This window comes from Hakea prostrata, unplaced genomic scaffold (assembly GCF_041222555.1).
Source record: "Hakea prostrata isolate BN-2017 unplaced genomic scaffold, UWA_Hpros_2 contig_61, whole genome shotgun sequence".
Lineage (NCBI taxonomy): Eukaryota > Viridiplantae > Streptophyta > Magnoliopsida > Proteales > Proteaceae > Hakea > Hakea prostrata.
Window position 1 is genome coordinate 36,782 of NW_028291180.1, and position 72,089 is coordinate 108,870.

The 72,089-nt window shown below is 39.3% G+C and overlaps 3 non-coding genes and 1 pseudogene across 4 annotated transcripts in view; all 4 read left to right on the forward strand.

Annotated features, from left to right (window-relative positions):
* The first annotated feature begins 19,414 nt into the window (after positions 1-19,414).
* LOC148999037 (small nucleolar RNA Z122) lies at positions 19,415-19,510 on the forward strand. Its single transcript, XR_016171053.1, has one exon. It is a non-coding gene; the product is annotated as a small nucleolar RNA Z122 (small nucleolar RNA).
* Positions 19,511-20,992: 1,482 nt separating this feature from the next.
* On the forward strand, positions 20,993-21,100 carry LOC148999038 (small nucleolar RNA snoR98). The gene has a single exon (XR_016171052.1). It is a non-coding gene; the product is annotated as a small nucleolar RNA snoR98 (small nucleolar RNA).
* A 211-nt stretch (positions 21,101-21,311) lies between these two features.
* On the forward strand, positions 21,312-21,403 carry LOC148999039 (small nucleolar RNA Z103). Its single transcript, XR_016171051.1, has one exon. It is a non-coding gene; the product is annotated as a small nucleolar RNA Z103 (small nucleolar RNA).
* Positions 21,404-69,887: 48,484 nt separating this feature from the next.
* Positions 69,888-72,089, forward strand: part of LOC148999040 (protein FAR1-RELATED SEQUENCE 5-like) — a 4,599-nt pseudogene continuing 2,397 nt past the window's right edge. The window contains exon 1 of the transcript XR_016171050.1: positions 69,888-72,089. This exon is cut by the window's right edge and continues 2,269 nt beyond it. The product of XR_016171050.1 is annotated as a protein FAR1-RELATED SEQUENCE 5-like (transcript).

Genomic DNA, 72,089 nt, shown 5'->3' on the forward strand with positions numbered 1-72,089 from the left:
GACCCGACCACTAACATCACGGGTTAACCGGCTTCAATACCCCCGCCGAAAGGGTAGTAATACTCATGAGGTCATCTAACCAAACACTTCTAGACATGCCCTAAATATGTAAATTAGTAATCGGGAAAGAGCCAAGGGCACCATAGGAATGCGTCCCATACCGCCTCCTTTGGTATCCTATGGCAGAAATGCCAAAATGGCATTCCCCATTCCCAACCACAATATAAGCAATCATATAATATCACTAGGGCAATGGGTGAACCCACAACCCTAGTAGAAAATACAAGGTAGAAGAAATAATAATATTTATCCTCTCATACAATCACATTCCATTTCATAACAACAATAATAGATTTCAAAGCAAGGAGCAACACCAGAAGTAATAATAAACATAGATTATAGCAATTCATATTTAACAAAAGACATAAAATAACCACAAAATAATACTAAAGCAATACAAGATATCAATAATGAAAAGTAACTAATATCATTACACATGTAATATAAAGTTAAGTATATTCCTCACCTTTTACTTTGTTCTTCCTCCAAATCCAAGAATCTACTCCCACAAATTAGTGATTAAAGATATATTAACCTATTCATGCAAAAGAAATAATTATCACAAATTAGAGCCAATTTGGGTTTCAAAGGATATCCTAAAATCTTCCCACAAAAACCCAAATCTGAAAACTAGGCTAAAAAAGGGTAGTTCTCAACCTCACTAGTGAATGGTCACTAATTTGCCACCAACTCGAAGTTTATAATGAAACAAAACTTTGGGAAAATCTAATTGGAAACAAAAGGATCCTACGGGTACCTTCAATTTTATTAAATTTGACCCATCTCAAAAAGCCCCAAACTTGACTCTCATAAATCACCCGTGGGTGACCTAGAGAATCAAAATTCTAAAATCTTTTGCAAGGAGATAAACCAATACTCCCAAACTCAAGGGAAACATTAATATAAGAAAATATAAGCATCTAGGGTACCTATCATTATTCCCTTTCACAGATCCCTCAATAGAAAAGAAAAGATATCACTCCCACAAACTAGGAAGGGACATTAATACAATAAAGGAAAGCAACCAAGATACCTAACGACCTTCTCTTTCAAGATTCCTCAAAAAGAAAGGAGAGAAAATACTCACAAAATTGTGAGTAAGAGAAGCATTAAAGAAAATTAACCTTTCGTAATGATTTTGCGAAGATTCGGATCACAGACACCTTCGGAAGAATGGAAATCGCTCCTCTATTTCGTTTATCCTTTTCTCCAAAGCCTCCGCCTCTTTCTAGCCTCCAAAAATGCGTTTACGGATGAGATAAAACATAAATAGGGTTTAAAAATCCGAATTTCCAATTTTGCCCCTAAATAGAAAATAGGGTGGGGGTTGGTTCACCTAAACGGCTCAAACTTCTGGCTCATGGTTGGACCCCCAAACGAACTCCGATTTTGATGATTTTTGGCTCGTTGGAAAGGTCTTCCGACGATCTTTGATTTGATATCTTATTTGCGTCAATCGGATTCTCCATCACTGATCTACAGATATTACAAAATTACCCTTTTTACACTATCGAGACTAATTTTCTCTCTTCACTTAAACTCTAGGAGAGTTTTTGAGTCATTATAAGGGTCATCTACCAACATTTGTTTAATTTCCAATCCTTCGGGCTCGAATTGAATGGTCCACAATTGTCGCCGAATCAAGGCCCAGGTTCTCGGTCTTAAAACCACGGGTTAAAGGGGTAGAAATCTGGGGGATTTCACAACAATAATATAATCAAAAGCAAGAACAAATCATTGTATTTCAATAATTTAATAATATAAGTTAAGAAAGAATCTCAGAATGATCACAAAAGAATATTAGAGTGCGGAACAACAAGATACCAATCAAAGACAATTATAGAGTATAGAGAAAATATACCCCACAACATATGCGAAAGGTAGATCGAAATCTAAAGCAAAACTCTAAGCTAATACAAGTAAAAGAAAAAGACTAGAAGAAACAAGAGAATCTAATCCACATCTTCAGTCGGCTCTTCTTCTTCTTCAATCTTCATCTTCTTCATCTGCTCTTGTAGCTTTATGTCAACATCTAGCTCACAATCCCATCAGCGAACAAGACAATGCCGGCTACCGTCAATAGGAGCCATCAATGCATTCCAAACCCGAGTGTTGGCTGTCTCGCTGGTCATAGCCTTCTCTAGAGATTTCCAGAGCTGCATCATATATGGAAGGGTCCTCCATACTGTGGCACGGGTTCTCTTCCGAACTGCAATGTCATCTAAAAACAAGTCTCCCGAAGGGTAAGCTCAAAAGAACTTAGCAAGTATATCCAGCTTCAATTCCCCTACCGAAAGGGTAATAGCATGTAGGGTACCTAGCCATGCAATTCTATACTCCCTAGGTATGTCATCCAACAGTCATGATAGTGCTAGAGGCATCAGTGAGCATGTGTCCCATACCATAGCCCTCTGGTATCTCAAGCAAGGATACCTAATTGGATATCTTTCCATCACAACTACATCACATCAATCAAGATTATATCATAACCATTCATTCAATATCATGAAGTAATAAAGTATATAAATATAACACAAACAACAAGTATATAACAGTATTAAAGCGAATTAAACAACTACAGCAATGTACATGATTAATGAATAATATAGGAAACATATGATTCATCATATACATGTCATTGCAAATAAATAAGATAGTGTGTCCTTACCTGTAAATAAATAAAAGTTTTTTAGAGTGCAATCCAATCACAATTATAAGACTTGTGGGCGACTCAGAGAACACCTAAACATAGGGTTACAAGATTATATAAGAGACATGAGTCAATCAAAGCGAAAACCAAAAGTCACATAGCCACTGTGACCCAGCCGATCGCTTGGGTCAAGTGACCGCCTCAAGCAACCGCTACAGACAGTTTCCAACTCCGAAATTCAAACTTTTGATCATTTGATTTCAATCCGGTTTTGGGATGATCTTAATCCGAATTTCAGTCTTAATAAGTCTATAACAAAGGAGATAAATGGTAACCTAAAATTAACAAAAATCTATCACCTAAATCTTCTCCCTTGATTAGATCCATCATTTGTTCGACCTCAGGGATTCGTTTTCGGACAAAATCTTCTCAAGAACATTATAAAGGATATAGAATTAATCATAAAGGTTACCACCAAGAGGAGGAGATGGATCTACATCAATCCTAAAGTTGAAGGAAGAGAATTGAGTGACGGAGATTCACTTACCTCAACCAGATTTACAAATAGACGAGGGAAATAGATCCAAATCGCAATCCAAGCTTTCCTCACCTTCCAGCACGTGTCCATTGCCTCCTAGACGTCCATAGTAGCAATTCTGACCATAATAATGAGTTAAAAACACGGGATTTGCTATTGATAGAGGATAGGGGCAATTTAGGGCAAAATCGCGCAAGTAGACCATGGCGGTCACTTGGAGTGGTTGATTGGCCAATCAACCGCCTTAAGCAACCACCCCCTAGTACATTGCTGCACTTGGGTGCTTTGCTCAAAGGGTTAACTCCCAACCTCAACCTAACCCTAAACTACACATGGGGGAGATCTTACCTTTAATCTGGACATCTTCAAACACCACTTGCCTTCTACCAAGGATCCAACTTCCCAGCAAGACAGGTTCTTTACTATCAGAATCCAGATCCATGGGTTCAGGGTATGGATCATGGACTTCAATCCGGATATTCCACAACTTAACTGGAATAGACCTTCTGGTTATCAGACCTGCAATACGGATTCCGGGTTAGAAATACGAGGGTTGTTACATCTTTGATGTCAAATTGTGAAATCCCCCGAATTTCTACCCCTTTAACCTGTGGCTTCAAAATCGAGAAAACCGGGCCTCGAGTTGACGAAAAATGTAGGCCATTTAAGTGGAGCCCGAAGGGTTGGAAATGGAACCAATGATGGTGGATGACGCTTGTGATGACTCATCAACTCTCCTAAAGTTTAAGTGAAGAAAAAGATTAATCTCGATGGTGTAAAAAGGGTGATTTTGGAATGTCCGTAGATCGGCGATGGAGAATCCGATTGACGCAAATAAGGTATCAAATCGAAGATCGTCAAAAGACCTTTCCAACAAGTCAAAAATCACCAAAATCAGAGTCCATTTGAGGGGTCAACCTAGGACCGGTTGAACGGCCGGTCGACCGCCCCAACCCCAAGCCATTTTCCAGCTTCGGGGCAGAATCGGGTTTTTCATGTTTAAAACCCTATTTTGAGTTTCTAACCTCTCATACTCGCATTTTAGAAGGCTAGTACGAGGCTGAGGCTCAAGGTGGAGGAGAAACCAAGGGAGAGGAAGTATCTTAACCATTTGGACGCGTGCTAACCCGGATCATTGCGGAAACGTTAGGAAAGGTAAGAATCATCAAACCCTCTTCTTTAAGCTTAGTTTTTGGAGTAGTTCTTCGCAATAAATGATAGATTTGAGTAGTTGTTGCTTGATAGGTGTTTTGAATGCTTGCAAATAGTTTCATTTATGTTTCCCTTTGGTTTGTAAGTTATTTGTGTGAGTCGTTGCAAACGATTTTGCATTTTGGCTCTCAGACCCAGCCGAGAGCACTCGCGAGAGCCCAAAATTGGGGCTTTTTGATTAAGATGGAATTAGATCAAATTGAAGGTATACTTAGGACCCTATTGCTTCGAATTAGACATTCCTAAAGTTTCGTTTCGATTCGACTTCAAATCGATGGTGAAATTTGATTTTTTCCGAAACTAGGTTGAGAAAGGTGGGTTCAAAACTAGTTGGCAGATTAAGCTTTTGATGGGTGATTTTGGGAATTCTATTAAAACCCAATTGACTTCTAATTTATGTCTAATGATCCTCTTACATGATTAGGTTTATTTTGATTATAATCACCAACTCGTAAGTGTGACTTTGTGGAACTTTGGAGAGCTTATGCTAGCTAAAAAGGTGAGGAATATACTCAACCTTATTTTGCATGGTTAATTATGTAATTAAATTTCATTATTGATATATTGCCTTGCTTTAATATTTATTATCTTGTGATTATGTGTGGGACTTTGCACGAATGAAAGGTAAGCAAGTATCTTTGCTTCTATTCTCAATATTCTTTGAAAACAATATGAGAATGTATGAGATGGATGAGATTGAATGGATTGAGTGTTTTCTTTTATCTTCAAATTCTAAATTATTGATATGAAGATATATGGATGATGTTGAATAAATTACTCTTTTTATTTTATGTTTCAAACTAGGGTTGTGGGTTCGCCCATTACCCTAGTGAACTTACATGAGTATGCATCTAGACTTAAGTACATGATTGCTAAGTGTCTAGAAGTGTTTGGCTAGGTAATCTCATGAGTACTACTACCCTTCCGGCAGGGGTATTGAAGCTGGTTAACCCGTGATGTTAGTGGCTGGGTCCTGAGCGTCAAGCAGGCCCACTATCATCATAGGGAGGTAGGGTTGCATATAATAGATAAGGGCTCCTGAGCGCTCAAGACTGGTGAAATGATCCGTAAGAGGACATGGAGAGCATCCTGTCCATTATATGTGGACGACCACTGGGTTAAGGAATGGGATCCAACAGATGCCTCCCGTTGAGGATTCCATTCATAGGTGGAAAGGTATTGAACCAAAAGGGCACTAGGCATGAGGGGAGACATCCGAACCATATGTAGTACGAGACCGTATGACTTTGCACTAGGCTAAGATTATCCTTGACACGCGCCAATCTCATACCAAACGGTGATGTGAGAGAGTGGTGACCTATACCCCACCCATGGCTTGACAGGACTTTACCCAACAACCGCGGAGAACCCAATAGACGTCTCTTGTTGAGGGAGAGTGATTGAGACCGCCCAAAGGAGATTGGTGTACAAACTTAATGCGTGTCTACCATAGAGACCTCATGATAGAGTTAGGAGCATAATATCATAATCATTCATACATCATATCACTATCATTAATTACATTATCAATACTCAAGCTATATGTGTGATGTGGAATCTTGTGTACGAATGCATGATATGATGTGGAATCTTGTGGACAAATGTATAATAAGATGTTGAGTTGACATCACTGAGTTCTGTTGAACTCATTCCTTTTTATATGTCTATGTCTATTAGAATATTGTGCAGGTTATGAGGACTCCTTCCAAGTGGAGGATTCGTTGTCGGCAGGCTTTCTTGAAGGAGTGACTGAAGAAGATGTAGACATGCATGGAGCTTCATGCCCGTGCAAAAACTATTCTTATGAGGTTGGATTCCATTAGGGAATTAGTTTAATTTAATTTTCGTTGCAACAAACTATGCTTCCTTCAAACTCTGATGTCCATTTTGATTAACTTTAGATATATGGATGACTGTAACCTTTTGATCAATCAAGTTTGATAACTTTATACTTGAACTTGATTTATTCTTGTTCTTTTAATTATGCTATATCTTGTGTTGTACGGAATTGTCACTGAACCTAGGTCATGCGGTATATCACCCCCACGGGTATTCGGGTATGGCCGGATCTGGCTGGGTGGGGTGTGACACAAATTCTCTTCTCAAGTTTTTCTTGACAATATTGATGCCTGTGTGATTGCTCCCCATAATAACAATATCATCTACATAAACAAAAACATGGGATGAGATAAAGTGAAGAAGTATATAGTCTCACCCTGACTTTTTGTTGAATAATGATAGTTTAATTTATGCTTTTGTCACACTCAGAGCAACATGCTTTTTTTTTTTCTTCTCTTGGTAAGAAGATACTTATTCCAGAGGCGAAAAACATGCAGCTAATGGGTCACAAAGCTCCAACTTTTGCACACAGCTGGAGTGCTTAATTTACTTCATTTTTTCAATGACTAGCTTGTCAATAGTTGTCTTAATTTGGAGACCAGCTTGCACTGGTCACACTTAGTCCCAAGAATGAAGAATATAACGTATTGTTTGTGGGTGGATAAAAATACCACATTTATTACAACTTTGAGGCAATTGGTGTTTATTGATTGTATTTTTGGGTGACTGCTTCTTGTTTCTTCATCATTCTTATAATCCTTATTTTTCGTCTCAACAGAATCCTTTTGCCACTGGAAAGGAAGAGAAGGAAGAAAGACGGTCTTCATAAGAATCATCATGGCTAAGAACCATCCATCTATAATTTGCCTTCTTTAAAGAGCTTTTAACCATAAACTTAAGATTAAAATGTTTATATATCATCCTTTGGTTGTTTTGTTTCAAATCCTGCAAGACTCCTGAATCTATTGAAAATATCTATAGTATTGTTTACACAATTTTCCTCTTCTTGTGTTACCTTGGTGCTAGGAGAGGAATGATATATCTTTCTCAAGATGAGGTGGCACCTGTCGGCCTCTTAGAGGGTTACATCTTCCAAGGATGAGTGACTAAGAAGTAGAGCAATTTCATGAGGATTCAATTTAAAATGAGCAAGATTGTTCTTTGAAGCAATTGAGGAGTCAACAATTGAACCCCAAAATTAAATGGCCATTATAGAGTAAATCTTTTCTTTTTTATTTTTCATTGATAAAAAGAACAAATTCCCATAATATCTTATTAATGGAATTTTAGGTATTGACATCCTTGTTGTTGTACCAGCAAATCTTAGATGCAATTGAAAAAATGATTACAATAACTTCACAAAGAGGACCTATGTAAGGAAGGTCAAAAATAATTTTTCTTCGACTGTTGCCTACACTAGAGCACTCTTGGAACCATCTAAACTAAAGGCTTTGAGTTGGAGATGATTTCAAATTTTCCTTCAAATGAATGACACAATGTTATACTAATGTATTTTTGTCAGTTGCAAGCTAATATTAATCTATAATTCCAACTTTTATGGAAAAGGATTTTCACCTTGTTGTTCATTTGTAATATTGTTCTTCACCCCTAGGAAGAATTCCCATTTGCATGCACCCTTCAATTTGATTATTGATATATGTAATATGTAATGGAAACTATGAAAATTCTTCCTATAAAAAATAAAAAATAAAAAATAAATAAAAAAACCAAAATTTTCTCCATTATCTCTTTCTATTCTTCTTCTCCAACCTTTAAAATTTCTAATAGTTATAAAATATTAAATTTACAAATTATGTTTGTAAAATCATAAATGCAACTAGAAAATCAATATAAGTGCATAGTGGCTTCTTTGAGTGTCGTATATTTTATATTTTAGAGTTTGGTAGTCTTGTATTGCTTGAACGACATTTTTCCAGTCAAGGAATAATGCCTTTTGTGGTGCCTTCAAATACTACATGGATTTTAGATTTTCCTCTTTTTGTTCTGGCTTGATCAAAGAATAATGCTACTGCATTAAGAGTATTTGCTACAGCTAGTTGAAGCTTTTTGTTTCCAGCACTTATATTGATGGATTGCCAAAGATTATTAAGGAAAAATTTTCTTCGTCATTGATCCTATATTTATTGTGATTGGCAAACTTCATATTGATATTCTTAAGAAGAATATGAAGACCAAATTTGATTGTTTATGGTGGTGATTGTGATCTTGGAGATCCTACAAATAAACTTATATTATGATATTATGGGTCCTAGTGACAGGAGAATATGATGATGAGGCATTTGAATTGCTTGTAATGTTGGAGGGTAAGATCCTCCTTGAAGCAAGTATGTTAGTTATACTCGAAAATTGTGATTGATTTGTTGTGAGGGGAGAAGATATAGGTGGGGAGTCTAACTGATGATCTTGAGAAATGGATGACTATCTTTTAAGAAAAATTTGTAAGAATTTATCATCATGCAACATTAAACAGCAAAATTAGCTAGCTCATTTTGTCTATAAGATAGAAGTTTTTTCATTTGATATATTTCATATTATATACAAATGTTTGGTTATTAATTTTATTAAGTTTGATCTTCTAGAATGATATGTATGGATTTATCATAAGCTATTCCAACAATTCTTCTTATTATAAAATTTAATTCAGATTCTTTATTTCTTATTTTCTTTTATAGTCTATGTATGGATTTTAGATCTTTTAGTCTGTCTTGTGCACTCATCTTGAGTCTTTTAGTATTTGATTTATCCTAAATAATAAATCAATTGCTTTATTATCATTGTCCCTTATATGTTTAATTTTGATTTGATTCCTTCTATTATAAAAATGTGTTCTAAGTATGACCAATCTTCTATGCTGGATTTTTTTTTCATTATAATTTTTGTATGCTTTTACTATAGCCTCTCAGTCAGTTCTTATTATAAATGGCTGATTTGTAAGAAAATTTTTCATTGATTCTAGTCTTTTGATAAGGGCATCTACTTCATATTCGACAGATGTTAAGATTTTGATAGAGAATTTTCCTGAATTGTATCTACATATTTGTTCTGTAGTTTTAGAATGATATTTAGATGGTTTTATTTTGAGGACGGCTTCCCATCCTCTTCACATCCATTAGTTTCTAAAATTCTATAATCTTTTTTAGTGAGTAATCTTAATGGTGATATGTTTTTAGGGCCTGTTTGGTTACTTGAGTCTAGAGATTTCAAAAATCTCTAAATTTCAAATCTATAGATTTCAAATCTATGGAGTCATGGTTCATAAAATTAACTGTTTGGTTAGCCTAAAGCTTTGGAATGAAATCTATAGATTCATCTTAAAAAAAACATTTATGAGTCATGATTCAAATGTTTAATGTTTTTATAGTAGAAGTGAAATCTCTGGGTTTCACCTCATACCCATAAATCTACAGATTCACGTTTTTAGTGTAAAAATGTGAATCTCTAGATTTCATGAATCCAGAGATTCACACAACCAAACGGGTATAAATCTCCCATTTGTGAATCTAGAGATTTGAAATCTCTGGATTCATGTAACCAAACAGGCCCTTAAATAATTTTATAATTTTTTGGATAAGTTTTATGTCTTGATTATTCAATCTATGTTCTCCATCAGGGGAAGTTTTTTGATATAAAGGTCTTAATATTTTTCCTAAATTAGGAATAAAAGGCCTAACTTGGTTTGCTAACCCTAAAAATGAACTTATTTGAGTAATACTAGTTAATTTATTTAAAAATTATAAAATTTTTGTAGCAATATGAGGTTGTAGTTTAATTATTCCTTTTCCTAATTCCATTCCTAAAAATTTTGATATGTTTTCCCTATTTTCATTTTCTTTTTGGAAATTACTATTCCATGATTCATAAATTCTGAAAATATAATTTTTAGGTGACTAATGTATTCCTGAGGTGTTTTACTATAAACAAATATATCATTAATGTAAACTATAACAAAATTTTTATGTTTAAAGAATATTTCATCCATGCAATTTTGGAAAACATAAAGAAAAATTTTAAGGCCAAAGGCGTCACTAATATTTGTAATGTCTTTCGGTTGTAGTGAATGTGGTCCATCAAATAGATTTTTGGCGCATTTTCATTTGGTGGAATCCGAATTTACAATCAAATTTACTAAATATTTTACAGTTTTGTATACAATTAAGGAGATAATCTCTATCTAGGATTTTATAAGAATTTTCATATGTATTGTCATTTAGTTTCTTATAATTTATGACCATTTTATTTTTTTCCTTTGATTTGTTCAGAATGTTTGTTAACCATTAATGCTGCACTAGAATGCCTAGAATTTGATTTTCTTATAAATTTATATTTTATAAATTCTACTATATGCATTTTAAATTCATCACTATCTTTAGTTGTATATTTAACTTATCCTATATCTATTATATGTTCTAGGTTTATTATTTCTAATTTACACAAGGGTATATTTATTTCTCAATGTTTTATTAGATTTTCATTACTTATTATATCTATTTTCTCTAAATTTTTTATAACTTGTAGGATATCCTTATTATTTTCTATGATATGATATAAAGTGTCTTCTGTTATGATATTCTTGAAATATTGTAGGTTTAATTGACAAAAATCTTCTGAGTATGTTTTTAATTGATATTCTAAGGAGATTTCTAAGGAGGTTTTTAATAGTTTTGAAAAGGGTAACCCACATTGGTCCCTTGTACAAAAATAAATTTGTTGTTGATGTTTTGAATTTTTTAAATTTATTTTTACTATACCTCCACCTCCACCACGTTGAGCGGTAACAATTTCGGAGAGATAGGAGGAATAAAAAATAGTTGGATTCATAATATAATGTTGGAAGAAAATGAGGGCTTCTTTGATAAGAAGAAGTCCAGAAGTATGATATATATCATACTATTATATAAAAACATGTACTCTTTTTTGTGACTATTGTATCTGTTTTTTTTATTTTTTGTATAAGTCTTTTATCATTTTCTTCTTTTATCTCACAAATTGTTGATGCCCTTTGTATTTTTTTTTTCAAATTTATAAAATCAATGTAGAAAAGAAAAATTTTCCAATGAATTTTGAATAAATTACAATTCACAAGTTATGAATTAGGAAAGCAAAAAAGGAAAGTTCATTTAAGTTTTCGTCTTTATTAATATCATAAATGATATTTTGATTTTCATAAAATTTGTAAAATTCAATCTGAAAAGGAAACCAATGGATTTTATAGATATTATAAATCACAACTTAGGAAAAGAATTTGAATAAAATCATTATGAACTTTTCTATTTTAAAAGTTTTTTTAAATTAGGAAAGAAAATTTTTTCCCAAAAAGAGAATTTTTCCAATGAGTTTCAAATAAAAACAAATCACAAGTTAGAAATTGGGAAAGTAAAAAAAGAAAGTCCGACTAAAAGGAAAATTATAAAAGACATTTTGATTTTATAAAAATTTGTAAAATTCAATATGAAAAGGAAACCAATAGATTTTATAGAAATTATAAATCACAATTTATGAAAAAAAGTTGACTAAAATCATTATAAACTTTCCCATTTTTAAAAAAAATTTCGAATAGAAAAAGGAAAATCTTCTAGTGGATATCAAATAAATTATAAATCACAACTTATAAAAGGAAGACAAAGAAAATCATTCCAAACTTAAGAAATAAATGAAATTTTGGTTCTATAAATCGTAAATTAGAAAATAAAGTTGCAAAAGAAATATTGTAACATCGTACATTTTTTTAAAAGACAATACAATTTTAGTAAAGAAAAGGTAAAACAAGCCTTGATGAAACAGTCACAGTCACTGGAACTAAATGAGTTCTCCCAATGGTGGAATTTCTTTTGGAAGTTACCGCTCCATCCTAAGTTTAAATCCTTTTTTTGGCGTCTATTGAATGCATGGCTACCAGTTAAAGCTGTGTTATCCAAGTGGTCAAATACGGTGTCTGCATGTGACATGTGTGGCAACAAGACGGAGTCAGATTGACATACGTTCATCTCCTGTGAATGGACAAAGAGAGTATGGGCTGCAGGACCCATAGGTCTAAGAACGGAACATCTGGCCGCAGATTCAATTTTGCACCTGTGTAAAAGTTTTCTAGTCGATCCACGACTACACAACATAGCAAAGCGATGGGTTTTTCAAGTTTTCATAATTACAAGTTATTTTATTTGGAAGGAAAGAAATTATGTGGTTTTTAGGGGTAACCGACCTAACCCCTACAAGGTACTGGCTATTATTCATAAATGGATCAGGGACCTCCATCTATCCCCTTTCTCTGTTGATACAACAAACAAAGATTTCCAAGCCAACAGTGCAATACCAACATTAAATAATACTGAGATCTCAACATTTGTAAAAAACATTGACTCAACTACTCTATTATGTGCAGGGGTATATAATGACTAATTCATTGTTTTCTTATATATTGTCATCTTCCAGATTTTAATGGGTACTTAAGTTTTCATTGCTTGGATCATTTTGTTTCAATGCAATAACTAGGTTAAGGTTCCAATTTTGTATTAAGAAGGATGTGTCACAACTAAAGTTACTATTAATCGAAGTAAAAATGTGACTCTTTGTATGCCAATTCAAGTATCAACGTAAAGAGATACAATACAACTAAAAATTGATTTTCAATAAATTTTCCTTCTTTCCCTACATGTATGGTCACGTGCATATACACATGCAGTTCTTAACCTTTTATGTTGACTTTTTGTATTGAATTGATATCATACTACATTAAGGATCTCGTACAACTCCCCCCCAAACCCACTTTCTTTTTGGAGTAGAGGTTTGCTTTGGCTACCTTATGTGCATTTTTACTATATCTTCAGGGGTAGCTTATATGAATAATTGAAATATAAAGTAGGGCTTTGCCCCTGGTGCTAAAGAGTTTCAAACTTTTTACTTCACACCACGAGACATTGGTTTATTTTTATTTTTTGACCTAGGGTTTGCTCAGGCTACTTGATTGCACACCTTGATTGTCGGGTTATGAAGAACCCACCGAATAGAACAATCAGCAAATAAGATAAAAGAAGAACACAATAATAACAACTAAGAGAAAAGAAAGACACAATAATATATGGGCAAGAGAGAAAACTCCACTATAAATAAAGAAATATCTAAGAGAGAAGATATTTGGGATGATTAAAGAAGAAGGAAGACGCATTCTTTTATAGCCTCTTCCTCTCCACATATTCCCACATCAGTCGATGTGTTCTTCTTTAATCATCCCAAATATCTTCTCTCTTAGATATTTCTTTATTTATAGTGGAGTTTTCTCTCTTGCCCATATATTATTGTGTCTTTCTTTATAGCCTCTTCCTCTCCACATATTCCCACATCAGTCGATGTGGGACTAATATTACAACAATCTCCCACTTGGAGATTAGATTGAGAACCAATCAATCTCCACACCAGTCTCTATCTTGCCACCACCATGCTGTCTATGTCTCTGTCAAGCCATACAAGGATCTGCACCAAATGAACTTGCCAGTATTGATTGCTTTTGTCAATGCATCTGCTAGGTTCTCTTTCGTGTGGATTTTCTGCATATCCACCCTTCCGTCTTCCACCACTTCACGAACAAAATGATATTGTACTTCTATGTGTTTTGTCCTAGAATGAAAAGCTGGATTCCTTGCAATGTGCAAGGCACTCTGACTGTCACAATACAAGAGAATCTTCTCGTGTTTGTGCCCAAGTTCTTCCATGAATCTTCTTATCCAGATTGCTTCTTTACAAGCTTGTGTAGCTGCCATATACTCAGCTTCTGTTGTAGACAGTGCTACAACTGTCTGTAGTTTAGATACCCAGCTCACAGCTCCTTCTGCAATTGTAAACACATAGCCAGTAGTGGATTTCCTTTTATCAAGATCCCTTGCAAAATCAGAATCAACATATCCTCTGACAGTAAATTCAGATCCTCCATAACATAAAGCAGCATCCAAGGTTCCTTTAATGTATCTTATGATCCTCTTCACTATAATCCAATGCTCTTGTCCTGGATTCCCCATATGCCGACTAATCACTCCCACTGCATGTGCAATGTCCGGTCTTGTACATATCATAGCGAACATCAGACTTCCCACTGCTGATGCATACGGTACTCGAGACATCTCCATCCTCTCTGCTTCATTGCTAGGACACATACTTGAGGATAACTTGAAATTAACAGGAAGAGGAGTAGAAATTGGCTTACAGTCTTGCATATTGAAGCGGCGCAAGACTTTCCTTAAGTAACTCTTCTGAGATAGCCAAATCTTCCTATTATTTCTGTCTCGGTGAATTTGCATCCCTAGAATCTTGTTTGCGGGTCCCAGATCCTTCATTTCAAATTCCCTAGCCAACTGAGCCTTTAATTCTACGATCCGATCTTTGTTGGGGCCTGACACCAACATATCATCGACATACAACAGTAAAATGATGAAATCATCATTACCAAACCTCTTGTAATACGCACAAGGGTCTGAAGCAAGTCTGTTGTATCCAAGGCTCAATATGAAGGAATCAAATCTCTTATACCAACATCTTGGCGCCTGTTTTAAGCCGTATAGAGATTTGTTCAACCTGCAAACCAAGTTCCCCTTTTCTGGTTCTTCAAAACCTTCTGGTTGGAGCATATAGATTTCTTCTTCAAGATCTCCATGAAGAAATGCAGTTTTTACATCTAACTGCTCAAGAAGTAGATCAAACGTAGCACAAAGTGCCGAACTATCCGGACGGTAGTAAGTCGAACCATTGGAGAAAAGATTTCGTGAAATCAACACCTTCTTTCTGAGCATATCCTTTGATCACCATTCTTGCACGATACCGCTCTACTTGATCATCACTGTTTCGTTTGATCTTGTAAACCCATTTGTTACCAATGGGCTTCCTTCCGTGCGGTAAAGGTACAAGCTCCCACGTCTTATTCTTATGAAGAGCTTCTAGTTCTTCCTGCATAGCTGCCATCCAAAGTGACGCTTCTGAGCTATCAATCGCTTCTCTGAATGTTGATGGCTCACCATCTTCTGTTAGAAGACAGTATGCAATGTTGCTCTCCATAATATAATCAGACTGCCAGGTTGGTGTATGTCTTTCACGAGGTGACCGTCGAACTTCTACGAGTTGTAGACTCAACTCGGTACTTGTTCCTCATTTTTCGATTCTCGCTCCGGAAGAATTTTCTGGATTAGACTTCTCTTCCTCCTCTGAACTGTTGTACTCTCCGGAATTTCTATTGAAATGCTACTCACATCTTCCATTTGCAGCTTATCTTCTCGCAAAAATGACATCTCTGCTGATGACGACTTTGTGGGCGTGGGATCCCACGATCGATACCCCTTGACTCCATCAAGCATTTCCCAAGAATCTGCATTTTCGGATTTTGGATCCAACTTCGAAATTTCTTGGGGATGATACATCACGTACACAGGACTCCCAAATGTGTGCGGGCGTGAATAATCAAGCGGCTTGCCGATCCACATCTCCATCGGTGTCTTCAAATCAATCGATCTTGTTGGTGATCGATTAATCACATACGAGCGGTGTTTACGGACACGCCCAAAAGGACTTAGCCATACTTGCAGTTCTCAACATGGCTCTCGTTCTTTCGAGTAGAGTTCTATTCAACCGCTCTGCTACTCCATTCTGTTGAGGAGTGTAAGCCACCGTGAGTTGTCTCTTGATGCCTTCTTGATTACAAAACTCAAAGAAGTCATCCCTCGTATATTCACCGCCATTGTCTGTCTCCGAGGCACTTGATTTTCTTCTCGTTTCTCGTTCAACTTGCGCTTTGAATGTTTTGAAAAGCGAAAACACATCGACTTCTTCCGATAGGAAACACCCAACATTGAAAGATACATAGTACCTTGCTCCTCCCAGAGATGTAACCGGTGCTTGCCATACATCAGAGTGAACTAATTCCAGAACACTTTTACTCCTGGAATCAGATGCATTGAACTTCAATCTATCTTGCTTGCTTGTAACACAGTGCTCACAAAAGGGTAATGAAACCTTTGTGAGACCCGGAGTAATTTCGTTCTGCGAGAACCTTCAACCCTTGCTCTGACATGTGGGCCAATTTTCGATGCCACACTTTTGTCATCTCTTCTGCAGTACCGATTGATGCAATTGATGCTTCTGCCTTCAGACATGTTTCTCCCATTACTTCGTACAAATTTGCAGCGCCCCTTTCAGCTTTCATTACAACTAGCGCTCCTTTGACGATCCTCATCATTCCATTTTGGATGCGTGTCTTGCACCCAATTTCATCTAATTGTCCCAAAGACAATAGATTCTTCTTTAAGCCCTTCACATGCCGCACATTTTGAATAGTGCGTACCATACCATCGTACATCTTCAACTTGATGGTGCCAACTCCAACAATCTCCAAGGCATGATCATTTCCCATGTACACAGACCCTGTAGAGATAGGTTCATAAGTTTGAAACCAATCTCTGCGAGAGGTCATGTGCCATGTTGCTCCCGAATCCAAGATCCAAGCATCACTATATTCCAATCTATCCTTGGCTGCCATTCTTGATTCATTTGTAAAGAATATCTCCTTCAGCAACGCACCCTTGAGATGTTTCTGCCTTATCTACAATTTGATGAGGTGAAGTGATTTTGGCTTCATACAATTTGATGAGGTGATCCCAAACCTCCTTTGCAGTTTTCTTCTCTTCTATGCCCCTTTCTATGCCCCATAAAATATCATCTGATAATGCTATATGCAAATCAGAAAGAGCGATCGCATCTATTCTGTTCCACTTTTCGTTGTCTGTGAACTCCGCCGGCTGAACACCGATGGCTTCCAGTGATTATTTTTTATCAATAATGCCTTCATCTTCATTTTCCATAATGAGAATTTCGTGCCGTCAAACTTGCCGATGTCGATTTTTGCTGCCATTGCTTCTATCACGAACTGTTGTTGGCTGCAGAATAACTCCCACTATTTCACGTGAAACTTGTTTTCTCAGGTTATCTCCAACTGGTATATGGTTAAACCAAAATGCACCAGGAAAATTTCCAGGAAAGACTGGAGGGACACAAGCGGTCCGCTTAAAAACCAGACTCCTTAGACAAAATTTTCCTAGACATGCACTAAATCACCCAATACACCTTTCTAGGATACCCGAAAAGAAACCACGTGAAATTGCGACTTCTGCAGCACCTTCGTAGGATGAAAAACAATATCTTACTTATTTTCTGATGTGAAGGATCCACCTAAGTAGCAATCACAGAGCATACTATAAGTAGATACTCACACCCTAAACCAAACAAACAAACCCCCCAAGGAATTTTCCTTTTCTGATGTGGAAGCTCAGACTATGCTGCAACCACAGAGCATACTTCAGAAAAACCTTGCTCGATGCCCTTTGTCGGGTTATGAAGAACCCACCGAATAGAACAATCAGCAAATAAGATAAAAGAAGAACACAATAATAACAACTAAGAGAAAAGAAAGACACAATAATATATGGGCAAGAGAGAAAACTCCACTATAAATAAAGAAATATCTAAGAGAGAAGATATTTGGGATGATTAAAGAAGAAGGAAGACGCATTCTTTTATAGCCTCTTCTTCTTCACATATTCCCACATCAGTCGATGCCCCTAGGAGAAGTTGGTTGGTTTTTTTTCTTCTTTCTACCAACTGAGCCATGCGTTGGTCTTTTTCTTACTAATCAAACCCCTCGTAGTAAGACACCGTACAACCTCTACCCAAAAACAAAAAAAAAAGCTCATCCCCTAGGGGAAGTAAATCGTGGTGCGTACAAGCGTAGCCAAAGGTGGTATGTTAAAGCGGTTAAAAGCCCAACTTTCCTAGGGAGGTCTTGGGTTCGCACCCACTCGGCGGCATTAATATAAAAGCTCACCCCAGGATGTAAATTGTGGTGCGCGCAAGCTGGTCCGGATGAACCTCAGTTCCAAAAAAAGAAAAAAAAAAGAATTTTTTTTTGGTAGCAACCCGCAAGATCAATATTAGGGATCCGAAGGGGCACACCCGTGCGCAGCCGTTGAGTAGAAAAGAGTAAAACTAAAACCCGGATCTTTTCTCTAGAATTTCCTTTGCTTACCATTTATTTCTGAACCAGAAGTAACAAGCCTCTGCGAAACCGTAACCCTAATACGGACGGTGAGATTCTGAACATCAAACGATCAAACCATCTACAGACGGTTTACCATTCATATAAGAGCAGCATGGAGGGACCAGGGAGGGATGAAGAGCATGAGATATGGTGTTGGAGCCACATATAGAGCGCAGAGGAGCTCTCGTCGATTAGTGATTCTTTAGAAAACAGCAAGTAGATATGCGTGTTAGCTTCTGGGGATCCTTCGTTGACAAAAGCTTGATTCTGTTCATGTGAGTTTTTGCGGAGCATTTGGTTAAACCACCATTCCTGTAAGAGAGATCTCCTTAAACAGCCATCAATGACACTTAGGTTGATGAGAACGACTGTTCTTCGTTGCATCGTAGTACAGGGCTTTATATGGTTTAATGATCTGAAAAGGGTTGGAATCCTCTAAGCTTTACTGGTTTTTTAAATTTCTTTCTATTGGCTCTGTTTTTCTTTTCCTGGTTCTTTTAATATTCTAGTATAAATGACTGAGCTTTCACTGCACTGAGTGTTAAGAGGTTGGATAAAGGTCACAAGATCAAAACTTTATCTCAAGTTTGCTGTATCTCATTGTGTATTGTACATTATGTGCTGTTGCATTTCGATTTTACCTTGTGGATTCCTGTGGGTGCATTTTTATGTTCCGGATCGTCGCTTTTGGTTGAAACAGAGATTTGGTATCGTTGGCTCAAGTTAGTCATTTCATGGTAATGTTTTATAAAAATGTGAATTTTAGTTTCCCTTCTCTGCTTTTTGTCTAATTAATTGTTAGTCATATCTTAGAATTTTTAATATATTCGGAAAGTTTCAATTAAGTTTTACTGAGGGGAGTTCTTGCTATGAGTTCGGGGTGTTTTTGACATATCTCCAGCTTTGCCTGTGGATGCTAAGCATCATATCATATTAGTGTTCTGTGTCATTCTAATTTGTTCTGCTCTCTCCATGTTTCTAGGTGATTTGTGTTTAAAATTCATTTGTTCCCCATTCAAATATGTTATTTGGGAAGTGATGAAAACTAAATCATGTTTATGCAGAAGCTCCAATGGTTGGGCTATGCTGAATGATTTTTTTTGCACGTCAGTCTGATCCCAACAACTCTTTTGAATATTTTGTCGCCCTAGTGGAGGTCAAGCTTTGGCCTCTTAGGAGATTCGTCAGCCTGTAATCCTTACAATGTTGTCGCCTACAGCCATATTTTACAGAGACTGGTAAAATGTTTTCTTTGGAAGAGTACCTTTTCCTTTGCTGCACCTGATAACTGTAGAAGTCTCAAACCGCTTGTTTCCAAACATGGAATATTTCTACAACCTTCTTTTTCTTCTTCCATCACTACTTAGATTTTAGATTCCTCCTTCTCTTGATGGGTCTTTTGACACCTGCAGCAATATACAATGTTTGTCTAAATGTGGTTTTTGTTCATCATGTTCTGCTTATGGACGGTCAAGTGCTGATTAGAGATTATTCTTCCCCGTCAGTACTTAACATTATTTCATAAGCTACATTGAATTCCAAAGCAACAGTCTTTCCAGTCCTCTTTCTTTTCCCATGTAAGAGGTGACATGAGTCTGTTGCGTACATCTATTAATTCTTGTTGAGTAACCTTTATGTGTCTGCAGATAGTCAAAGTTGTGATTGAATTTGAATGTTTAATATGCCTTGTTCCAGAATCCAATACTTACCCTTGTGATCTATCTATATCAATTCAAGCACTGACCCTTTATATGTGTTAGCAGTTTGCTGATGCCAATTTATTGGACTGAGCCAGACAGGGTAGAAAGAATTAACTTCCTGATTTTGTATACTCCAGGTAAGATATATCAGGTAAGATATATCAATAGTTATCCTTTATCATATCCTCTTGCTTCTGAAACTGTATTGCATGTGCATTCAGATGTATCAGTGAGATCCTTCATCCTGTGAAGGCATCAATTATTGCGTGTGGTTTTGATACCTCTCTGTAAGGGTGTGTTTTCTGGTTCTTGTAATTCATTCTTAGAAAAGGACATCCCTCTTGAGTAACATGTAGAATCCAGTTAACAAGATTAAATTTGGCTGGGAGTTGTTGAATTCTCTTAGTATGTTACCATAGTTTCTTGTATTTCTGCTCCCGCTGGGGGTTGATTGATGACTTAGTGCATGTTTCCTGGAGTCCCAAAATCTGTCCCTTAATGGTAGTTTTTCTGCCTGTGCTTCTCATTGTTGGGGCTGTGTGATATGGCGCATGGTTAAATCTGAAATGATTGTGTGAAGAGTTCTTCTGCGTAACTGAATGGAACCCGAGGTGTACCTAACCACTTGTGTTGAAGTGAGAGCTGTTTTAGATCAGGAGTCTTTCCAAAACCAACGACAACAAGGTTCAGAATAAATAAGAGAATGAAGCTGGCAATTCGAAGAGGGAATACACTTCTGCTGAGAGAATTTTAAGGTTTTGATTCCTGTTGGTATTTCTACTTGGGGAGAGGAGTGAAGTGTTTCAACAGTATGTTTATATGGGGGAGACTGCAAGAGGGAACATCGGCATCTGGTCCCATAGGGTTTCCCTACCCAAAGGTAATGAAATCAGATTGTCAAAATTGTTCTTTTCAATCCAGTCTTGTTTCTCCCCTAAGATTGATCAAGACAGAATTTTAATGCTTACTTTCCTCTTCTTGTGGTTTGTAAGTTTGGCTTTTCTGTCACATTTTCTCCTGTTTTCCAATGAGGATTCTCACACACATGTCTGCTGCTGCGGTGACTCTTTACATTGCTTTTTATTCAATTCATTGGATTTTGAGGTTTGACTGTCTTCTTTTATATCTCTTTTTCATATTTGCTTTTACATGTGAAGTAAAATCATTTTTGTGTTATATGAGATAATTTTAATTTGGGATGAAAAGTGAGATTGTATATAATGGATGGAAATGATGATTCTTTCCCCGACTGCTCGACTCTGATGACACTAAGCTATCTTTCTCTTTCGAGAATCCAAGCCAGGAATCTGATCCATTGTTTTAAGCAATTGGTAATTTCTCCCTTAGATTTCTTTTCAGTACTTGAATATTCAGTTCTTTGTCTTCTCAGCTTTTCTTAGTGGCATTCTATTGTTGGGTATGAAGAATCCTGTTTTGAAACAGCTCTTGGTTCAACGCAAGTGGTTTGGTTCAACTTGGATTCAACTCTAGTTCTTTTCATTTAAGTTCCACTTGATCATTTGAACGATCAAGAATTAACATTGCCACATCCTTCAATTCCAATGAAGGGAAACACCCTCTCACAGGCAGGAGAGAATCACGATTCCATTAGCCTTTCTTCAATTCAATGTTTTTCACTTTCCAAATTGTCAAGTGTCACAAGTGCTTATGAATTGAGACTCAGGTTTCCATCATCATGCTTTCATGTATTAACATTTTGAGAAATAATGAAAATGATAATTTCAGGTTAGCAGACGTTTCACGCTCCATGGAGTGACTTATGCTGAATGATTTTGCACGTATACGAACTTTTGTGTTCTGTCCACCATGTATACAAACTTTAGTGCTCTGTCCTGCAAGGGTATTCTTCATCTTCAGTCTTCACTCTTCACAATGCTATAACTTGTAGACTTCACAATTTGCAGTGAAATATCTTCAGCGATTTCTTTGGTCAAGTGGAAAACTTTGAAAACGTGAAATAACGTTGTTAACAGACATGGGATCTACATGCAATCTTGTTTTTGCTGTCACTCATGTCTTGACTGTCATCTCTTTATTCATTTGTTAGTTTCTTGTATTTTTTTAGGAGAAAAGATAAATATTATAAAACCTTAGATAAGAGATTTTATATGAAAGCATACTAGTCATGGTGTATATTAAGGCCACATTTCCAATAGATAAACTTAGAAGCCATTGTCTTACGGTATGCGGTTTTTGTTATAATAAAGAGAAATTGGATAGAAGTTATAAGTGGTAACTACAACAGTATGAGACATATTCTTATTACAAGTGGACCCTATTTGTCTATTTGTAATACTAAGTAACCAGTATTTAGTTGTGACTTGCTTTAAATTACAAACTTCTAGTTTGGATGTGATAGGTATCATTATTGCCAAAATAGGAAAAAAGGGTAGGGTAGGAGATAGTTGGTTTATCTCTTTGCCTATGGTTAGATATTTTTCAAGTATTTGATCATACCAAATGTATTGTAAATGTACATCAATTTTTTTGTGCATTCTATATTACTGCCCAAGTGGTTTCAGTGCTTCAAAAGTTGTCATGCTGGGCCTTTCTTTACAATTCCACGATGATTTCATTTTGAACCATTCCTATACTTCACCTGTCTCCATTTGGTTCAGCAGATACACTTGCACACATGAGCGTTGGTGAGTTTCCAAAATTGTTGTCTAATGCAAGCATTTGATACAATTAGTTGATATATTTCATTATTTGTCATTTTAGAATCTTTTGTGAAGATTTTTAAGTCCTTGATCCATCTAGTTACATTATGTAGTAGTTGAGATGGGTCTTTATTATTATATATGTTTGTATTTTTTTTTCTAACCAAATTAAATAGCATGTAATTATATAGTTAGAGAAAAATCAAATTTTAGTACGTTTATCTAGGTGATGCTCATTTAAAAAAGAAATGCACAAGTTAAGAAAGGAGTTGTTGTTAATGAATTCCGTTCTTAGGCCTAAAGTTCCTGCCGCCTATATTCTTTTTGTCCAATTGCACGAGATGAAGATATGCCAAATCGATTCTTTTGTGTTGTTGCAAAAAGCACACATCTGGTTTGTTTCCATCCGTTTGGAGATGATCATCTTTGTTGGTAATCCTGCATTTAGTAGACGCCAAAAAAATATTTTAAACTATGGATGTATTGGTAACTTCCAAAGGAATTTTCACCATTGAGCTGATGTTGGGAGTGGGTCATGACTATTCCTTTTTGACAATGCAATTCTTGCTAGTTTTGTAGAGAATTCGTCTGATAAAAGAAACAACAATGAGTCCAATGTTGGGGATGCGTTAATTGAAAGAATAGACTGTGATAGAAGAGAGGGTAGTTGGTTTGTGTGTTTCTGATTGTTTGAATCCTTGATACTTTGTTGGTTAGTGTGATAGACTTCATTTCCGATAGCTTGCTGTTGCCCTAAGAGGGGGTTGTAATCACCTATCATGTGATCTATTGTTGAACCTACCCACGGGTCAAACAAGAAGTATGTGTCTTTCCATCACCAGTTTTCCTCTGTACCATTGTTTGAAGTATGGGGATGATGTTGATAATATTGTTTCATATCCATGATCCTTTTTTTTTTTTTAACTTTTGGTTCAAAGATAGACGATTTGGGGAAGTATCGTGCTTTGAGGATTTCCCCCATAGTAAATTTTAATTGTTGAGGAGTCACCATCCTTTCTTAATTAAGAGGGCACTATTAATTTGCTCCATTCGTTAAACCCTAGTCCTCCCTGTTGTTTAGGTTGTAGCATCGTCCTCAGGAGATGAGTGTTAGTTGTTTATTTATTTTTCCAACTAGAATCTTTGACAAACTGTATCCAATGTTCTATATATAGTTTTGGGAAAGTGAAAACTTGCATTAAATATATAGATTGTGATTGGAGAACATATTTCATGAGAATTTCCCTTCCTACATAGGATAATGTCAAGGCTTTCCAGCTAGCTAGCTTGTTTCTTATTTTGGCTAGAAGATGTTCAAAGTTTTTTGTTTTTGCTCTAGCATGGAACAATTTAGTTACTGGATAAGATGCATTCTTTTTCATTTCTTGAATGCCTAAAATTGACAAGATTGCTCCTTTGTTACCCTAATCCACCTTTCTGGAGAAAAAAACACCACTTTTTTCAAAATTGATTTGTTGTTTTGTTATGTCAGAGAACAAATCAATGGTAGCTTGTAATGTTAGTACATCTATTTTTGTAATGTGTCATCTGCAAAATAGAGGTTGAGACTTCTGGGGCTTTTCTGGCAATTTTGATACCTTTAAAGAGGTTGAGATTTTTGTATTCCATAAGAAATCTAGAGAGGATTTCCATAATGATAAAGAAGATGTAAGGGCTTAGGGGACAACCATGAACCAATGGTAGGGAGTAGGGACAACCATAGAGTTTAACAAAGTACGATGCATAAGATATTAGGGTTTTGACAAGGTTACACCAATGGGTATCAAAACCCCACAATTTTAAAAAAAATTGGAGATAACATCCCATTCAACCCTATCATAGGCCTTGGACACATCTAGTTTGAGTGCAACAAAGCCTGTATTTGCTCTTTTTGTGCTAATGAAATGAAAGATCTTTTGTGCAATCATTATGTTATTAGAGATTTGCCTATTGGGAACAAAAGCTCATTGACAAGGTGAGATTAGGTTTTATAGGCAGGGTTTCAATCTTCTAGCTAGGATTTTAGCCAGGGTCTTATAACTAATGTTGCATAGATTAATGGGCCTGAAGCCCGATATATTTTTTGGAGTTTCAATTTTTGGGATAAAACACAACAAAGTGTGATTAGTGCCAAAGGGAAGATCAAGGTTAAGAACAAAATTTGCTAACAAAGGAACAAAGCTCAGAGTTAATAAGCTCCCAGTTTTTTTGGTAGAAGTAGGCGTTAAACCCATTCATTCTTGGTGCTTTATGGACCCAAAGAGAATAGGGTAGATTTGATTTTCTCAGTTGATGGTGGTTGGGAAATATCCTATGGGATCAGATTTTGGTCTAGAGGGGGGAAAGTGCTTCAACAAAATTAGGGTTTAAAGGATTAGAAGAGGTGAGAAGGCTTCTCATGAAGCTTGCAAAAGTTGTTGCAATCTTGACATTACCTCTAAAGGTTTGTCCTTCAAACTGCAAGGTTTCAATTTTCTTCCTGTGATAATGAATTTTTGAAGCTAGACGGGTAGTACTTGGTGTTTCTATCTCCATCATAAATGTATTTCTCTCTCGATTTTTGAATAGAATTGTTCTTCATCCTATACAGCCCATTTGATGGTGTGGATTTTTTGACTAGTGAGATGTGTATTTAAGTTGTTGGTGGCCTGTAGAACATAAATTTCAGCGGAGATTAGTGAAAAAAGATTATCAATATTCCCAAAAACTGACTTGCTCCAATGTTGGAGGTATTTAGATAGATTTGCCAGCTTGATGTGTAATCCCTGTTTAGTATCAATGGCTTAAGCTCTTTTGATAGTATCCATAAAATCGGGGTGTTGATACCAGGCATTTTGGAAATGGAATAATTTCCTTCGGAGTGGTTGGGAGGTTCAGTGTAAAGGAGCAAAGGGTTGTGATCAGATCCAATTCTGGGTAGGGTTTTAAATGAAGCATTTGGAAAGAGAGAAATCCAATTAGGACTGACAAAGGCATGGGCTAGTTTTTCTTTGACCAGATTAGGTGGTTGTTGCATGTTTGACCAGGTGAATTGGTTCCCAGATCTTGCAAGTTGGTGAAGTGAAAAATTTGTGCAGATTTGGAAAAGTAGGTGCAAAGATGATGAAGCTTTGCAAGGTCCTCCTATCTTGTCTTCAGATTTTAAGACCTCATTGAAATCTCCTTTGATAAGGATGGGGTGAGAGAGCTTCTCAATTAAGCTATAAAGTTGCTTCCATAACAATTTTCTTTCAGAGTAACAAGGGGGAGCATAGATAGCTATGATTACCCATTTAAAGCTTTTTAGAGAGCACAAGACAACAATGTAGGATTGATGAATCTGAAGGATAGAGGTTTCAATGTTTGGGTTCTTAAGAATGCACAGTCCTCCTTTAAGACCTCTTTTCCCATAACTATTTGAAAAAGTTATAGGTTCAAGATTTTTGAAAAACTTCTTCTTTTGGATAAATAGTTTTTCATGGTTTGACATTTAGTTTCACATAAGAAAACTAAATCTACAACTTGTTTCTTGATGATCTTGGATAAACATTGGGAGGTAAACATTCCATGAGAAGATTTTCATTTGGATAAAGGCTAGAACAGATTCCTGAGGAAACTTAAATAGTAGTAATAAGATATCTTCTTTCCAAAAGCCTCAAGCAAGTGTGTAGAAACAAACAGTAAAGATAGGACAGCAAAGAAGAAACAAATATAAACAAAAAAGAAAGACAACTCATAGAGTGCTAGATTAAAGTGAAGTTATCACACTTGATAGAGTAAAATAAAATTCATATAAGATAAATGTTGAAGAGCAGCTTTCACATAAGATAGGGTAAAGTAATAAGCAGATTCATCAAGTTTAAGCATGATACTTTTTCCACCTAATGAGTTTGATGTTGTTAAACCAATAGAAAATAATACTAAAGGCACAGATAAATTGGGTTATACCATTATTGAAGAAACCACTGTAGAGGTGATAAGGGAAGACCTCGAAGGCTTCGGCTACTTGGTCCTGGCTTTCATTCCGAGATCGTGATATCGGCTAGGTTTGATTGTTGTTCATCCTTGACTGCATCAAGTTATTCTGCACAATGAAATTTAAACGAGCCTCAATTCCCAACTTGTAGCGTTGAAAGGTGTCCCAAGGTTGTGAGCAGGTGGTTAACATAGAATTAAGATTGTTCTTAAGGATGTCAACAGGATCTTGTTTAGGTAGAGATTCAGACACTCTTCCTCTCTTTCGGTTCTAATGGTTGGCAGGGTTTGGGTTAGGAAGTTGGTTTCTCCCCTGGGCTGAGAGCAATGGCATTTGTGGATCAGATTTGGTAGACTCCATGCATGAGCAATAAAAATTGACGTTGTGTGCAGTAACATAATCATTGAAGATCCCTCCATTCTTCTCAAATTTTTTCAGAAATCTTTTGAGAAGTACCTCCCTGGCTTGTGCTTCTTTGTGGATCGGATTTGTTGCTTTAATCTGTTGTTGTTGCCTTGGTTTAGTTCCCTTCTTCTTCTGCTTTTCTTGTTGTCTTCCAGTGTTGTTCCCTTCTAAATTTTCCTTCGTAGTTTTTTAGGTATTTTTGTAACATGATTCATGTTTTGTGCTTCTTCAATTTCTGCTTCTTTTGTGCTTCTTTTTCTTGAATTTTTCCTCTTCTTTTGACAAGAGTTGTTCTTGGTTGTTCTTTTTCCTTTCTTAACTCAGCCTCTGTATCAGTCTCTGAGTGTTCTTCCTCTTCTGAACTTGCTTCTTCTTCTTCTTCATACTCTGCTACCTCTATTTCAATTTCTTTTTCTTTTTCTTCTCCATTTCCCTTTTCTTTTTCCTTTTTCTCTCTATTTGTTCTTCATGTTCTGCTGTTTCTTTCCCATTTCCTTCTATAGTTGTTGTTCTAGCTACTGTAATGGAGTAAGAAAGATTCTCCTTTGATTGATCTTTTCCACTTTCATAAGTTTTTGCAGCTTCTGCATATTTGTCATCACTGTGACCATGACTTGTTGGAGCTTTTCTGCCTTCAGTTTCTTCTACTTCTCTAGCATTTTTGTTGTGTATGTTTCCTTTCTTTGCCTTCTTTTCATTTGCAGGTTCTTGTGCTCCTACAAGTGCTGCTTTCTCTTCGAATCATCTTATTTTAGATCCCTTTGTAGCATCAGCATCTGCAATTTCACATGAGTTTGTGAAACAATTTTTTGATCTTGTGGTGCTAACACCACCATTCCCACCATCAGAGCTGGCCATGTCACTAGGCCTAGGAGAAAAGGGGGATTTTGCATCAAAACCTCCCCCTGTTGATGAAGCTTGCTTGTGCTCATATCAAGTTGCACAAGGCATGACTTAATAGGGGGGAGATGGATGACTTTGCACTTGGATACAGTGCTGTTGATTGATGGGAATTTCAAAAGCAACAACTGAGAAACTTTCATTGCAATTGAAAGCCTGAGTATCAAGATATAGGTTCAAACAATCATTGGTTCCCTTGTCATTGGAAGTATTATAGTGTGAATTATCATTCTTCAACAGCTTTTGGTTTGCAAAGCCAAAGGGAAGATTAGAGCCTAAGCAAGGAAAGAGGAACACATCTTCCAAGTTCATTGGAGGAGGTATTGAAGTTCAAATTTAAGAGGTCAATCACCCCCCAAAATATTAGTGCCTCCAAAAGGACTAGTAGTCTCATCCACTGTCATCATAGATGAAAAGGGGATCTCATGAGCATTATAGATAAGATCTAATGTTGGTAGGGACATATCTTTTCGAGGTCTCTAGTAGAATGGAATCTAGAGAGCCCCCCTTGAATGAGTTCAATTTGTAGCCCCTTGACGAAATTGTTAATCCCCAAGTTTCCTTTTTGAGCTTGGCCACCAGTGGCAGGATTAAAACCAAATTCCTCTTTGCAATTTTTTGTGAGGTCTTAGCACATTTGAAGCAAAGAGTTCTTACCTCATATAGTAATTGCACGAGTATCCATACTCTCACAGCTACGGATTGCTGCTTTGAAGCCAACTCTGCTATTGATATCCAGAATGATCTTGACCTTAGTAGAGTTGCTAGGGAGGCCAAGATCCACGGGATTTAGATGTATTTCTACCACTCTACCTGTTGGTAATACTCAAAAATAGTTCAATTCAATTAATTGACACGGGAAAGATTCCTTACCTGGATCGCTTTCCCTTTTATGAAGTATTTGCAACGGAAGTAAATCTGGATCCACGTTTTCATTCCACCACCAAAGCTCTACCGAGGAGATTCTACAATCATTAGGAAAGGGAATAATTTCCACAATCCAAATGCCGTGTGGAAAGGATGGGATTGTAATCTAAAGAAAAGGATGTAAACCTCCAATGTGTTTCTTCTTCCTGCGTTTCTTGGAGAGAGATGGGAGAGAGAGATGGGAGCCGCCTCCTTTTCTTGGAAAGCTTACGTAATGTTAACTCACTCACTTATGCGGTGGTTACCAAAATATATAACCTTATTTTGTAACCGCCCTAATAGTGAGTTTCCAAATTTGCCCTTGGGCATTTAATTTATTAATTATATTAATAAATTCCAACAGCTCCCACTTGCACAAGGGCAAGTGTTAATCTTTCAATGTGTCCCAGACACACATGTATATCCTAAATATACACATTCAATCTCTCTGCTATGTAACCCCGATACATAGACCTCTTGTGTCCCAGACACACATGTATATCCCAGATATACATATTCAATCTCTTTGCTATGTATCCCAGATACATAGACCTCTTGTGTCCTAGACACACATGTATATCCCAGATATACATATATATTGATCTCTTCATTATGTATCCCAGATACATAGACCACCTGTGTCCCAGACACTAATACCTACACGTGTGAGCCCCAAACTAGAAACCTTCCCAGAAGGCCAGAATGGCTCATCACTCAAATAAACATATCAAATAAGCATTAGTATAACACAATGTCCTAGGTTTATTCAAACTCACCAGACCAAAGGTATCTCGATCCCTCTGAGAGATCACCTTCTTGTCCTTAAAATGTTCACTACTGTAACATATACAGTTGGTGCCAACAAACACTTTTAGGGTGCAGTTGAATCAAACCTTTTCTTTTGCCCCATACCATCACTACACTTAGGATTGACTCCTTTCCAAGGTAATGCCCCTTTAGGTCGAATCAATCATGACCGTAGGTAATACCCCAAAGTAACCACATCAACCCTTTGTTTCATGATGTCGTCGAAAGTCACTAAGAACACTAATGGACCATAAGGTCCAGAACTCACACAATGAGAGGAGCAGGGATCCATCCTCTCATTTCCAATGATCGCTAAGCACACATAGTATGATATACGTGCTATGGTGGAGCATTCTATATACAATAGAACGTATGTCCATCTCAACACCATACAGGTCTTAGTCTAGTCGCAACCTCTTGCGCCTAACCCAAGTTGTTTTATTGTTGCCACCCTAACGCCACATGAAGTCCTCGCACTTGGCTCCTATAGGCAACATGAATAGTGGGAATATTCATGTCGATTCTCTTCACAATAGAGAAACTCATCTTGATTCCAAATCAAGGCGACATCATGATTATGAATTGACCTACACAAAGTCATTCACAATCCGTCTTATCTCTGCTCGCCTCCAAGGCTCCAGAGGCGAATGCTCGTGTGAGTGAGCCATTCTCATGCCTATTGACATATCTTGTTTTATGCTGGAAGAAACACTATCACAGAAAGGGAATACAAATAAATGCTAGAATGAACTCATATTACTCATTAATAAGAAAGTCTTAATACAAAAGTAAGTCACAATTTAAACAAGCCCAAGGATTTTACATGAGAAATAAAAACATCCTTAACTATAGGTTTGGTAAGAGGGTCAGCTACCATCTGACTAGTAGATATGTGCTTAAGTACAACTTTCTTCCTTGATGTAATGTCTCTAATAAAGTGATATCTCAACTGTATATGTTTGGTCTTCCCATGATACTTGGGGTCCTTGACTTAGCTAATATCTACCGTACTATCACAACAGACAAGGGCAGCCTCTTTGGATGTCATCACAATCCTAGTATGTCGAAGGAATCTCCTCAACCAAACAGCTTCTTGAATTGCAGCTGAGCATGCCATATACTCTGCTTCTATGGTCGAGACGGATATACAAGTCTGCTTCTTGCTACACCACGAAATGGCCCCCCATTCAACAAGAAAGCATATCCAAAGGTTGATTTGCGCTCATCAATGTCTCCAACCCAGTCGGCATCACTATAGCCAACTAAGCGCAAATCCATTCCTTGGTAACACAACATGTAGTTACTCGTTCCTTTGAGATACCTCAATATCCTCTTGACAGTTTTACAGTGCTCTATGCCTGGCTTTGATTGGTATCGACTAACCAAACCCATTGCATAACAAATATTCGGCCTAGTACATATCATAGCGTACATTAGGCTACCCACTGCACTGGAATATGGAACTCTTTCCATCTTGGTTTTCTCCTCTGGAGTCTTAGGACCCATATCAAGGCTCAAATGCAAACCCTTCTCCACTGGAGTATCAATTGGTTTGCAGTTGTGCATCTGGTATCTCGTCAAGACATTGTCAATATAGGTCTCCTGAGATAAACCTAGTAATCTCTTTTGCCTATTTTTGACAATCTTGACACCAAGCACATAGCTTGCTTCACCCATGTCCTTCATATTAAATACGGAGGACAACCATTTCTTAATGGTTTCCAATAGCTACTTGCTATTGCTAGCCATAAGTATGTCATCTACGTATAGTGTCAGAATGACATAATTACCATCAGATCTCTTGGTGTAAACACAGTGGTCTTCCTCAAGCATGGAAAAACCTTTTTCCATCATAGCTTGGTGGAAGCGCACATTCCACTGTCTAGATGCTTGCTTTAAACTTATATATGGACTTCTTAAGCTTGCACACTTTGCGCTCAAGTCCATTAGCTTCAAAGCCTTGAGGTTGATCCATATAGATCTCTTCCTCAAGTTCTCCATTGAGAAAAGCAATTTTTACATCCATCTGATAAAGCTCCAAGTCCAACTGAGCAACAATGGCTAGAATGAGGCGAATTGAGGCAAACCTAACCACAGGGAAAAAAATTTCCTCATAATCAACGCCCTCTCGTTGGGTGTAGCCCTTAGCCACTAAATGAGCCTTGAATCTCTTAATAGATCCATCCGCCTTTCTCTTGATCTTAAGAACTCACTTGTTCCCAAATGTCTTTCGGCCCGGCGGCAAGTCAACCAAGTCCCAGACATGATTAACTTTCATCGACTCCAACTCTTCCTCTTATTGCTTTCAACCATTCCTTTGAGCTTGACCCCGCAAGAGCTTCCTACATGCTCTTCGGTTTATGCTCATCGACTGAAGTCATCTCACAGTCGATCTCTTCAGGAGTTCCCATGTAGGCTTCATCCTCTATGTTGAAACGTCGACGAGGAACTCGCCAGCGCCCACTATGGCGCAAGTGCATGTCAGATTGCTCACCCTTTGAGGTAGCTATCACATCTGCACTCCCACTCCCACTAGGATCTTCTGGATGAACCCCAGGTTCATTATCCAGAATCTGAATCCCTGGAGTGACAAGATCACTATCTTGTATCTCAAAGAATTCCGATAATTCTTTGTTAACTCCTAAAAGAGATGGAAAATCATTCTCCAAGAATGTTGCATCCCTAGACTCAAGTTCTGTTCTCCTCTCACTCTCATCTAGTCCAATGAAGACATGGCCCTTTGAGGGTTCAGAATATCTCACAAAGATACACTTTTGGGTCTAAGCTTTCCATATTGGTGAGAAGTAGAGTGAGCGTATGCTGCACATCCCCATGCACGCAAGTAACTCAAAATTGGCTTCCTTCCGGTCCACAACTCGTATGGTGTGGAAGGAACCGATTTGGTTGGAACTCTGTTGAGGATATAGGCAGCAGTCAGCAAAGCATCTCCCCAATAAAAGATGGGTAGATTGCTAGCGCCATCATGGATCTCCATGTCTAGCAAGGTTCTATTCCTCCTCTCAGCAACCCCATTTTGCTGTGGAGTCCCTGGTATAATAAGTTGTCTAGATATCCCCTTTTTCATCACACAACCCTTTGAACATATCGGAGAGTTACTCTCTACCTCTATCCGTTCTAAGAGTTTTAATCCTTTTATCTAACTGATTCTCAACTAAGCTTATGAATTTCTTAAAGCATTCTAGAGCTTCTAACTTATGAGAAATTAGATAAATGTGACCATACTGTGTATAGTCATCTATGAATGTGATGAAATAAGCCTGTCCTTTTCTAGTATGCACATTCATGGGTCTACATACATCTGAATGGATAAGTTCTAAAGGAAGAGAGGCTCTCAAAGCTTTTTTAAATGGTTTTCTAGTTGCTTTTTCTGCTAGACATGACTCACAGGTTGGCAAATCAGACAGTGAACCTTGGCCTAAGAGACCTTCTCTTGCCAACTTGTTTATCCTTTCTAAGTCAATATGTCTTAGTCTAGCATGCCACAAATTAGAATCAATACACACAGTATCTTGGCAAACAAAAACACTACTATAATTAAATGAATAATCAATTGTATCCAATACAATGAAACCATTCAGAAGAAAACCATAACCATAAACTATATCACCCAAATACAAAACCAAAGAATTGTTTTCAAATACAATTCCAAAACCATGTCTCATAAACCACTCTTGTTTCTGTTCCCACCTTTGTTACTTTGCCTAGACCGCTGAGGTTGAGCTCTCTCCTTCTTGCGCTCGAAGCCTGAACCCTTACTAGTGCTAGCTTCAGCAACAAGTACTTCAGTGTGAGGAGCATCGACCAACATCCGATCGTCCTCTAGCTTAAGGTGCTTGGCAGCTTGATCAAATGTCTTGACCTCATTAGCATTAGTCAAGAAGATCTTCATATGCTCCCAAGACTTAGGCAATGACCTAATGACTGCAGACTTGCTCCTCATCAGTCTTTTGGCGCCCACATGCGCTCAACTCACTAATCATGTTAGACATGATGGTTATATGTTGCCTCATGGTGTGACCCTGGCGCATCTTATAACAGTCAAATGTGAGTTTGAGCTGGCGGCCTCTTGTGGTGGAAGTCCCTATGTATTGGAACTTCACAGCCTCCCACAAAGACTTTACAATCCTATGCTTCTCAAATATAAGCATCAGGTCATCCCTCATGGAGCTCAGGACTGTAATCCTGGCTACCCAGTCTTTCCTCTTTCAAGCATTGTATGTCTCAAGGTCCTTGCGATATTGTGTAGTGGTACCTTCCTCAGGTGGGGACATGGTCTAGTTTATGGTTTTCAGCATGTTCTACTCTTCTAGGAGATACTGCACCTTTCGGTGCCAGAGGTCATAATTCCTCTCATTTAGTTTATCTCATTTGCCATCCAGCAACAATGCTTTTGGTAGCAGCCATTTATTCTAGACATATTACATACAAGAATGAGTTCAATTAATCTAGCATAAAACACAACTCATGCAACAGCAAATAATACTAGCATAGTCAACCTACAAGATAAGCATTTAAACCAAAAGAGATGCTAACAAACATTCAATCAAATTCTCATGCAAACCCACATAGACTTATATACTAGTTTCATTCTGTGCAAGAAACATGATTGATAGACCCAAAAATAAAAAACAATTTTATTAAAATAAAACATGCAATCATGTTAATGCTATGAGGTGGTTCACACAGAACACTTTTACCTCATTAGCTCCCACTAGGCCCAATTAGGCCCTCAATGCTCAAACATCACATAGATTGTGAGCCATTGATGTCCAGTAAATAGAAACACATTCAAAACTGGAAAAATTCTCAGACAGATTCTGAGACGGCTCTCCGTCTGGCTTTCTGCAACCAGACGGATGACCGTCTCCTAGACGAAAAATCCGTCTGGGTCACTGTGTTCTGTTAGACCAATAGACGGACAACCGTCTGGTCCACAGTGACCAAAAAACAATGTTTTTTGGATTTTTTCATGAACGGATTTTCTTCTTCAAAAAACGGTAAAACACTTTTTTTTTTTCACCCAAAAAATCATCCAAAAACACATGAAAAAAAATCCAGCAATAAATATTAAAAAAATATATATTTATCACGGATTATCAATTCATGCAAAAAATCATAAGTGAAATTTACAAGTATCCTCCCATTCGGATCCGAACCCAAAACATAAGGGTTTCCAAAAACCCTAACAATTCTCCCATGGGTTTCATATTAAACCCTAGATTCTCCGTGGGTTTCCATAAACCCTTGATCCTCCCATTGGATCCATACAATGAAATTAAACAATGGGGAGGAACAAAGAACCGTGAGAACCAATGGCTCTGATGCCAATGTTGGTAATACTAAAAAATAGTTCAATTCAATTAATTGACACGGGAAAGGTTCCTTACGTGGATTCGATTTCCCTTTTATGAAGTATTCGCAACGGAAGTAAATCTGGATCCACGTTCTCGTTCCACCACCAAAGCTCTACCGGGGAGATTCCAAAATCACTAGGAAAGGGAATAACTTCCACAACTCAAATGCCATATGGAAAGGATGGGATAGTGATCTAAAGCAAATGAAGTAAACCTCCAATGGGTTTCTTCTTCTTGCGTTTCTTGGAGAGAGGGAGAGAGGGAGAGAGAGATGGGAGCCGCCTCCTTTTCTTGGAAAGCTTACGTAATGTTAACTTACTCACTCATGCGGTGGTTACCAAAATATATAACCTTATTTTGTAACCGCCCCTAATAGTGAGTTTTCAAATTTTCCCTTGGGCATTTAATTTATTAATTATATTAATAAATTTCAACACTACCAATAACAGTAGCAACTCTGTGGACAAGACGATAAGAGAAAAGCTCAGGGCTTATTCCCCTCAGTTGAATCCACACTGCTATAGGTGGAAGAGTCTCATTTGATCTGGATTCAGTATAGGCTTGAATGACAAATGTAGAAGGGAAGTTCCCAGCCTCCATGGGGAAAGAGAGAAGACTTGGTTTCTCCTCTTTTACGAGACAAAGGTAGCCTTGAACGAGTCAATTCCAGCATATAACACCTGCAGAGCTCCTAAGTGAGCCCACAAGGTAGCATGTTTTTTGCCTATAGCCAATATAGACTTAGTTTGGAGACCAATAGCATACCCATATAAGATTTTGTTGTCCTCAATCACCGAAGGAATGTATATGTCATTGCTTAAGGCCTAAGAACCTTGGTGGTTCACTTCCTTCCAAGATAGGGCCCTTCCTTTTTTCTTGTCATTGTGAAACAGAGGACGTCCAGTACCAACCACAGGGGGAGGGGGTGTTGCGAAGGGCAAGGTGAGTTTGTCCATGATGAAGGCCTTAACATTCGGATTGCAGCTTAGAGGTTAGGAGAAAAAGCAAAGAGGATTGCAGCTTGCCAGCAGCAGCAAGCATTCGGATGATGAGATAACCAGTATAGATGGTAAAAAGGTGAGACATCCTTTCATTAAGGTAGGTGTTCGTACAGGTTTTAAAGAATGTCAAATCCAGGTTTGAAACATGCTATTGAGAGTAAGTTTTGGACTTCACAAGTTGCAGTTTCAGATTTTGGGCTGAGGTTTCACAGGGGCATTGGTTATGATGGGATGGTTATGCCCAGCATCTAATTGCACAATACTTGAGTGTTAGTCATGCAATAAACAAAGAACTTAAGAGAACTTACCATCAGCGTATATATCTCAGAGTTTAGCCCTGTTAATGACTAAAATGGTCATTCTATATCCCCGGGCTGAACCGGCGGTTGCACGATCCGACCAGGTTCGCAACCCAACAGGGTCCGACCATGAGGTTCATGGTAGGACCGACCACACTAATAAATCCATCCGAATAGCAGAGAGATGGCTCATGAAGGACCCGGGAGGGGGGGGCCGGGGGGGGGGGGGGGGGGGGGGAGGCCGCGCCGCGGAAGGCGGGCAGCGGGGAGGGGGGGGGCCCGGGGGCGGGGGGGGGCAGGGGGGCGGCGAGCGAAGGGGCGGGGGGGGGGCCTCGGGGGCCCAGGCCGCCGGAGGAGGGGCGGGGGGGCGGGGCCCGGGGGGGGCAGGGGGAGGGCGGGGGGGGGCGGGAGGGGGGGGAAGGCAAAAGGGGGGGCGGGAGGGAGGGGGGGGCGGCGAGGCCCGGGGCCGGCAGACCCCACAACCCGAAAGGACCACCCACCGCAAAGAACCACAACGACCAACAACAGAACAAAGCAAGAGCCAACAGAGAAAAGAAAAGGACCAACGAAGCACAGAATGGAAAAAAGCAGAAGCAAAGAGAGCCCAAAGCAAGGCGGCCAGACAGACCACGAAACAGAACGGCCAGAGACCCCAAGACCCAAGCAAAGCAGCAGCCCAAAAGAACAAACAAAAACAAAAACACACAAAAAAGAAAACAAGACAACAAGAAACCAAGAAAAAAAAACCCAAGCAAAAAACAAAACAACAAAACCACCAAAACCCACCGACCCCAGACCGAGGGAGCCCCCCACCAGACCCACAGGCAGCCAACAAGCCGGGGAGGAGCACGACCAACACCGACGCCTGCAAGGTGCGCAGCGACAAAGCGACCCAAGCAAGCAAGAAGACCAAGCCCCAAGACTAGGCAAGAGAGACGCCCTCATCGCCCACATGGCAACCACAACAGAGACAGAGGAAGGCCCAGGGGACCGGCGCATCAAACGACAAATGTGAGTTTGAGCCCGGGTGGAAGCCCAGAGGAACCCACCCCACAAAGACACAACCAGCCAAAATAAGCATAGGCACCCAGGAGCGAAGTAAAGCGCTCCTCCAAGCAGTAGCCAAGGTCCGCGAAGGTAGGGTACCCCTGGTGGGGACATGGCTAGATTAAGTTTCATCACCAGGCATAATCCTCATAGTACCATGCAGCAACAATGCGGTAGCAGCCATTATCTAGACATAACATACAAGAATGAGTCAATAATCAGCATAAAACACAACTCATCAACGACCAAATAATACAGCATAGTCAACCACAAGATAAGCAAAACCAAAAGAGATGCTAACAAACATCAATCAAATCTCATGCAAACCCCATAGACTATATACTAGTTCATACGGCAGAAACATGATTGATAGACCCAAAAATAAAAAACAATTTAAAAATAAAACATGCAACATGTTAATGCATGAGGTGGTACAGAACACTTTACCCAAGCTCCCACAGGCCCAATAGGCCCCAATGCTCAAACATCACATAGATTGTGAGCCATGATGTCCAAAAGAAACACATCAAAACCGGAAAAATCTCGAAAGAGACGGCCCCGTCTGAACACGGATGACCGTCTCCTAGACAAAAATCCGTCCGCACCAGGTTCGTTAGACCAATAGACGGACAACCGTCCGGTCCACGATGACCAAAAAACAATGTTTTTGGATTTTCATGAACGGATTTTCTTCTCAAAAAACGGTAAAACACTTTTTTTTCACCCAAAAAATCATCCAAAAACACATGAAAAAAAATCCAGCAATAAATATTAAAAAAATATATATTTATCACGGATTATCAATCATGCAAAAAATCATAAGTGAAATTTACAAGTATCCTCCCATTCGGATCCGAACCCAAAACATAAGGGTCCAAAAACCCTAACAATCTCCCATGGGTTTCATATAAACCCTAGATTCTCCGTGGGTTTCCATAAACCCTTGATCCTCCCATTGGATCCATACAATGAAATAAACAATGGGAGGAACAAAGAACCGTGAGAACCAATGGCTCGATGCCAATGTTGGTAATACTAAAAAATAGTTCAATTCAATAATTGACACGGAAAGGTTCCACGTGGATCGATTTCCCTATGAAGTATTCGCAACGGAAGAAACGGATCCACGTCTCGCCACCACCAAAGCTCTACGGGAGATTCCAAAATCACTAGGAAAGGGAATAACTTCACAACTCAAATGCCATATGGAAAGGATGGGATAGTGATCTAAAGCAAATGAAGAAACCTCCAATGGGTTTCTTCTCTTCGTTCTTGGAGAGAGGGAGAGAGGGAGAGAGAGATGGGAGCCGCCTCCTTTTCTTGGAAAGCACGTAATGTTAACTTACTCACTCATGCGGTGGTTACCAAAATATATAACCTTATTTTGTAACCGCCCCTAATAGTGAGTTCAAATTTCCCTTGGGCATTTAATTTATTAATTATATTAATAAATTTCAACACTACCAATAACAGAGCAACTCTGGACAAGACGATAAGAGAAAAGCTGGGCTATTCCCCGTGAATCCACACCCTATAGGTGGAAGAGTCTCATTTGATCTGGATTCAGATAGGCTTGAATGACAAATGTAGAAGGGAAGTTCCAGCCTCCATGGGGAAAGAGAGAAGACTTGGTTTCTCCTCTTTACGAGACAAAGGTAGCCTTGAACGAGTCAATCCAGCATATAACACCTCAGAGCTCCAAGTGAGCCCACAAGGTAGCATGTTTTTGCCTATAGCCAATATAGACTAGTTTGGAGACCAATAGCATACCCATATAAGATTTTGTTGTCCTCAATCACCGAAGGAATGTATATGTCATTGCTTAAGGCCTAAGAACCTTGGTGGTTCACTCCTTCCAAGATAGGGCCCTCCTTTTTCTTGTCATTGTGAAACAGAGGACGTCAGGACCAACCACAGGGGGAGGGGGTGTTGCGAAGGGCAAGGTGAGTTTGTCCATGATGAAGGCCTTAACATTCGGATTGCAGCTTAGAGGTTAGGAGAAAAAGCAAAGAGGATTGCAGCTTGCCAGCAGCAGCAAGCATTCGGATGATGAGATAACCAGTATAGATGGTAAAAAGGTGAGACATCCTTTCATTAAGGTAGGTGTTCGTACAGGTTTTAAAGAATGTCAAATCCAGGTTTGAAACATGCTATTGAGAGTAAGTTTTGGACTTCACAAGTTGCAGTTTCAGATTTTGGGGCGAGGTTCACGGGGGATTTGTTTTGGGGGGGGGGTTTGGCCCCCAAAAAAAACACAAAAAAAGTATTGTTAGTAAAGAAAAAAAAAAAAAAAAAAAAAAAAATAGCCAATGTCTTTATGTTTTGAATGACTAAAATGGTCATTCTATATCCCCGGTCTGAACCGGCGGTTGCACGATCCGACCAGGTTCTCAACCTAACAGGGTCCGACCATGAGGTTCATGGTAGGACCGACCACACTAATAAATCCATCCGAATAGCAGTATGAGATGGTCTCATGAAGGTAGACTCCTACCATCCAACAACTGGAGAAGAGAGTTAGTTAGGTAAAAGGACTCTTCTAAAGAGTTACTCTCCTACAATAACTCAAAGCAGGGTTATTTCGAATATAACTCTATCACCATACACTATATAAAGACCTCTGGTAAACACTAGAGGGCAGGTAATCATACTTCTTGTGATCAATTACTTGAATTCTCTATTGAGTAGTTGAGATCATATTATTGGTACTGACTTGTTCGTCGGAGACGTACCTCGACCCTCCAAGGTCGAGCTCGTATCTTGCAGGTTCTTGACAGGGAAGGACGAGCGAGATTCGTATCAACAATTGGCGCCGTTTGTGGGAATTGCATCAAAAAGTCATGGTGCGATCGAAAGTGAAGGCTGTAAATCAGAAGGAGGTGGAGGATGATGCTTCGAAGGGAATTCCTCAACCTGAAAAATCGGTAATTCCCGACCAGGTGGAAATTAATTCCGACCAGGTGGAGAAAAATACCGATCAAGGGGAGAAAAACCCCGAACACCCGAATCATGGAGCATTAGCAAATCAAGTTGAGACACTCCAGAAGGAACAAATAAAGCTTCGGGAGGAATTATCCTCCATGAATGAACTACTCAGGATGGCCGTGGGTCATATAATTGCCCCTAATGCAGATCCTAAAAATACTCAAAAAATATTTGAGGGAAGCAAGAACAACCACTTGGTCCTTCCTGATCGAACGCCTCGACCATCTCTAGAAGACGGACAGAAGTCAAAAGAGAAGGTAGGCGAAAAATCCCGGGCATCTGAGAAAGAAATTCCAAATAAAGATCCTCTGTTCAATGAAGATCATGATCGAGGAAGTAGCAAAGATCCTCTCAAAGAACCAAAAAACAAGAGGGCTGAGTCCGGACCGAACAAGCTGGAAGATCGTTTGAGCAAACAAATCAAAGAGTTAGACGAGAAGGTAAGCAAATTAAACGATCCAAAGAAAGAAGAGCTATATGCTTTTCTAAAAGAGGATCCTTTCATCCAAGCTATCTCTGAGGCGGAAATACCAAAGAGTTTCAAATGCCCAACTTTCATACTATTTGATGGATCACAATGTCCAAAACATCACATCACTCGCTATAGATCGACCATGTCAATTTATAAGCATAATGAGGCAGCCATGTGCCAAAGTTTTGCAGCCTCTTTAACCGGTTCCGCATTAGACTGGTTCTTGGCACTGCCAAGTGGTTCAATTATGAGTTTCGATCAACTAGGACGAGTGTTTGTGCTGCGCTTCCGAGGAGGAGTCGGATTGAAGAAAAGAGAAGATACTTTGTTTTCTATAAAACAAGGTAGAACGGAATCTATCCGAAGTTTCCTTCAGAGATTCAATAATCTTACCATGCAAATTGAAAGCATGGATGAGAAAATTGCCTTTCATGCGTTATACCAAGGAATTACTCATGAAGGATTGCTAGAGCGACTGCTCCAAGATATGCCAAAAACATATGCGGAACTGAATGAAAGATGTCACAAACAAGCGAGAGATTTCGGAAACCATAGAATCTAGAAAAAAGAGAACCAAGGGCCGAAAGAAGAAGCGATCGAGAAAGGGCTCAACCGACCAGGATGTTAGGGATAAGCTCGACCAAGAAAGGTCGAGCAGAATCTCCAAAAAAGCAGGAGATTAGTAATCTTCCACCACTGAATACAAGAATATCCGAAATCTTGATGCAAATCAAAAATCAAGGACATATGAAGTGGCTGGATAAAATCCGTGCACCGCCAGGAAAACGTGATAAACGAAAATATTGTGAATATCACAAAGATCACGGCAATTGGACGGACGATTGCAAAAATCTAAAGACGGAGATAGAAAACTTAATCTCCCGAGGACACTTAAAGAAGTATATCCAATCTAAAGAAGATGGCCGACCACAGGACAACCCTATCCCGAAGAGAGAAAGGTCGAGCCACAGAGAAGAAAGAAGAAGTCCGGCCAAACGCCGACCTGAGGCGGATGAAAAACAAAGAAAAAGATCTCCAGTCTATACTGTATTTGGTTGTCCGACAGAAGAATCAAATCGACAAGCAAAAAGAAAAGTACGATATATTGGGAATACTGAAACCCATAAAAAAAATATCTACTGAGCCAATAATTTTCTCTTCCGAGGATCTACGGGATATCGCAATCCCTCATGATGATGCCTTGGTAGTCAAAATTCTCCTGGAAGGAACTGAAATTCATAGAGTGCTGGTGGATATTGGATCGTCAGCGGACATATTATCTTTAGATGCGTTCAAAAAGATGAAGCTAAAAGAAGACATGCTCGTCCCATGCGAAACCCAGCTTTATGGTTTCACGGGATCATCAACCCGAGAAGAAGGAACGATCCGATTAGAGCTACGGATTGGAGAACACCCACGAGATAGAATCATACAGACTAATTTTATGGTCGTACGAGATTTATTAGCATACAATGCAATCATAGGACGACCAACCCTCTGTGCACTTGAAGCAGTGGTCTCCTCGCTACACATGAAGATGAAATTCCCGACCACTGAGGGAATTGGAGAATGTGTAGCCGACCAGAAAAGTAGCCGGCAAAGTTACAACGACTACATGCGGAAAAAGAAAAGGACGAAGTCAACCATGACCATTGAAGTTAGGGACGACCGCGATGAAGAAACCTTGCAAAGAGCTGAACCAGTGGAAAAACTAGAAAGAATCCACTTCAATCCCGACCAGAATGAGCAAGGTACCATGATCGGTTCCGAGCAAGAAACAGAATTCAAATCAGAGCTCACTGAGTTTCTAAAAAAGAATTCTGATGTTTTCGCTTGGTCGGCTGAAGACATGCCAGGGATCGACAGGGAGGTGGCTGAGCATAAACTCTGTATTGATCCACAGGCAATTCCGGTTGTTCAGAAAAGAAGAAACTTCGCCATTGAAAAACATGAAGCCATTCGAAATGAAGTGCAAAAGCTAAAACAATATGGCTTTATAAAACGCACAGACCACCCGCAATGGCTAGCTAATGTGGTAATGGTCAAAAAAGCAAACGGGAAATGGCGGATGTGTACTGATTACACAGATCTCAACAAAGCCTGCCCAAAGGACCACTATCCATTACCAAGAATCGACCTTCTTATAGATGCAACGGCGAGGACACGAAATGCTCGGTTTCATGGATGCATATTCGGGGATACAATCAGATCCTTATGCATCCTGATGACGAAAAGCATACGGCATTCATGACTGATAGGGACAGCTATTACTATAAAGTAATGCCTTTCGGTCTAAAAAATGCGGGAGCGACATACCAAAGAGCGGTAAATAAAATTTTCAAACATCAAATTGGTCGGAATATGGAAGTGTATGTGGACGACATGCTGGTGAAAAGCATCTCAAAAGAAAATCATCTAACTGACCTGGCAGAAGTATTCAAAGTACTCCGGAAATACAAGATGAAGCTCAATCCTGAAAAGTGTGCTTTCGGGGTATCTTCGGGCAAATTCCTCGGGTTCATGGTATCCCAAAGAGGAATCGAAGCCAATCCTGAGAAAATCAAGGCAATTTTGGATATGAAAGCACCCAAAACCATCGAGAGAAGTCCAATGCCTAAGCTGGTCGGGTGGTGGCGACTTGAATAGATTTATTTCTAAATCGGGGGGAGAAATGCCTGCCATTTTTCAAAATTTTAAAACGAGGTAGCGGAGTCGGAAAGGAAACATCTGGAATGATGAATGCCAGGGAGCATTTGAGGATCTAAAAGACAAACTATCCAGACCACCCTTGCTTGTTATGCCGACCAGAAAGAAGGAGCTACAACTATATTTAGCCGCTTCGTCGGTAGCGGTTAGTGCAGTTCTCGTGCAAGAAGAGGGTAACATACAACAACCTGTCTACTATGTCAGTCATGTCCCGAATGATCTTTGAGACTCGCTACCCGGAAGTAGACAAACGAGCCCCGGCACTTGGTTATAGCGGCCAGAAAACTCCGTCCATATTTCCAATCTCATCCCATTACAGTGATGACGAATTTACCACACAAAAAAAATTCTTCACCGACCAGACCTGGCCGGAAGGATGGTGACATGGGCCGTGGAATTGAGCGAACATCAAATAGAATTCAAACCCCGACCAAGCATCAAAGCTCAATCCCTGGCAGATTTCATTGTTGAAAAACAAGAAACAAGTCAAGAGGAGGACGAGCAAGGGGTAGAATCAATCAAAAGATGGACTCTGTTCGTGGATGGATCGAGCAACTCGCAAGGAAGTGGAGCAGGCCTATTAATGAAAAGCCCTGGGGGATTTGAAATAAAATATGCCCTTCGCTTCAAGTTCAAAGCATCCAACAATGAGGCTGAATATGAAGCTATATTAGCAGGACTCAGGATGGCCAAAGCTCTAAGCATTCAACATCTGGAGATCAAAAGTGATTCACAGCTGATTGTAAATCAGGTAAAGGGAGTTTATGGAGCCAAAGAAAGAAGGATGGAGAAATACTTGAACCTGGTCAACAACTACAAACAATACTTTAAAGAGCTAGAAATAACTCAAGTACCAAGGGTTGAAAACGACCAGGCTGATTCATTATCTCGCTTGGCTACGGAAGGAATGAATGTCCAAGCACCAGTGATCTACCTTGAAGAACTGGATAGCCCTAGCATAAACAAGGTCGACCACATGCAAATTTCAACCGACCTGGGGTGGATGGAGCCGATCATACATTATCATGACAACGACCAGCTCCCAGAAGACCAAAAAATTGCTCGGGCAATAAGACAAAGAGCAGCCAGGTTCACCATCAGGGATGGACTGTTATACAAAAGATCATTCACTCGACCACTTCTAAGATGTTTGGGACCAGTAGAAGCTACAAATGTGTTAAGAGAAGTTCATGAAGGAACCTGCGGATCTCACGTAGGATCCCGAACACTCTCTAATACAATTATACGCCAAGGATTCTATTGGCCGACCTTAGAAGAAGATGCCAAAAACTTCGTCAAGAAGTGTGACAAGTGCCAGGCACATGCAAAGATCTCCCATATCCCCGCAGTCCCTTTAACATCAACTCTATCCCCAATACCTTTTGCAAGATGGGGAATAGACCTGGTAGGGAAGTTACCTAAAGCATCGGGAGGAAGAGAATACTTGGTAGTGGCAAGAGATTACTTTACAAAGTGGGTAGAAGCTGAACCCCTTGCAACTATCAGTACCGAGCAGATGAAGCGTTTTCTCAAGCATAACATATCATACAGATATGGAGTTCCAAAAATATTAGTAACCGACCATGGAAAACAATTCGAAAATGCAGCATTCTCAACATTCTGCAAAGAACAAGGGATCGAGCATAGATTCTCTTCAGTAGCTTATCCCCAAAGTAACGGCCAGGTTGAGGTTACTAATAGAACCATGCTCGATGGGCTCAAGAAGAGGCTCGACCAGCTGAAAGGGAGATGGGTAGACGAACTACCTAGTGTACTGTGGTCGTACCGAACAACTCCAAGGACGACCACAGGAGAATCTCCATTCCGACTAGCATACGGAGCAGAGGCCAGAGTCCCAGTTGAAATCCAAATTTGATCCCTTCGAGAAATAGAATTTGAAGAAGAGGCAAACATCGAAGGAATGCGAACCAATCTAGATCTGATTGATGAAGTAAGGGACAAAGCCCAATTCCGCCTTGAAGAATATCAAAGAAGAATAGCGACATATTATAATGCCAAGGTTCGAAATGAACAATACTTGCCAGGCGAACTGGTACTTCGCCGAACAGCTGCTTCCGATCCAACCAATCAAGGAAAATTATCCCCAAATTGGGAAGGACCATACATAGTCATACGACAAGTCGCTCCCGGAGCATATCATTTACAAGATCCGGAAACGAGCAACAGGATCCCTCGATCCTGGAATTCAAACAATCTCAGGAAATACTATCAATAAAAATAGTATCTGAGAAAGTCGTAAACACGACAAATTTTGAGCGTTTTATTTCAGTTTTGCTATTTATTCCAGTGTGTAGACAACATGGGAAATTTATAATCCCAAGAAGTCATATTAGTTTTTATATATAAATAAAGACATTCGTACAAATTATTACTCAACTTCAACATGACGCTCAAGAAAAAAGACCTGAAAATCTCAGGCAGAAAAAGACCTGAAAATCTCAGGCAGAAAAGACCTGAAAATCTCAGGCAAAAAAGACCTGAAACTCTCAGGCAAAACAAAAGACCTACACTCAATAGGCAATAAAGACCTAATATTTCTTAGGCATAAAAACTCCAGAATCATACCAAGTTAACATGCCCGGGAGGAAGGGGTTATGAACGAGCAGATGTTGACGAACACCTACTCAGTTCATGACCGAACAAAACCTTACTGTACCGAACAGCATGGCTTGAGATGATACAAAGACAAGCCACAAACGAACAATGGTACTAAACCGACCAAGTAAACTTGATACAAAGGGGGAATATGCCAAACAAGATTATCCTACCGACCAAGTATACTTGTACAAAAAGAGGGGAAAATACTATAGTGAATAATTGATCGTTTACATTGGCAAAATAACACATCCACTACAAGTTCATCATTGTCAAAATGTTGTTCCTAAACAATAAACAAAAGATTGCCCAAAGCAAAAAGAAAGTCTATTCAGCAATTACATCATCGGTTGGATTGGTGGACGGCAAAAGATCAACTGGATCGGTACTCGTTGAGAGTCCGGCTTCATCTTCCTGATCAACTGGGTCGGTACTCGTTGAGGGGCCGGCTTCATCTTCCTCCTCAGGGGCCGGTTCCCAGTCGGAGTCTAAAAAATCCTGCACGCCCACCCTCTTCGGTAAAGGAAAAACGGCCTTATCAACTGCCCATGATGGTCGGGGAAGCCTTAGCTCATCGAAGATACCTGGGTCGACATATTTTTGGCACAATCCAAGGTCGATTTCCGGATAATTTTCAATGACTTTAGTAAAGGCATCCTTCCGACCATACTTAAAGCCCGGGGTTGCAACTTTGGAAACAAATCCAATACAACCCTTAGTACGTACCCACCTCTGAATCACATCCCGACGTAGTTCCTCGGAAAGATTCTCAAAAGAGGCCGGGCAAGCTCGAGCGAGTTGGTCGGTCAAATCTCTTATAAATTGATCATTTTCCTGCTCGAGCTTCGTAAGGGCAACATCTTTGTCTTCCAAAGAAATCTTCAAACTGGAAACTTCACGCTCAAGAATTGAAATGCGCTCTTCGGCAGACAAAGCACGAGCATCAGTGATCGCCTTCTCATCCTTCAAAGCAGCGTTTTCATTGATTACATTCTCTAACCGACCACTTAAATCCTTGACTTTATCGTCTAGATGATAAATAGTGGATTGATCCTTCCGAGCAGCTTCCAAGTTGCCTCCCCAAGCTTGGGTTAAAGCACAAACCAACCTACCAAGAAGAAAAAGCAAAAATAATAAAAAAGGAGGACTGTACGAGAAAAGCAATCTCGTGCAGAAACCACATACCTTGTCATTATATCTTCAAGACGGGTGGGTCCAATTTTCCGAAGAAACTGCTGATCGATAGGGAGCAAAGCTCCCGGCAACCACGCCTTGGCAACTTTAGTACCATCAGTAGTGTTGTTTAAAACGTAAGATCTAGCTTTAAGTGATCCACTGGATGAAGCATCTACAGATTGAGTACTCGGAATATCCCGAGGAGATACAGAAGGGGAGGCGTCCACATCTTCTCCCGAGCCTGCAATAAAGGATGAAGGAGCTTTCTTTTTGCTCGGCCTAGGAGGAATGTCTGGCACATCAGCCGATCTCTTCGGCCCTGATTGAACTTGTTTTCTTCTATCTGACCGAGTTCGCTCAGGTTTGGTAGGGATCCAAGCTTCAGCTTCTTCCATATCCTCATCAACTGCCCGGGAAACATTTGCCCGATTAAGCATCACTGAAAAAAGGATAGAAGAATTACTATCGAACACAAAAAGATAGTCGCAAAAATAAAGATACCAACAACCAAGAGTAATACTCACCAGGAAGGAATCCCCAATAACGTAGTATATTGGGATATTCTGGACAATGGCCGTGAACGACATACATGTTCTTATCTTCGGAAGGAAGCCGAAGAATCTTCTCCCTAGCAAGTTGCTCGGCTCCAGATAAAGTAGGGATGTCATTGGAACCTGTAGTCAGTCCACGAACCCAGAAAATGGGAAACAAAGGTTTGGACGGCGGCCGAACAAAGAAATATTTGGGACGCCAACCTTTGGTATTGGAGGGCAGAGTCCCCGTCCCGACAAAGTTACCCTCCCAACCACATTGGGAGAAGGTACGTTTAGAAAGGTAAAACCAACCATCCTGCTCCTGCCTCTTCGCCATAAAGAAATGGAGGAACAAAGCCAGGGATGGTCAAACTCCTACCCTTTGGCAAAAACCCCAAAAGCAAATGAAATTTCGCCAACTGTTCGGCACAAACATTCCCGGACACATTTTAAAATGTACCATTATGCCTACGAACAGGGGGTGTACGGGAAGACGAAAACCACTCTTCAGAGCATCCTCATAAAGGGCAAATTCACCCGGGGAAGGAGAGTTGGCACGCTCATATATGGTCGGCACGCGTACTCTATGATCTGAAGGAATTTCATATTTTACTCTAAGGTACTCTAGATGTTCCTCTGTCATTTGGGAAGGTATGAAGTCGGGACCAGACGAATAGGGGTCATAGTCAATGTGATCGGGAGTCAACTCCTTGATCTGTTCGAGCTTATACTCCTCAAGGGTCAAACTATCTTTCCACCGTTGTCGCTCAGCCTTGAAACGAGCTCGAGCACTTTGACCAATTATAACGGGATGGGACTCCACTGCCTCCTCACCATCCCTATTAAGATTCTCTCGACCAACAGAGGCCTCGGGTACATCTTCGGACCTACCATCATGGCTAAGGTCGGGATATACAGGGTGTTTGGGAGTTTCAGAACAAGAGGGTCCTTCGTCTAAGTCTCTCCTATGTTTCAAAATGGCAGAACTCCTCTTCACTATTACCATGATTCTTTAAAGGGAGTATGAAGAAAAAAGGAGAAAAGACATAGACAGAGAACAGAGAAAGAACACCACAAAGAAGCATATAAGACTCTGCCAAAAACGAACCATGCTTTCGAAATGCAAAGATAGAAAGAAACAAAAATAAAGCTGAGGGAAGACACTTACTTGTTTCAAGCAAATGAACGAGGATATGGAGGAAAGAAGGCTAGAAGCTTTTAACCCAACTCTCGTATCTCAAACAAAGGAAGAAACTTCAAACACAGTTCTCAAACTCCAAACAGTTGCAGAGAAAAAGAAGATGCAGACGAGTACGCAGAGAAGCAAAAAACAGAGACAAGTAATGAAATGAAGGAAGGAAGAAGAAGTAATAGTACTTATCAAAATTCGTAGATTCTAATCTAACGAATACGATAAGTCTATCAGCTATGATATGAATTTCAAAAGACTAAAAATTCTTATCTAACGGCTAAAGAGAACGTTCAGATGGACGGTAGAAGATGAAGAGTCTCTTCATCATAATGATGAACATTAATTGTGAAATGACAGCTATGACACGTGTCACACACGTACAAACTTCGAAGGTCGTGCGTCGATATGTGTGCGTAAAAGACGGCTATGCAGGAGTGGGACGTTACAGATTTCGAGGAAAATGTGTTGGTCGATCCGACCATACACCCTCTAAATGAAAAATAATCCCTTGAGCCGAGCATATAGTTCTCGACCACAATGGACTAGGGGGCTTATGTTAATGACTAAAATGGTCATTCTATATCCCCGGTATGAACCGGCGGTTGCACGATCCGACCAGGTTCTCAACCTAACAGGGTCTGACCAGGAGATTCATGGTAGGACCGACCACACTAATAAATCCATCCGAATAGCAGTATGAGATGGTCTCATGAAGGTAGACTCCTACCACCCAACAACTGGAGAAGAGAGTTAGTTAGGTAAAAGGACTCTTCTAAAGAGTTACTCTCCTACAATAACTCAAAGCAGGGTTATTTCGAATATAACTCTATCACCATACACTATATAAAGACCTCTGGTAAAGACTAGAGGGCAGGTAATCATACTTCTTGTGATCAATTACTTGAATTCTCTATTGAGTAGTTGAGATCATATTATTGGTACTGACTTGTTCGTCGGAGACGTACCTCGACCCTCCAAGGTCGAGCTCGTATCTTGCAGGTTCTTGACAGGGAAGGACGAGCGAGATTCCGTATCAACAACTAAAATGGAAGGTCCCTCCCTATTGGGGGCGAGCCCCTGGTTTTTTGGGGGGGGGGGGGGGGGGGGGGGGGGGGGGGGGGGGGGGGGGGGGGGGGGGGGGTTTTGGCTTGTTTTTTGGTGTTTTGGTGTTTGGGTTGGTTTGTTGTTCCTCCAATCGATACTGTGCTTTATCTCTGACTTCCTCAATGAAGTCTATGTTTGCCCTCATTCCTTCGATGTTTGCTTCTTCATTGAATTCTTCTTCTCTGATAGATCCGACCTTAACCTCTATGGGAATCCGAGCTTCGACTCCATAAGCTAGTCGGAATGGAGATTCGCCGGTGGTTGTCCTGGCAGTAGTCCGGTAAGACCACAGAACTTTAGGTAACTCTTCTACCCATCTGCCTTTAGACTGGTCCAATCTTTTCTTTAATCCTTCCAACATTGATCTATTAGTAACTTCCACTTGGCCATTGCTCTGTGGATATACTACAGAAGACCAACGGTGCTCTATGCCTTGCTCTTTACAAAATCGTTCGAATTCAGCATTTTCGAACTGTTTACCGTGGTCAGTGACAATGATTTTTGGGATACCATACCTATACATGATATTATGTGTGACGAATTTTTTCATCTGGTCGGTATTGATGGACGCCAGTGCTTCAACCTCCACCCATTTGGTAAAGTAATCGATTGCCACCTCCAGGTATTCTCTGCTTCCTGTGGCCTTTGGTAGTTTTCCTACCAGGTCTATCCACCATCTAGCGAATGTAATTGGAGAGAGGGTTGATGTTAGAGGCATTGCGGGAGCCTTAGGTATGTTGGCGTGTGCTTGGCATTTGTCACATTTGAGGACGTGAGCTTTTGAATTTTCTTGTAACGTGGGCCAATAGTATCCTTGCCTTATTACCTTGTCTGCTAAGGCTCTAGCTCCTATATGACCTCCACAGTTTCCTTCATGGATTTCTTTTAGGATGACAACAGCTTCTGGAGCCCCCACACATCGTAACAATGGTCGGGTGAGAGACTTTTTGTACAACTTGTCATTTTTGACAGTGTATCTGATTGCTCTCTGCTTTACAGTTCTAGCTTCTTTTGGATCTTCTGGTAGTAAATCGCTTTCCAAATAATTGATTATTGGAGTCATCCAACCGTGCTCGGTCTGTATGTGCATCTGGTCGGTCAGATTGATGCTCGGAAACTGCAGCTCTTCCATATATACGACCGGGTCTGCTTCCATCTTGTCCGTAGCCAACCTAGATAAGGCATCTGCCTGCTCATTTTCTGCTCTAAGGACTTGTTGGATTTGGATGTTTTTGAAGAATTGTCTATATTGGTTGACCATGGTCAGATATTTAGTCATCCTTTTTTCTTTTGCTTCATATAGCCCGTTCACTTGATTCACAATTAGTTGCGAGTCGCTTCTAACTTCAATGTTCTGAATGTCGAGGGCTTTTGCTATGCGAAGACCGGCTATCAGTGCTTCATATTCTGCTTCATTGTTTGAGGTCTTGAATTGGAAGCGTAGTGCATACCGTATTTGGAATCCTCCTGGGCTGATTAGGAGCAATCCCGCTCCACTCCCCTGTGCGTTGCTAGAACCATCCACTGAAAGTATCCATCTTTTAATGCTGTCGGGAGTGGCCTCTTCTTCTTGCTCATGCTTTGGTTCAGAAGTTTCAAGGATGAAATCAGCTAGGACCTGAGCTTTAATAGCTGGTCTTGGTCGAAACTCTATTTGATGCTCGCTTAGCTCAACTACCCATAATACCAGTCTTCCGGCCAAGTCTGGTCGGTGCAGTATTTTTTTCAAGGGAAAATTTGTCAATACTGCAATAGGATGTGACTGAAAATATGGTCTCAGTTTTCTGGCTGCTATGACCAAGGCCAAAGCTTGCTTGTCCACTTATGGATATCTTGTTTCAGCATCAAGGAGCACATGGCTCACATAGTAAACCGGGTTTTGCTGTTTTCCTTCATCTTGCACTAGTACTGCACTAACAGCCAGGGGTGAAGTTGCCAAGTAGATGATCAGTTCATTTCCTGTGGTCGGTCATACGAGCAGGGGTGGAGTAGTTAGCTTTTCTTTCAGATGTTCGAAAGCTTGTTGACACTCCTCGCTCCATTCTGGTACTCCCTTTTTGGAAATATTTTTTAAGGCTTGAAAGAAAGGTGAACATCTCTCTCCTGACCGGGCTATGAACCTATTTAAGGCTGCTACCCAACCAGTGAGACTTTGTATTTCCTTGATGCTTTATGGTGGTTTCATCTCTTGTATGGCTTTTATCTTCTCCGGATTAGCTTCTATTCCTCTTTGGGATACCATGAACCTCAGAAATTTTCCTGAAGATACTCCAAAAGCGCATTTTTCTGGGTTGAGCTTCATTTTGTATGCTCGGAGTACCTCAAAGACTTCTGCTAGGTCCTTTAGGTGGTTGGATTGAGATGTGCTTTTTATCAGCATGTCATCAACGTATACCTCCATATTCTTGCCTATCTGTTGTTCTAAAATTTTGTTGACCACTCGCTAGTAGGTTGCCCCAGCATTTTTCAGACCAAAGGGCATTACTTTGTAATAATAACTATCCCTGTCTATCATGAATGTTGTGTGTTTCTGGTCATTTGGGTTCATCAAGATTTGGTTGTATCTTGAATAAGCGTCCATGAAATTGAGCATCTCATGCCCGGTTGTTGCATCGATAAGCAAGTCTATCCTTGGTAGAGGATAACAATCCTTTGGAAGGCTTTGTTGAGGTCGGTATAGTCTGTGCACATTCTCCATTTTCCGGTGGCCTTTTTTACCATCACCACATTGGCCAACCAGGTTGGGTGGTCGATGGGTTTAATGAATCCGGACTATTTTAACTTCTGAGCCTCTGTTCGGATTGCCTCATGCTTTTCCAAAGAAAAATTTCTTCTTTTTTGTATTACTGGAATTGCCTGAGGGTCAACATTTAACCTGTGCTCGGCTACTTTTCTGTCTATTCCGGGCATGTCTTCGGCCGACCATGCAAAGACGTCAGTATTTTTCTGTAGAAAGCTGGTTAGACTATTTTTGAATTCTTCTTCTTGTTCTGCTCCAATCATAGTTCCCTGATCTTCCCTTGAATTTAGCATAATCTTTTCCAAATTTTCTATTGGTTTGGCTCTTTGCATGTTTTCTTCATCATGATCATCTTTGACTTCGACCGCCATGGTAGAGCTTGTTTTTACTCGTTTTCTCATGTAATTGGCGTAGCTCTGCCTGCTACCTTTTTGGTCGGCGGAACATTCTCCTATTCCCTTTTTTGTTGGGAATTTCATCTTCATGTGTAAGGACGATACTACCGCCTCTAGGGTACAAAGGGTTGGTCGTCCCAAGATCATATTATAAGCTGACAAATCTCGGACGACCATGAAATTTGTTTGGATGACCCTGTCTCTGGGGTGTTCACCGATACGAAGATCTAATTTGATGGTGCCCTCTGCCCGGGTCGAGGTTCCTGTGAAACCATATAAGTGCGTCCCACAAGGGATCAGCATCTTCTCGTCTAGCTGTAATTTATGGAAAGCTTCTAAGGACAAGATATCTGTTGATGACCCTGTATCTACTAGGACTCTATGGACCTTTGTTCCGGCTAGAGTGACTTTGATGACAAGGGCATCGTCGTGGGGAGTGTTTACCCCCTGCTTATCTTTGGTTGAGAAGGTGATTGGTTCTGAAGTGATCTTCTCACCTGGTTTCTCAAGCTCAGCATTCCCCACATATCGTGCTTTTCTTTTGGCTTGTCTACTGGACTCCTCAGTTGGGCCACCGAACACAGTAAATATTGGTGGTCGTTTTTGATTGTTTCCTCCTTCTCGTGGTCGGGACTTGTTTTGGCGTCCTTCTCCGCTTGGAGATCTATGCCTCTTCCTACCCCCTTCTACTTGCTTTTGATAAAGCTGGGTAGGTTTGAGGTATTTCACAAGCCGACCTTGATCGATGATTCTGTCAATTTCCTCTTTTAGTTGTCGACAGTCATATCTCCAGTGCCCATGATCTTTGTGGAAATCGCAATATTTGCTTTTGTCCCGACTTCTTGGTCGAGAATGTAGCTTTTCGGGTTCTGTTGGAGAATTCCTCGATCTTTAATCTGCATCAGGATTTCCGATCTCCTCATAGCCGGTAACCTTTCCTGTCCAGGTTGACCATCCCTGGTCGGGTCAATGGTCGACCTCCTGGCAGGTTGGTACTTTTCTTTGTATGTTCTTGCCTCCATGGTCGGATACTCCTTTTTTCGAGATTCAATTGTTTCTGATATCTCAGCTTGCTTGTGGCATCGTTCACGGAGATCGTTATATGTTTTTGGCATGTCATTCAAAAGTCTCTCAAGTAGGCCTTCATGGCTGAGTCCTTGGTACAAGGCGTGAAAGGCTATCTTTTCATCCAGATTTTCAATCTGCATGATCAATTTATTGAATCTCTCAAGGAAGTCTCTAATGGACTCCGTTCGCCCTTGTTTACTGACAAACAAGGTATCTTCTCTCTTTTTGGTTTCTACTCCGCTTTGGAAACACAATAAGAAAGTCCGACCTAGATGTTCAAAATTTTTTATTGTGCCCCGAGGTAGAGCTTGGTACCAATCTAAAGCAGCTCCGGTCAATGATGCTGGGAAACTACGGCACATGGCTTCTTCATTGTGTCTTTGAGTAGACATGACAGACTTATAATGGGTGATGTGGTGTTTAGGACACTTCGATCCATCGTACGCCTTGAAGGTCAGACATTTGAAGCCTATTGGCATCTCCGCCTCCGAGACGCTTTTGATGAAAGGGTCCTCCTTTAAGACGGCGTATAGCTCTTCCTTCCCAAGCTTTAACGCTTTTTGATTGTTTCGCCAAGGTCGGCGATGCGCTTATTCATCTCGTCATCCCGCTTCTTTGAACCATTATGATCCTTTTTGTCCTTTGAGGCTTTTGCTGGATCTGTACTGCTTCCTCGATCCCCGTCGTTGTCGGTTGGAGGATTATCCTCCTTCGAGGCTCGAGATTTTGCCAGCTCTTTTTGAGATTGTTGAGGGATCTGGTCGATCACTGGTGGTCGGTCACGCCTGCTCCCCTCGGGACTTCTTTGTTTTTCCGAGAATGCGCCGGGAGCAATTACGTGTTGCATGGCCAACTTTGATCAACTCGCCTAAGGATGAGATTGCTTTTCTCATCTCAACTTGTTCCTTTTGAACCTCGACAATTTGATGCGTTGTCGCGTATTGATTTGCTTGAGTGTTTGGAAGAGTTGGAGAGTCTTGTTGAATCTGGAGTTCGGGAAATTTTTCCCTTCCGACCTGTTCGACCTCCTTTTCTCCGCCAGACACCTCTTCGATTACCAAACCTGATCTCGTCTTCATAATAGCTTTTTGATCAAATTTCCCACTGACGGCGCCAATTGTTGCTGCACAATCCTGTTCGTCCCTTCAGCCGGTTAAACCTACACAGATGAGCTCGACCGTGGAGGTCGAGTTTTCACCTCCGACGATCTAGTTAGTAATCCGACTAAGGAAGGCAAGAAAGTAATGAACAATAATAATACGAATAGTGATAATTCTATTCAGCGTACCTTTCTCTTGTGCTCCTTTACCCTTTTATAGATTTTCTATGTACGAGTTTGAGTGAGACTCAAACCCTAGTTAGGTTGATCTGACTCTCAGTCATTGAGTCCTACTCAAACACGAGTAGTTGAGTCGTGACTGAATACTGTTTCTTTGGCTAGAATCTTATTCAGATTTATCTCGTTATTCAGCCTTTGTACTTATTTGACCGACCTTGACTTGGTCGGTCTAACGTGATCCGAGCTGGTCGGACTAGGCTCAAACCAAACTGGTTTGATTCTGATCTGGTCGGATTGGGCTTAAACCGGGCTGGTTTAAGTTGATTTGTTCTTTCCTTATCAATAGCTATTGGGAAGCTGGGGGGGGGGCTTCCCTTTTTTTTTGGTTTATTTGGGGGGGGGGGGAAAAAAAAAAAGAGGGGGGGGGGGGGCCCGCCGCGGGGGGGGTGGCTCCCCCAGAAAAAAAGGGGGGGGGGGAAAAAAAAAAAAAAAAAATTTTTCTTCGGGGGAGGGGGAAAAAGAAAAAAAAAAAAAAAGAGAGGGAGGAAGGGGGGGGGTGGGTGGGTTTTTTGTGTTTTAAAACCTCACACTATATTAAAAAAAAAATTTTTTTTTTTTATAAAAAACAAAAAAAAAAAAAAAAAACCCCCCCCCACCCAATTTTTTTATAAAAAATTTTTTATATTATGATCGTTTTTTGACCATTTCTGAAGACATATTTCAACTTACCTTCTTGGGTTGGTTTTTCATGGTTTCCCATGTTAAGGTATCGCAACAATTTATGAAAAGCAGAAGAAACCCAGTGGCCCATCACCACCTCAAAGGGTTTTTTTTTCTTCCCCTTTTCAGTCTCATTCTCAATATCATTCTTCAACTCGAGGGCTGTGTAGGTTTAAGAAGACTCTGCTAGCTGCCTGTTGCAAAGCCCTACGTAAATGACAAAGGTTAGTAAATAGAAATGGCATTTTTAGACAAAGTAGGTAGAATAATCCGGAATTATTCTCTGTTCATTTTTTTCTTTCTGAACTGAAGAATCAACACAACTCTGATTTGTTGTTCGATCACACGAGTCAGAATCTCAAACCTTCTTCCATTTGCTGTAGACAGTATTGATCTCCTAACAATTCCTAATTTTGCAAGGTGAGGAGTACAAATTTGTGAAGCTTCTTTTAGCTGTTCTTACCTTTATTTTATCGTGTTTGAAATTTTGAATGCTTTTTCATTCCCCTCTTTACTGTTATTTATTTCTTTTTACTTTAGGGTTGTGTGTAGTTCTTCATGATTAGAGAAAGGTAAAGATCAAATTGGGTTTCCCGTAGACTCGTATAGTAAGTTTGAGAAATAAATTGGTTTCCTCTTCTTATTGAAACCCTAGCAGTAAGTTTTTCCTTTTTTTGTTCCTGATAAAGCATTCTAGTTTTTGTTCAATTCTATAATCTAGAGTTGAACCTTATTATCTTTCGGTCCTAACAGTTGTATTTGGTGAGCCACACATATAATATTTTGAAAGTGAATGATAAATCATCTAAGTTCCGGTCGATTGAAATTTGATAAATTATCTGTAATTCATTTATGTTCTAAATGCTCAGCATTTTCTTCCTAATTGACTGCATTTCTGGACTGATTACTTTAGGTTTCTAGCTTTAATCGAATATAAATAATGTGACAAAGAGGATGATGTCTCAAAAAGAATTAAAGAAGGATTGATGAAGTGAGAGATGTATCTAGAATGTTGTGTGGTAGATGTATTGTTTCAAAGTTAATGGAAATTTTTGTAAGACAATCATTATGTATGGCATAGAAATTTGAGCAGTTAGAAGTGTAATGTAGGTAAACTAAGTGTATAATTGAGATAGATGTGTGGTAGAACTAGGAATATACTCTAGTATTCACATTTTGAAAGATAGGGTATGAGGTTGAATAATGTAAATTTGTCTACATTTTCTGGAGTTTGATTGGATTATGAAAAATTATGATTCTGCTGTTTTTCTTCGCCTTATATTTGACAATTCTTATCATGTAATTGATTTAGCACTTCATTCAGACAGTTCTTTTATGTGATTATTCTGGAGCTCTTTCTTTGTGTAGACATGGTGAATTATGTATTATTGGTGCCTCATAAAGTGCTAAGCTTTTATAAATTGTTCTGAATCAGCCAAATAAGTATTATACTGATCCAGTTAGTACTCTGTGCTGGCAACTTGATCTGAGCTGTGAGTCTGTGACTGAATCTTTACTTCTCACACATCTTGCTGGTTTGTCAGTTCTCTGTGGTATTAAACCCCTGATTTCAAATCTGATTTTGTATTAGGGATTTGATTATGTTTTGAACACACCCCAGTTCTAAAACCTTATCTTTGTGTTATCTCCTGGAATCCTCCTCTTAGTTGAATTTCTACTTCTACTCTATTTTTAAATCAATTTGATGTTCCGTTTCAAAATAGTATTCTTATATTATTTCTCATATCAGGTGATGTTAAATACTCTTTGATTGCTACTTTGACATCCATGAAATTTACCATTGGTATAATTCGTGTATGAAATTCTATTTTTAAAATTCCTATCCTATTATAAATCCCTTATGACTCTGGATCAGATCATTGGGTTAGACTCATCTTTTGAATAGAGCTACTGTTAGCAATCCTTTCGATCACTGACTAGAGTTTTATCCCACCTGAGTTTCTGATTCTTATCTATCAAAATTTCTCTTGAAAATCTGATCTCTAAGCCTGTCACTGCAATTCTAGTTTCAGTCATTTGTGAACCTTGTAACCTTAGTCTTCTAGCCGTAGGAACCCATCAGTTTGTAGTAGGAACAGTTTGAGGTGTGATTATTCGTACTAAAGTCTCCAAAGGATGTCCATTGTGTTATTTTGATCAAGTGAAATAAGACTGGTTTAATGGTGAAGATCAGAAATCAACGGTGGATTGGAGGAAACATTCTGATTTCTGTTTTCTCACTACTTTCTATTTCTGTTTGTTTATGTTTCTCATAAATCAGCCATCACTTGGCTTGGACAGTTTAACCACATACTCAGGCTAGTAGCCTTTAATATATGTTTGTTTCAGCCCCATCACATTTGTAGTTTGCAAATTCTAATCTCATTTAGTTTCTTCCACGTTCATGGTATTCTGGTTTTTCATACGTTTTTCTAGTTTTTGTTATTTTCTAGGCTAGCACACGCTGCACACCTCATCTTTATAATTCCTTTTTCTCACAATTCTAATTAATGCATTCCAACTTGTATCTTTTAAGTTTACAAAATCAAGAATTTGGGGATCTGAAACAGGGATTGGTTCAACAACTGACACTTCTGATACAATACTGGGTCAACTCGGTTGCATCAATATATTATAGGCTTTTATTTTTTTTTCTCTTTTTCTACTGAGGTATGGGAATGTCTTTTATTTTATTTTCTTTTTCTTTTTCTACTGAGGTATGGTAATGTATTGTTATTAATTATCCTTTGTCTTACATTTGTTTTATACTAATTTTAAAGGCATGTATCATTTTTTGTTTAGTAGTTGGTTTGTTATTCTTCTATACCCCAAAAACGTGTCATACTCACCGATGACACTTTATTACCTTGGAAATATGGCTAGGAGTTGGGTCACAATGTCAAAGGATCTATCCTTCAGATTATCTGCTGAATATAGAGTTGGGGTTGAAAATTTCTTAGAATATGCTTTTCTTGATGCATCTAAAGGGGATCGGATCCTATGTTCATGCATGAAATGCGTAAATAGACTCTGGATGGCTAGAGATGTTGTAAAAGAACATCTTATATGTGATGGAATCATATGGAGCTATACAATCTAGAGCTTCCACGAGGAACGTTTCCCTTCAGACATAAGGCATCCTGCAAATAGTGTCGAGGGAAGCAATGAAGGAGGAAGATATGATGCAACACAAGCTATGCTACATGAGATGCAAGGAAGAAATATAAATGAGGTAGAAGATGATGTTATCACAAGTGAATTGCTAGAGGGGATAGGTCTTGAATTAGATAAATTTGGCCGTTTGAGGGAAGATGCAAAGGAGTTGTATCCAAGATGTCAAAAATTCAGTAAATTACGTGCACAGAAGCAGGATGAAGAAATTCAAGACTTAAGGCGGGAGAACACTGACTTAAAGGATAGAGTGTATCAAATTGAAATGATTAACTCTGAATTAAAGGATAGAGTGTCTCAAACTGAAAGTCTGCTTGCTCAACTACAGTCCCAACTTACACAACTGATCATCAACTCGTAGGGGACCCAGACATAGGTAGAACCACAAATTCCTTTCCTTCCATCTTCTCTCCATCTTTCTTTATTTTCTGTTTTTTCTTCTACATAAATTTGCTTCAGCTAGGCCATTAGGAAATTGACTTTGTTTGGGTAGACTTTTCTGTTTTTTGATATGTTAGCTTCTTTCCTCTTCTGTTCTCTGCTAAGAACCACTTTACAGTAGGATTGATGATATGTTGCAGCATAATGTTGAACTAGTAAAAAAAAAATTAAATATCATTCCCCATCAAATTCCCTGGGAAAAATAAATTAGATAATATTAAATACGAAAGACTTGAGGGTTTGGGTTTGAAAAGATGACCTGCATGGGAAACTTAGATTCTAATTGTCTCCTCTCCTCTCCCATGAGAGGGGAAAAAAATTCCATGCTGAGAGACATTGCAGTGATTATGAACATCGAAACTCTACATGGGAAAGTATAGGAAGAACACTCAGAAGGAAGAAAGATCAGAGAGAAGACAAGAACAATAATCAGAAAGACAAAGTAAAAGGAAAAATAAGATGCAAGTTTGATTATTTTAATCTCTTCTTACTGATTGAGTTATGAGAGTGATAATACATTGATGGGTCATGCTCAAAATACCTACCTTACGTCCTTACCCACCTTGTGAGTGTAACCCATGTCGATTCATGCCTCCTCTCTGGCTATTGTTGTTATTCTCCTCATCTCCACTTATGTTACACCCTAATTGATGAACTGCAGAAGCTGCTCCCAAATTGAGATAAACCATTCTTGGATCAAGACTCAGGTTAACCATATTGCTGTTGCAGTTTGAATCATTGATATTCATTGATGGGTAAGTGGGGTTGATGGTGGATGGAACAATGCTTCCATCACTGTTGGCTTCTTCACTAGAGATAACAAGAGCTGCTGATTGAACCAGCTCCAAGCAGAGTCTTAGCTTGTTGGGTTCAATATTAGACAATCCAGGAATAGCCCCCTTGAAGAGGAATTCAGACGTTAGGGCTTCATCACTAGTGAAAGGCCCTGCTTAGTGTGGTGCGACATAAATCTGCATTATTAAATTGCAGAAATAATATCAAAATCAGAATTGAATTGAAGTTTTTCTCTTTAAAAAGGAACAAGCAGCACCTTTTCTTCAAGTACCAATTAAACCCAGCTTGACCTAAGACCTAAAACCCTAGCCACAGGCCTTGGAAACCCCATTCTCCCTTAGCGGCAAGCTCCCAAACCCCTTAGCAGTAACTGGCTTTTCCATGTTGAGATCTTGATTTTCTATCAGTCAAATGATGATCAATTAATATTGGTGCAGTGGAGACACAGACCCAGTGGTTCCAGTTACAGCTACAGCATTCTCCCTTAACCATCTCAACTTCACTGTGAAGACTAGGTGGTATCCATGGTATTCAGGTGGCCGGGTACAACCCAAAAAACACCAGCATGGAGTGCTATTGAGGAAAAATTTGATGATATATGTGTGTGTTTTGCTACTTATGTTACTATATAGGTTGGAGGATGGAGTGAAGTTTTTGAAGGTCTGACCTTTGCAGTAGAAGAGGGGTTGGTCATGAGGTTCCACTCTTTTAATTTGCCCAAGAGAGCATGTAACCTTTGCTCCTTGGCTGGAGAAGAATGGATTTTTATTTGCAGCAGCTACTGCTGCCAGCAGCCAACGGCTTAGATTACGCCACGTAATCTAAATAAAATCAAACGGTCCACAATCGAATAGAGAGGGTTTACTGGTAAATACTACTTTTTATTTTCATATTCTAAGGGTTTAATGCATTGTTAATTCACAAACACAAACCCCTCAACTTACCCGAATCTCAAATCCCTAGTGACAAACCGGCAAAGGAGTTTCCTAAGCTGTTCAATGCTTTCTGCACAATGACACCACGATTATCACTCATCCCTTTCCTCTGTTTTTTCTCCCTCTTATGATAAATATGATGTTGATGAAAGAACAATAACGAACAGATAAGAGAAGAGGAGCAGAGTAGACGAGAAGGGGAAATGTCAAACCTGAGTCTATGAGTTCAGGTATAAAGAAAGGATAAGATTTAAGTTGGTTCTCATTTAAAAAGAAATTGATAGAAGGGAGAAGAAACGGGCAGATTGGTATCTGTAAATCAGAAAGGAAAATTCAGGAACATTCTGTTCCATTGTAGCTGCTCTTGATGAGCCATTGACTGATCCTCTGTTCCTTGTAGATTATGTCTTATTGGAACATTGCGTCTTCCAACCAGAGGTGAGGTTTCAAACAACGTGGGGTACTCAGTGCTCGTTTCATCCCCGTCTCTGTTTCTCTCCATCATCTCTCACCTCCGAGCCATCCTGTCGGGAACAGGTCATCAGAGTACAAATGCAGCTTCAGCAAGGTTTATGTTTATGATCTACCGTCAATGTTCAACAAAGATCTCCAAGGATTGTTAAGCTTTGGATCCTTGGAAGAACCGTTGCGACACTCTCTCTAATGGCGGTTTCACATGGAAAGCCACGGGGCTTGATGGAATCGTGCAAAAAAAAGTCCGATTCTTGCCTGGCACTAGACGGATCAGTTCGCTTATGAGATAATATTCCACAATCGTATTCTAGGGCATCCTTGTCGAACCTTAGACCCTAACTCGGTCTACAAAAAGAAATGGGATTTGAGATTCGGGTAAGTTGAGGGGTTTGTGTTTGTAAATTAACAAAGGATTAAACCCTTAGAATATAAAAATAAGAAGTAATATTTACACGTAAACCCTCTCTATTCGATTGTGGACTGTCCGATTTTATTTAGATTACATGGCGTAATCTAAGCCGTTGGCTGCTGGCAGCAGCAATTGCTACAAATAAAAATCCGAGAAGAATTACCCAAATCATAGCACACCCATGAAAGAGGGACAACATGACATCTATACAGTGATGATTTATCTTGAAGCAGTTGAATTTGTTTTGAGTTGTTATGGATCATTCAACACAGAATCGTTGCAATACATGGGTATTGTGCTCCTAGAATTAAGTTTTGTTATTTCATTTGAGCTATCTTAAGTTTCTTATGTTTGAAAACATTACCACCCATTCCTCTTCAAGTATAATAAGCTTGTAGCTATAACATGCATTGTTAAAAAAATTATTTTACAGTTCTAGTTTATACACTTCCAAGTTGTTCAACTTTTAGATGTGATGGTTGAGCCAGCCCAAACCTAAGATGCCTGTGAGATGTATAAGTTTAATGTTGTATTTCATAGTTTGTGGAATCTTATTAGTCATTTTTTGGTTTCCTTGCAGATGCGTTCGCTTGAGAACATGGAGATAATGAGCTCAAAGTTGAAGATATGGTTGGATAAAACAATTTAAAAGCAAGGGAGATTTTTTGTTTGAAACTTTTTGTTTTTTATGTATTTTCAACAATTTCTCGGAGACTTATTTTGTAAATGAATTTGTAACTACAAACTTTGTAAATGAATTTGAAGTCTTAGTATTTTAGTTATGTTTTGTGTACTTCTCTATTATATATTATGAGTTTTCAAAGCAGATATGCAATATGCAATTACATGTTATATGATAGTATTTTTTTTTAAATAAAATTATATTGCTTACAGACATACTAGACCGTAGGCAAAAATGCATTGTTGTATATTTACCGACGGTAAGAAAGTAAGCCATAGGGGAAAATGTTTGCTTATGCTTCCCCCTCTGTATATTTTTCTATTGAAGGCAACTAATTTGTAGTAAAAAATGCATACTTGTGTTTACATATTTTCTTATAGAATATAAGAATTGTAGTAAAAAATTGTTTTATCCTACAACACCTTCAACCCCTAGGAAGAAATACATGTTTGCCGACGGAAATAATCCATAGTCATATATATTTATTTACGGAAGGTGATGGTTCTCTAGGGAAAAATATTTAAACCTACGGCACTAAGTATTTGTAGGGAGAGAAGTTCCCTACGGGGTTATTCTCAACGACTTTGCTACGGACATCATCCATCGGCTAGACATCATCCATCGGCTATTTATTTTTGGCTACGGACAAAATTAGTGTGGCTATGAACTTTGTCCGTAGGGAAAAATGTGTTTTTTGGTGGTGTCAGGGGAATTGATCTTCATGTCACTTGAGAATTTTTGGGGTAGATGAATACGGAAACCTTTACTGTTGGTGAAAGTTATTCCACATATAGTCTTTGTAGTGAAAATCCACGCAATAGCAAAGAAGAAATGAATGTCAACTAGGAGCAGCAATGTCAAATGAGAACCTTGTGCTAGTCGCTCTAAGCAAGTGGAAACCATGGCAATGCATAAAGTCAATAAAAACAAGCAAAATGATCAATTATCCTGCTGTGGCATTTCTTCAAACACTTTAGGGTCAGAAATAGAATGTTGAGGTCTTCCACCAGGGTCGAAAGTCCGAAATAATTTTAATCTAGCATTTTTACGAACAAGTGGTGGTTGGTAGTATTGGTACCTCACTCGGAAGAATAATAGCTTCAAGGTCCTGCTGCCAACAACGAACACCGACAATGGGATGCGGGTGGGGTGCTTATCGTGGATTCCGATCATCTCCGTCTTCCTTTCGCATAAAGCTACAAGTGCCACCTTTTGCCATTCCTTACCGTAATTTTTGTATTTGCCCACGGTGGTTATTGCCCTGCTCGCTTTTTAATCTGTTGCTGAAAACCATCTTCAGCATAGCTGCTCGATTCATGTCTGCATGTGCCAAAGCATCGTGGATCTCGGGCAATTTTCTCAAAGTAGCTTAATCGACAAGTTTCGCTTAATCGCTTCTTGGTCCCGGTTAACCTGTTCTTCCAGCTTCTCAAGTCGGAGCTTCAATTCCCTTACTTAAATCAACGTTAGCTACTGATGACCGTCTATCATCTCTGATCTCTCCTTGTCTCCGCTACCAAAATTCCTGGACTTACCGCGCGCGAATTGATCGCAATAACTTTGACCATTAACGCACTCCGACAGGCAGCATTCGATTGGTATGGTTTCGTGACCATTCAGGCGCTGCCACTTCTTTGCATTACGTTACAACTGGGATGAATGCTGTTGCTAAGCTCAGATGACCAACTTGGGTGGGAAGTGGGAACCTAACTCTACCTCCTACCTCTAGAAACCTAATACGGCCCATCTGTGATGGTTATCCACCAAACTGTACAAATACATAATATTATTATTTGTACCATATTTATTTGGTGCATAACGGTTCTTGGTACGGTATCATTGTGGTATGGTTTTTATTGTCTACATCATTATCCTATCATCTATTAAATGGGACAATTATATATCTTGATATTATATCATATTTATTTGATACGGAATGGACCCACTGGTATGGATTGAGGGTGAAAATACTGTTTGGTTTTGGGCGACTTAGAAGGGTTTTCATTGGCGATCCCCAATCGTGATAAATGAGATTGTAGAAGTCGCAGGAAGTGGAACAGGCTTGGGAGAAGATGCGTGAAGGGAGAATCCCTTTACCCAACTTAGGGGTTGGGTACACAGTGAGTGAGAAGTGTATTTTGATCGTTCACATGGATGAGTGGTATTTATGTGCTAATATATGAAAACTTAACGGTAAAGGATAGAAACTTAACCTTGAGTTTTTTGTAATATCTGAAGTTGATAAAATTGGGCCATCTGAAATGGTTAAGTTCTCCCTATATGTATCAATCTTACAATGATTATGATGAAAAAGTTACACATATATAGGGAATGTTGTAGAGACTATAGTATGTGAAAAAAATAAAGAAAGAAAAGAATATAAACATAAAAGATAAGATAACATAGGACATGCTGAAAGTCTTAATAGTACTTCGTTGACAACTAAAAATAGATCTTGACGGGGCAACACGAGATTAAATGACTCTCTCATTAGAGAAACCTCTCAATGATTAGTGCATGATGAATTATAAAATACAATCATATCCAATATTTTAATCTAATAGTATTATGTAATTTATCTTAATCTTTGGATTAAATATTATATGTGATTAACTCCTATATTCCAGTAGGAGAATCCCACCAAAGAGAGGATCTAAATTTGCATAAAATTCAGTTGAAAACCAGCAGCTTCTGCGTACTTCCTAGCTTTCTCCTCATCCTTGTTGTTACGATAAAAGCACCGATTGCATACTCGTAGCTGTAATTGTTCAAAGAAACAAATTAAATTAATCTTACTATCAAGTTTTTGGGGGCAGTTAATTAAATAAATTTATTTGTTCTGAAATTACCCACCCCACAATCTTTAAGATGACGCCAGTGCGAACTATTGAGGGTGCGCGCGCACATTCGGCAGGTCCCGCCTCGGCCTTTATTTGGTTTAATGGAGCCACGGCCATTCTGGCGTCGCTGTCGCTGTTGCTGTGAACTAACAATTTTCCCAGTAGAAGTTGGCTGTGAAGTGGAAATTGGAATTTGACCAGAGAAAGTAGCTATCCCTGATGCCTGTTTCTTCAACGAAGTTAAGAAATTTCTTGTCATCAGCCCTTAATTAATAATTAATTTGGTGCAATCTATAACATAAATGACAAGAAATAAATTCTTCGACAATTAAAAAAAAAAAAAAAAAAAAAAAGGAAAAATAATAACTAAAGAATAAACGTGAGAAAAGATGTAAATTAGTGATGTGAAAAAAGACAAGACAAGAGAAGGGGAGAAATTGCTTCCTTAATTCGTCGGGAGAGGGGAGAGAGAATGGTGAGAGGTCAATTTAAAGATAATTAAATTATCTAGACCAAGAGACTTACAAAAGCGAAAAGGGAAGACTACATAGAAGATCGAAGATAATGCATATATTTGTAAGAACCTTCCCCAGGAGAAATATCATACAGTACTGTCAACACAGGGTAGTAAAAACCAATCTCAAACTGTACCGATCTAATAAGGGCTAAGATGAAATATCTATTATTACACTAACGGTGTATATATCATACACTGTCAACAGCCGGAGGAGATGACGGTGATACTTTCTCCTCCTTGTATAACATGGAGAAGCCATATGTGCAGGTTAATGCAGACATGAACGTAAGGTAATGAATCAAAGACACTTTGAGAAAGCAAACAGGAAGAAACAAAGAAATTAAGAAAAAAGTGGTGAATTATGGTAGAAGCGTAAGTATGGAAAGTGAACCAGCAGTCCTGCTGCTAAAGATGCTGTTCCCACACACACAAAAAGTCACAAACACATAATTCATACAAGAGTCTAGGTAGGTAGGTAGCTAGCTTATCCGATTAAAAACGCAAAGAGAAGGCGGTTAAATCCATACCTGTGCGGTGGAAGTGGAAGTGGAAGAGAAGAGGTTAATTGTGGAGGGACGAGTACTTGGCTTGTGGCCGACGGTGAGATTAAGCTGGAGAGAACAATCGATGTCGTCACCGGCATAATCACACGACAAACATGATTTTCCTAAAGGCATGGTGACGAAATCCCGTTGACGCTTCTCCATTGAAATGGCTTCGATAATCAATGAAACTATATAGAAAAAGAAGAATGAGCAGTGACCAAGTGTCTACTCTTTCGAAACTTGTACAGAGAGAGTGAGAAGCTAGCGGCTGAATTTAAAGGGCTAACCTGAACGTGTTTTCCATTTGTGCTCTGAAGAAGTTAGGAGATCGATCAATGAAAGAGACACAGGGTTAATGGTAGTCCCAGGTCAGTATAGCAATTAGCAACGTGACGATGATTCTCATTACGATCGCTTTCTTGATTTATTTTCATTACATGGATGTTTATGCACGCATGCATTGGTGTGAAAGACCAATAACCTCTCACCGCCCTGGGCTAGCCTGACCCACCAGGATTCCTGATATGCTGTGAAGTGAAGAAGCTCTTCGATTACAGATGGATAGAGACGGAGAGTGTGTGATCTACGTACGAAGAAAAAAGAAGAAAAAAGAATGACTTGACTAGTATTACATTCCACTTTTGTGATGACGTTTCTGCCAAATGATAATTTGGATTCCTGATATATATGCTGTGAAGAAGCTCTTCGATTACAGATGGACAGTGGACAGAGCGAGTGTGATCTACGGAGAAAAAAGAAGAAAAAAGAATGGCTTACTAGTATTACCAACTTGATGATTTGGAAAGCAACTTGTAAATGAGTACCTGCTCACTTTTGCGGCGATAACCATGGAAAGAAATTTCGGCGAATTTCGCCCATCTCGGTGGTGGGCGAACCGAAACCCACACCGAAGTCGACTTTACAATATGTCGCCGGAATATCGCCAGAATATCGACGAAATTCCGGCGATTCAGCGAAATAGAAGCAATATCGCCGCTCTTCTCTATATTTGGGAACCACCGTCCTCCACAAAGCTCGACCTAGTGACCTACTGAGTCAAAGAACACAACAGAGACAAGCCTGAACAATCGGAACTTCGGCCAAAAGAGTTGCAGCGATCGAGATTCCCGGAATCTGATTTGGATTGGAGATCTCTCCGGCGAGATTGCAGGTGAGGAGAACTGAGTGGTGGAGGATGAAGGCGTGGTAGCAGCTGTGGTGACCGAAATGAGGAAGAGAGATCAACGACCTCGCAATCGATCCACTGCGGCAAGCCATTTCTTTGTCCGTTCTGATTTCCAAAACAGAGGTCACAACTCACAAGTCGACCAAGAAATAATAAAAAGTAGAAAATAAGAGGTTCATGAGAGTTACTGTAAACCAAGAAGGGAAGAGGTGGCTCATTTCGAATTCTAGCTTTCTTCCTTCTGGTTCTGTCGGTAAGATACAAGGAAAATTTCTCGGAAGACTCTGAAATTTCCCTTTTTTTTTTTTTTTTTGGGTCTTTCTTCCTCTCTCTGCAATTCAATTCAATCCATGGCGGGTTTGAACCGCCTGCTAAGAGCAAAAGTCTTGTCTTTGTCATCGTCATATTCATGGATGGCAACTACTTGTTGAAGAGGAACTTTTTCTCGACAGTTTTTGAAAAAGCTGCAACTGAGCTCCATGACGCTCCATCTTCTTCGTCGCCGTCGCTCGTCAAGGCTTTCCCAGTACGTCGAGATCCAAAGGTTGAAAACCTGAAATCCACGAACTCCACCGTCAACTTCAGGCGAACTTTCGGCGATATCTCGCTGTTTCGCCCAGTTCGCCACCAGGCAAACCGGGCGAAACGAACGAGAAATCGTTCCATGGCGATAACAGCCATTCTTGTAAATGTCACATTTGTTCTTTTACTTCCAAAAACATTGAGAAACAGTAGCAATTTGCTCTTCTTTAAATTTTAAACGTCGCCTTGTGGGACCCAATGAGAAAATTGGAATCAACAGATAACCAAATGACAGCTGCGCAACAATCTACGGTGGTGAAGCTATCAATCTTCGTCTTTAGTTAAAATGCATGCCCCACTTCTCTGTGGGCCTCACCTGGGTGTTCAAAATTCTTCTTCCTATCCAATGGAGCAGAGCAATTTGTATAAAATATGTTCTTTTAGATTAAATTGTATCTTAAAAGTCTTAGTGTAAGCTGGCACGAGTTAGGAGATGACTTTCTCCGGAACTAATAGCCCAAATCCTGTTTCTTCCAAAAAAACAAAATAAATGGTGAAAATTGTGTATATTATTATCATCCATACTCGACAAGTTCGTGTACCTTGTCTACAAATGAATCAATAAAGAAAACTCATTCAAAAAGAAAGAAAGAAAAAAAGTTGTGGGGAAATCTAACATGAGAGATCCAATTGTCCAACTAAGGGTGTCAAATTTGGATTCACATCCTCTGTAATTCCCTTCCCTGCAATTCCCTTCCCTGCAATTCCCTGTAATTCTTTCTTAAGATTATACCACGTGGCATTATGCAATCCAATGGTCCCCAATTTTAAACCCATCCTTATATTCTCTCTCCTCTCTCTTCCCCAAATTTAAAAAAACACAGAATGATCTGCGATTTTTCCGTTCCCGTCTCTCAGCGACTCAGTGTCTCCTCCTCCGTGCGAAACTCTGAAAAAGCCCCCTTTCATCTTTCTCACCATCGGCCGGCGAGCTCTCCTCTTCTTTACGAAATTGAGAAAAGCCCTGAATTACAGCGTTTTCTCATCCACTGCCAGGCTCACGGCTCTCTCCACTCTCTGAATTTTGTGAAGAGAGATCTCTGGAATTGCAGCGATCAATATCACTCTGTCTTCCTTGAGTTGCGTCTTAATTTTCTAAACTATTGGAATAACCTTTGGTGATGCGGTAAAAGCCCTGCGATTTTCACATTGCGTTGTGGAAGATTTCTACCCTTTTTGTTTTCTTCTTTTCAACGATACTTGACAGGTATTTTTACTCAACTAAATTCTTAGAGCTTTAATTTCATTGAGGATTTGGTGTTTGATAATATCTTTCGAACATTGGAACTGGTTTAAAATCGATGAAAAGAAAGCGGACGCCATGAAAAACCTCAGTTGAAAACATACAATACTCGGAGAACAGTAGTAGCCCCCGAATTTAAGAATATCTGTGATTATTAGGTGACAAAAACTTGAGAACCTACACTATGGGTTGCTGGGTTAGTACTCTTCAGGTTTGAATATCGTCTTGCAGAAAAACCATAGCTGACTATGCGTGGAAAGCAATAATTCCAGTGGTTGCTTGGGTTGGAGTATAAAATTTGAATTTTTTTTCTTCTTTTTTCTCTTTTGGGTATAGAAGAGTATAAAATTGGATTGTAGTTCATAATACTTGACCAGGCAAGACTGGCATCAAAATTTAGAACCGGCAAGGTGGTTCTAATCTGGATTTCCTCTGCTCCTGCTTGCTGTGTTTCTTTGGATATTTCTTGTCTTTTGATGTTCACTATATATGATTATGGGTTGACAACTGATACAGTCTTTGTTGTTTCTTGTGCTCCACGAATCAAACCTGGAAAAGGGCAGGAAGTCTAACCAGTCTTCAAAGCCATTAAGAATAGATTTTATGAGAAGAAACAATATATTAACCATGATATCAAACGGACAAGTGAAAACATTATCCATCTATTGTGATTTTAGCTTCTCAACCCCAGCAATTCACTTGGGATTGCAGCTTCTCGATCTCCTTTGGCATTGAACCTTTTACCTGTGTGAGTGTAACTTACCAAAAGCTCTGAAATAAGCCATATTTTCAATGACTCCTGAGTGCCCATAAACTTCCATAGAATGAACAATGACATAGTTTTTCCAGTAATGAATGATGTCTTATATTAGAATGCTGCTTGTTACATAGAATTCCCACTTATGGTACAACTTGACTCAGTTCATCTTCATTCTTATATATTACACGAGTCACTTCTGTTATCTACTCCCCTTAGTTCTCTAGTGATTTTAAATCAATGTTAGATAAGTGTGTGTCATATGTATGTGATTTTTACAATTCTGTTTTTATGTTTTTATCTTTATCTGTTTGGAAGGCCCCCAGCTGAGGATATATTAGATAGGGAAAGCTTGGTAGAAAACCAAAGAGGAGTCAAAATTCAGGATCTAGTATGAACTGGTAAGGTTGGGAAAGCAAGAATTCAGTGTGAGGTCTAATTGAAAGGTAGAGTTAGGACAAAGCCAGGATTTAATGGTTTGATTTGGTGATCAAGTTACTGTAGTGTAGATTATATGTTGGAAGTTGCAACTAAATCAGGTTGTTTAATATCCAGTTAAGGAGGACTCTTGTAGAAGCAGGACTGAAGGGTTACATGATAATTTAAGGCAACCCACTGGGTGGATAAATATGAAATTTGGGTGGAGTCTCCCTCAGGGTTAGAAAAGACTCGATCAAAAAGTTTTAGTAGTTTTTAACTGTTTGAGATGGCTGGGCAGGATTCTCTTCAAAAATACCTTGTATATGACCTCCTAGAAGTAGAGAAGAATGGTTGTAGGTCTTAACAGTTAGATACGGCTGGGCAAAATTCTTGTAAAAAACACCTTTCATATGACCTTCTAGAAGTAAAGAAAAATAGTTGCAGGTTTTTCAGAGCAACACCTTACCCGAGTAATTTGAAAACAAGTTTGGACCTTTTTTACTGGACTAGTTATGTAAGAGATTGTAAAATTTTCCTTGACCCAAGGATTTAAATTAAATGTTGTTGGTAGTAGTAATACTTCTTGTATTAAATTAAATGCGATTCCAAGGAGAATTTGTCTTTTTCTCTAGGTTATTTTTTT